Source organism: Muntiacus reevesi, chromosome 2, assembly GCF_963930625.1.
Source record: "Muntiacus reevesi chromosome 2, mMunRee1.1, whole genome shotgun sequence".
Classification (NCBI taxonomy): domain Eukaryota; kingdom Metazoa; phylum Chordata; class Mammalia; order Artiodactyla; family Cervidae; genus Muntiacus; species Muntiacus reevesi.
In genome coordinates, this window is record NC_089250.1 from 180,155,118 (window position 1) to 180,224,114 (window position 68,997).

General features: G+C 58.3%; 2 protein-coding genes and 1 long non-coding RNA gene across 3 annotated transcripts; 2 read left to right on the plus strand and 1 right to left on the minus strand.

Moving 5' to 3' along the window:
• Positions 1-309: 309 nt before the first annotated feature.
• Positions 310-47,311, minus strand: LMF1 (lipase maturation factor 1). Its single transcript, XM_065923960.1, has 11 exons — positions 47,119-47,311; positions 40,900-41,209; positions 37,361-37,371; positions 20,539-20,687; positions 10,665-10,730; positions 8,149-8,316; positions 2,682-2,865; positions 2,075-2,228; positions 1,745-1,928; positions 1,021-1,133; positions 310-703 (listed from the first exon to the last, which is right to left on the minus strand). Exons 1-11 carry the CDS (start codon positions 47,309-47,311, stop codon positions 529-531), a joined length of 1,707 nt encoding a protein of 568 aa, XP_065780032.1. The 3' UTR covers positions 310-528.
• LOC136160395 (uncharacterized) lies at positions 46,645-48,186 on the plus strand. The gene is made up of 3 exons (XR_010661612.1): positions 46,645-46,927; positions 47,513-47,665; positions 47,976-48,186. It is a non-coding gene; the product is annotated as an uncharacterized lncRNA (long non-coding RNA).
• Positions 48,187-58,889: 10,703 nt separating this feature from the next.
• On the plus strand, positions 58,890-63,700 carry SOX8 (SRY-box transcription factor 8). The gene is made up of 3 exons (XM_065920235.1): positions 58,890-59,431; positions 60,698-60,924; positions 61,616-63,700. The coding sequence occupies exons 1-3, from the start codon at positions 59,010-59,012 to the stop codon at positions 62,353-62,355; spliced, it is 1,389 nt and encodes a 462-aa protein (XP_065776307.1). The 5' UTR covers positions 58,890-59,009; the 3' UTR covers positions 62,356-63,700.
• The last annotated feature ends 5,297 nt before the right edge of the window (positions 63,701-68,997 follow it).

Sequence of the window (68,997 nt, forward strand, 5' to 3'; positions counted from 1 at the left end):
CCACACCCCTGGGTGTTGGTCACTGCAGGGGAGAGTGGGTGCTGGGGTGGTGGGCTCTGAGGGGAGCCCCAGCTTCTCCCACACAGGCGCCTCCTGCATGCAGTGGGAACCCACTCAGGAGCAGAAAGGAGAGGCAGGGTTTCCTCCCAGCCACACCAGCACACGACGTGCTGGGCTGAGGACCAGCCTGCTGGTGCCAAGGACCCAGAGTGGGTGCTGTGGACACAGCTGGGGGCAGAGGCCATGTGGGCAAGTGGTCCTGGGGCTGACTGGAGCTGCGAGCAGCACTGGGACCGTGTCTGGGGGCCTGGTGACTGGGAGCGCAGCCAGGGTGGGGGGCCTCAGGAGCCCCTGGTGAACCGTGACGTGGGGCGCATGGAGACAAGGAAGCACGGACCCCCGCCTGGGCCAGCAGCCCCTGCTCTCTGGTCCTGCTTCCCCACACACCCTTGTAGATGGAGACCCTCACTCAGAGCAGCCAGCCGCTGTCCTCCTGCTTTATTTCCCGGCACGAGCCCTGGGCCGCCTCTACTCAGGTTCCGGGAACGGCCACTCCCGGGACGTGAAGTAGCCCCGCAGGTCCTGGAGGTTGAGAGGCAGGAAGTAGGGGCCGAGCCGCCTGCGGATCCACCACTTGCCCTCGGCTGCGTGCCTGCCCCCGGGGCGGCTGAACTTGTACCTGTAGTGCTCTCCTCGGACCCACCTGCAAGGCGAGGGCAGCGGGCAGCCTTGGCCCCTGAAAGCCCTGGGTGCAGAGCTGGGCTGTGCCCGGCCAGGAGCAGCCAGAGGCCCAGCCCGTGATGGTGGGCGGGGGGGGGTGGTCGGAAGCAGATGGGCCAAGCCTCAGGGCCTGCGGACTGAGCCCACGGTCCTCAGTGGGTGTGTGGGGCCTCGGGATTGCTGTGTCCAGGCCTGGTTCTGGGCTGGGCCGGCCCCCAGGGCAGAGCTCTGCATTTAGGGGAGAAGCCCTGAGGGGTAGCCGAGGCTGCAGCGGGGGCCTGTCTGGCAGGAGCATCTCACCTGGGGGGGGCCCGGCCCTCAAAGGGGTTGTGGGCCAGCAGGGACAGGGCCTGCGCATCGTTGGCCAGGAGCTTGCCCGCCAGGTGGATGATCCACTCGTTGTGCTCGTAGGTCTGGGGGTGAGGAGAGGACGGGGTAGGGTGGGGTGCAGACAGCTCAATGTCTGCAGCCACCACCCCCACTCTGAGAGCCCCCATGTGTGTGCACCCCGCCCCTCCCTCCTGACAGCTGCCAGCCTTCAGGCTGTTGGCCTGGGGGCCCTGACTCAGTGAACTCGGCGGTCAGCTCTCCTGAGTGGGGGTTTTCCTGGGGGCCTGTATCCTGTGGTGTTGGTCCTTCCTATTCTTGCCGCCTGCTTGCTCTCCTGGGCGCCTGACCCCCTGCTGTCCTGTCCTCAGGGACCTGGGTGGAGCGGGGCCGGGCCTGGCTTTGTCACCGGCAGGACCAGCAGTCCCAGGCATGTGACTGAGCCTCCTGGAGGCTGTTGTCCTGGGCAGGGGGCACAGTCCTGCTGGTTTGCTTGGGTCTGAGCGAAGGCTCCATGGATGCTGGCTGCGTTGTTGCTGGCCACGCCTGCCTTGTTTGCTCTGGGGGAAGCACTCTGAGAAGCCAGCAGGGAGGCCCAGCTTTGGGGGGGCCCTGGCAGGTTCCCATGGGCCACGCCCCAGCACGGACTCCCTGGCCTCATCCTGTGTCTGCGAGGCCTCTCCACCGAGGGCCTTACCTGGAAGGCCGCGAACCACATGAGCCAGTCCAGGCGGTGGTGGTACGGTGAGATGAGGCAGGGGCGCCGCCTCAGGTCCCCGGGCTTGCATTTGAACTCGTAGTCCTCCCAGGCGGCATCGGGTGCGCTGGCGTTGGCGCTGGCCGTGCCCTGCAGGATGACCTCTGTGCGTTCCCTGGTGATGCTGGCGGGGACGGGAAGGGGCCATGTCAGGGCTGAGCCTCCCCACTCTGACCCCCAACCCAAGCAGGCCACAGTAAGGCTGGGGGTGCAGGCGGGGGCTGGCCGTATATGCCTGTCTACCCCGGGGTCTCAGTGGCCCTGAGGTACCTGCCGAAGGCCCCATACGTGTTGACGATCCGGAGCGGGTTGAAGGAGCTGTTCATGACCTGCCGGGGGCTCAGCAAGTTGAGGACCACGGGGATGCTGAGCCAGGCCACCAGAACACCCAGCACCAGGTTGACTGTGCTCCGTGCCACGCAGCCTGCTGGGAGGGGGCACAATGAGTGGGCTGCGACCCCCAGGCCTGGCCTCTCTGCGGACCCTTGGGCCCACGGAGACCAAGAGAGGTACAGCTGGTCCCTCAGGGAGCCTGGGAAGGGCTCCCACCACGTGCAGCCCCCTTCTCCCTGAGCCTGGGATACCTTCCAGGCTGATGTGGGAACATGGCCACTCCTCTCAGCCCCCCTCCAGCCCCCAAGCTGTCCCAAGACCTGGGCTGGAGCAGTAGCAACTGAGGTCACTGTGCTGGGGACCAGGACACACGTCCATACCAAGCAGACGAAAGTGACCCTGCCCAGGCGTGGAGACGCTGCTCTGTCTCCCAGGCCACTGGGGTGGGCACGGGGCTGGGTGCCATAGCCTCCCCGGTTGACTGGCATCAGACACAGGGACCACCTGGGCTCCCCAGCCACACCCACCTTCCAGTGTCACCCACCGCGCGTCCGCGGGGCCCCAGCCCCTCGGGCCTCCTCCTCCTGAATCTTCAGGACTTGGTCCTTGAGGCGGCCAGGCCCCGAGGGAAACAGGCCGCCCAGGGTGGCATCATCAAAGCAGGCGAGGCTGGGCACGATGGTCAGCCAGTTCAGGAAGCTCAGGTTCCCGCTGATGATGAGGACCACCTGCAGGGAGACGGGCTCCAGCCGCTGCACCTCACAAGCCGTGGTGACGCACGGGCTGGGGTCACGCCCTCCCCGAAGCCTGTGCTGATCCCCTCCCCACCCAGGCCGCTCGCCCGGCCTCCCTCAGACTGGCCCGGGGATGCCCATGTCCCATATGACCTCAGAGGTGAGCACTGCCCTGCGCCTCTGGTGAGACCCCTCCTGTTGACCCCAAGTCTGGCCTTGGCCCTGTGCGGAGGCTGCTGGGGTTCTCAGCTGCACAGCCGGGCGAGGACAAGTCTGTGGCAGCTGTCACCGTGACTGGTGAGCAGCAGGCCCGGGGCGGCTTCCTCAACAGCCAGCCCCAGGGCCCTGCAGCTTGTCCTTCACTGGGGCAGGGTCTGGATGGGGCTCCTGCTGCTCCCCTGGACCAGGATTTGGGAGTGCGCTGGTGCACGCGCCTGTGCCAGCCCGGCTTCCACCACGGAGTGACCAGGCATGAGGCTGGTCCTGAGCCCGGGTTTCCCCCGGACAGGCGACCTGCAAGGTCAGCCTGCACCTGGATGCAGTTTAGCCAGACCCTGTCTTCGTGAACCTCCCGGTGCTGTCTGCCAGGTGGCTGCCCGAGTGTCTGGTCACTGCCCCTCCTGAGAAGCCTCCATGGGCCCAGCTTTCAAATTAGTTTTTTGGGAAAGGTGTGAGATAAGGGTCATACTGGCTCTGCTCTGGTCCAGGTTCTGCCCCTGGGGGAGGTGGGCCTCAGATCCATGAGGAAGCAGGGGCTCTGGGGCCACGGGTTCTCAGGTGTGGGAAGTCCATGTGGAGGTGTCTACAGGGAGACACCGCCTTAAGCACTGCCTCAGAAAAGGGGAAATGACACCAGGAGCTGCAGGTCAGCAAAGTAGAAGGAAATGGGGACCAGTAGCACCAGCAAGTAAACAGACCCTCAGTGATAGCAGACCTTCAGTGACTGCAGAGCAGACCTTCAGTGACTGCAGACCCGCAGTGCCCATGGCGCAGTCACCATGGTGATGAGAGGAGTAAGGAGGATTTCATCAAGTTCTGCTGTCCAACCAGATGAACACATTTCTGCAGAGCAGTCAGACCCAGACAGGCTGACAGCCCCCAAGTAGCAGAGTGACCGAGTGCCCACCCAGGTCGCTTGCATGCATATCTGCCACCAGTGGGCCCCTCTGCTTCATGGGTCCGGACTGAGTGGGCTGTTGAGGGAGGAGGTGAGACCATAGGCCCAGGCCGGAGCTGTATGGCCAGGCGAGGCTCAGGTGATACTCGCTCCTTGATTTGGCATTAAAGCTGCGTCTCCAGCCTGGTGACAGGGAGAGCGTGTGGTCACGGGTGCCAGCCTGAGCCAGGTGCAGCGGGGAGCTGGGTTCTGATGAGTCAGTTCCGTGCACCACAGCGGGGTTTCGTGGGGCGTGATGTGAGATGTGTAGCTCTCCCTGGATTATTTTGGGTTTTTTTTTGGCTGTGCTGCACAGAGTGGGGGATCCTAGTCCCCCGACTCGGGATTGAACCCGTGCCCCCTGCAGTGGAAGTGTAGAGTCCGAACCACTGGCCCACCAGGGAAATCTCTCCTTGCATTACTCTGGAAAACTAGTTTTCCTGGTTCTGAGCTTAAAGATAGTTTCTGTGTTTCACTGTCTAGGATGTTAACAAACCCCGGTGCCCAAAGTGGCCCCACCTGCGTCTGCCCTGGGCTGGTGGTCTCTCCTGCAGCCACATCTGGCCCCTTGAGGTCTCTAGACCTCTGGTCTTGAGTTGGCAGGGCTGCTCGGGGCTGACAGGGCTCTGCCCTGGGGTTTGCTGAGACCATGGGCTCCTGAGGGTCTGGGCTGGGGTGCCGGTAGGCCCTCCACCACCACGGGGGCGGCAGGGGTCGTGTGGCCTGGGCCCAGCTCCCCTTGGGCAGACCTCGTCTCCAGACCACCAAGTCCTTAGATGCTCCACTGGTCCCTCCTCTGTGTCAGCGTGGGCTTAGGGGAACTGGCCCTTTACCCCTCCTGACACCCCCACCAATGCATTGTGCTTGGGGGTGGGCTGGTCAGCTGGGTGGGGCTCTGTTCTCTCCATGGCTTAGCTGTGCCATGGTAAGTAAGGATTGGAGATGGAGGGTGAGGACAGGCCAGTCCCCAGGGGTCTGCCATCCTGGTGCAGCTGTGGGGCCACATGGAGTGGCAAGCCCTCTGCTTACTGCCCAGTTCCCCAGCAGCAAGAGCTGGGGAGAAGCCCCTGGTGCACCACAGCCTCCATCGCGAAGACACCTCTGGGTCTGGCCCTGGGGGCCCTGCCAGCGTCCCGCAGCCCTTGAGAAGGTGCGGGGAGCAGCCGGCCCTATCCACCATCACACTGCCCGCGGGCCTGGTGCCTGCTCAGGCTGTGGCTGATGTCATGGAGGTTAGAAAAAGCCGAACGTGGTGGGAGGTCAGGACAGGAGTCTGGGATGTGAGGTGTGTCTTTGCGTGGACCAGGAGCCATGGGGCTGGTGAGGGCCTGGTCCACGTCAGGATAGGAGGTCCAGCCGGGCCCACAGCAAAAGCTGACCACTGGGCCTGCAGGGTCTCTCCCTGGCAGAGCATGGGGGTCCGAGGTGGGGTTGGTGCGCCTCCCCAAGTAGACAACAGGCCGTCCCTGGAGAACTCGCAGAACCTTCCGGAACAGCTGTACAAACTGAGCGTGGGAGGAGGTGCGAGTGCTCACATCCTCAGCCCTCTCCTGGGGAACAAACGGAAACAAACAGAGCCAGGGACCCTTGGGGTCGCGGGCGTGGAGACGAGAGCAACGTGCAAATCCACAGTACCCAGTGCCACACCTGCGGAGGGCTGTGTGCCCGGGAGGCGGCCTTGCAGAGCCGGGGGCCATTGGTCCTCTCTGCTCTGGACAGCTGAGGCCTGGCCCCAGGAGGGCAGCAGAGCAGGCCTCAGAGAAGAGTCGCAGCCTGGGCCTGTCCTGGGCACTGTGTGGGTGGGTGAAGATGATGCTGGGACGTGCCTGGACCAAGGCTTCCAGGGCCTTGGGGGACAGAAGGTGAGTGCATGACTGGCCTTTGAGAGTGATGTCCAGGACCACAAGTTGGCATGACCTTTCAGGGTCCAACTCTGGCTCTTCTCTGCCCAGTGTCCCTGTGCCACCACTGTCTACCACTGTCCATCCGGGCAGCAGACCCAGAGCTGGGTGGAGACCCAGCCATGTGGCCTGGGAGCCACCTACCCCTGAACCCCCCAAGTCTGCATGGCCCCCACGGTGGAGGTGCCAGTGCCCTGGCCCGGGACACACTCAGCCAGGCTAGTCCAGTTAGACGGTCCTCATGCAAAAATGCCATGAGACATCACGTGCACTGGGAATAAACAAAGGCATTTTGAGGCTGCTGGGTCAAATGTCAACGTAAATACCTTCCCAAATCCTATTTTCAAGTAGCTGAACCCTTCCACCTGCAGCAGTATCCCAAACTTCCTTCAGTTATTTTTTTGTGACATGGCCATTTGCTTTTCCTTACCACTTGCCAGAGCTGGGCCCAGATTTCTGGAGAGAAACTAGTCAGTGAAACCTGAGGGATGCCAGGAATGCCCCTGCCACATTTACAGCCCTGAGAGGGTTCCAGTGGTCCCAGGCTGGTGAAAGCAGCTGAAGCAGCAACTCATTAATGCCCCCGCAGTCTCAAAAGTGATTCACGGTCACCCTGGTGACCATGCAGGCTGAGCAGACCTGGGTTCCCACGGAGGCGATGTGCTGGGCAGGTCCTCTGAGTTGCCTCAGGAGCGGGACCCATGTTCTCCATTGGCAGAGGAAGGGGGAGCCAGCATTGGGCATCCTGTGCCAGTGGAGGACCTTCCAGCATGAGGCTGTGTCCATGCTGCCGGACCTCAAGAGTGTTTGAGCCTCTGCCTGAGCTGAAGTGTGTGCACGGCAGGGATGTGGAGGAGTGCCCCTCGGCTCCGGGGGGTGTCCCTCCTCAGAGGCTGTTGGGAGTAAGGATCACCGGCCAGTCAGGGTTTTGCCCTACAGCCAAGTCCCGAATAAGCTGTGGTGCATCCAGACAGTGAAGTATCAGTCAGCAGTGTGATAAGCTCTCCACCCACAGACAGACACAAGCAACCTCAGCTGCCATCACTATGTAGAGACGCAAGTCTGTAAGGGTATTCTCTATACTCTTGGCTCAGTTTTTCTATAAGTCTAAAATTGTTCTTAAAAAGTCGGTTGATTAAAAGCAAAGTAGAGCTTAAAGTACTGGCAGCAAAAGCAGGTGGGTAGGGGAGGCCATGACGGCACATCGAAGCCACAGGACCATCATGGCGGCAAGGACAGGGATTCAGCATGTGCTCGCCTGAAAGAAACAGTATACTTGCTAATTAGGAGAGAGAAAAGAACGGAATGAGAAAAATCTCAGAGGAGAGCTAAACAAGGGCAAAGAGAAAATAAAGCTGTGGAAATAAGTGCACCTGCTGAAGTACAGGAGCTTTTCATTGAAAGAGCACCAGGCTGGCTGGAATAGAATCTGAGCATCATGAGTGACAACTCCCAAGGAAAGGACATAAATCCAGACTGCGAAATAGGAGACCACCACAGCTTGTTCCTTGACCAGGACGTCTGAAAGCAGATAAAATGGACAAATTCCAAGGAAAGTGTTTGCCATTAAAAAACCTACAGAAAACAGAGACCCTTCATATTCGGCAGCCACAAAAGGTTGTCAGTGGCCACACAGACCCTGCTCCGCCCACCACCCCCCGCCTGGGCCGGGTGGGGATGTTGGAACAACGGTTCCGTCCTATCTTCGAGGGTGAGCGCGAGACCCGGAGCAGAGCCAGACACGGCCAGCGTGGACAGAAAACCACTGACGAACCTCACTGACAGTGCGAAAAACCCAGACAAAACGGTAGCAAGTGTACCCAGGAATGTGTTGGCATATACACAGCATGACTTGAGTTTGATTCATCCTAGGAAGGTAACTGACTGTGGTTGCATTTTTGCTAAACCTCACCCACTCATGACTAAAAATACCCAAAACAAAAAGCACAAAACTTTTAGTAAACAAGAAACAAGAGAACTTGGCAGAAGCAGCCACAGTAAGCAACCAACCAAGCCACAGGCTCCCTCCTGCTGTGGGTCCCCTCCCCCCACTGGTTCCACGGAGCCCGTGTCTGGGGCAGCTCGGCACACGGGCCCCCACGCCGAGGAGCAGGAAGATGGGGGCCCGGTCCGGGGGGCGACGGGGCCCTGTGTGTCCACCCCCACAGGCGTGGCAGACGGGACATGGGAGCTGAGGCTCTCCGCGGCGTGGCTGCTCACCTGAAACAGAATCTGCAGGGCCCCGTGGATGATGCACATCCGCCGTCCGAGGAAGATGAAGAAGGGCACCAGCAGCTCCAGGAAGTGGTTGCTGAGCGTCTCGAAGCGGTGGAACCACCACGGGGAGCGGTGCAGGAAGTAGGCCACGGGGTTGGGCACCGGTTGTGTCTGTGGGCAGGCGGCGGCCCTGAGGTGCGCCCAGGGGACCCGCCCTCTGCACCCTGCTCCGTGCTCCCACTAGCGGCCCAGGAGGCCGAGGGGGCTCTGGGGCCGCCCGGGCCGGAGAGGCACCCCTCCAGCAGCTTGCACGGCCAAGTTGGCGCTCCTAGATTTCCTGTACTTCTGATGCCGACCCCTCAGGGACCCCCGAGGGCCCTGGTGACCAGGCGCTCAGAGATTGGGGGGGGGGCACCTGTGGTCACAGCGCTGAGATGCTCGGGCGCTGGCGAGCCCCCTGGGAAGGGACAGGGTGTGGGGAGGAGGCAGGACTGCAGGAGCTCACACGTGGAGTTCCTCTTGGAGGACATGTAGGCTGGGGGCGCGGGGTCCTGGCCCCACTTGTGTGTTCCTGGGAATGGACTCCACATGTGTGCGGGGTGGGCGGGCGCGGCAGGTCCCCAAGGCCCGAGTGTTGACTCAGCCGTGGCGCCGGCGCCCAGGGCCCAGCTGACGGGCCCTGTCCTCCCCGCACACGCGGCCATCCGCAGAGGGGCCAGCTGTGCCGATGACATGTGGGGCTGGGGTGGCCGCTGTGGACATCCAGCTGTCCGTGAAGGGCATGGTGCCGGGCGGGACACCAGGTTCCCGAGGCCCCAGACCCGGTGGACCCACAGCCCCACCAACTCGGAGTGCGCCTCTCCGTGTCTGTGCAGAGCAGGTCCAACAAGGGCGCTGGGGTCTGCTGTGCACTCCTTCTCTGGGGCCCTGTGTCCTTTGCACCCGCACGGCCCACACATGCACGCATACAGACAGTACGCTGCCATCCGCCATCAGAGGGAAGTGAGTGAGTGAAAGTCAGTCAGTCGTTTCCGACTGTTTGCAACCACATGGTCTATACAGTCCATGGAATCCTCCAGGCCAGAATACTGGAGTGGGTAGCCTTTCCCTTCTCCAGGGGATCTTCCCAACCCAGGGATTGAACCCAGGTCTCCCACATTGCAGAGGGAAGGGCTGGGCCAAAGATAAACTGTGCTCGCGGTGGTGACTCCTCCTGGACACGGCTTAGAGCCCAGCGAAAGGAAGCGCTCTCCTACAGCTGCCAACCATGTGGCCTGTGCTCCCTGGCCCTGGGTGTGGCTGCGGCCTGACCCTCTCCCTGCCCATCGTGGGTGTGACTCCCACGGGTTAGCTGTGGACGCTGAGGCGCCTGGGGTGCGGTGGGCACACGGAGATGCCGGTCAGAGTGCGCGGGCCAGGGTGCCTTGGAGGGGTGTGGTGTCCCGCTGGACACAGGTAGGTGGGGGCTCCAAGTGTGACGCCCCAGGGGAGGGCCACCAACCCCCCTGGGAGAGTGTCTTCCTGCTAACTTCTCAATTGGACACGATTTCCAACTTACAGAGAAGTAGTTTAGTTGCTCAGTCATGTCTGACTCTGCAACCCCATGGACTGTGGCCTGCCAGGCTCTTCTGTCCATGGGAATTCCCAAGCAAGAATACTGGAGTGGGTTGCCATTTCCTCCTCCAGGGGATCTTTCCGACCCAGGGATTAAACCTGCGTCTCCTGCATTGGCAGGCGGATTCTTTACCTCTGAGCCACCAGGGAAACCCACAGAGAAGTTACAAGAACAGTAAAGGAACCCGGATGCCCAGCTTCCCAGATGTCCCCCTTCTTCCAGCCCCTTCCTCCTTGGGTAGTTTTCTGTGCCTCCTAACACTGAGCTGTGATGACCCTGTGTGGGTCTCCTAGGAGCACAGTGGCCAGGATGCTCTTCTGCTTGTTGCCGATGATGTCCTGGTCATGAGAGCAGCCGGGGCCTGGGACCCCCAGGTCCTGCCTCTCTAGCCCCCCATCTGGGCACCAGGACCCCGACTCTGGGACCCCCATCTCCTGCCTCTCTAGCCCCCCATCTGGGTGCCAGGACCCCGACTCTGGGAACCCCATCTCCTGCCTCTCTAGCCCCCCATCTGGGCGCCGGGACCCTGACTCTGGGACCCCCAGCTCCTGCCTCTCTAGCCCCCCATCTGGGCGCCAGGACCCTGACTCTGGGACCCCCCACCCCCTCGGAGGGAGCAGGCTGAAGCCACCCCGGGGAAGGAAGACATCCCGCCTGACAGGTGGTGCCCAGACCGGGCGAGAACGACAGGGCTGGTTTGAGGAGCTCAGGCAAACGGGACTGAGCCGATGCCACTGAGGAGAAGGTTGTTCTGAGGCCAGATGCCCTCGGGTGAATCACGGAAAGACCACAGCGTGGGCCTGAGTGTGGTCAGCAGCAGCAGGGTGTCAGAGGGCCCGTCCTGAGGGGATGGTGGGCTCAGCATGCACTCATGCCCCTAACCCACCCTGGCCGCCCTGCTCACCTCATAGTGGAAGTCCATGCAGGTGAGGTCCCGCCAGCACCGGTCCCCTCGGATCTTGATCAGGCCCTGCAAGGATGGAGAGGACCATGAGCCACCCCTGGACAGACATGCAGAGGTGACGCAGAAGTGTAACTGCGAACAGTGTTCCCGGAGGGAATATTCAGTGTCTCAGGAGTAACAGCAAATGCAGGAAAAAGAAACACTCTCCTTTTTACAACGTCAGTTCTTCCTGTGTTTCTTTAAAACCCACCTTTTAGACCCTGAGCATCATCACAGTAATGCAACCGTGAGGTTTTAGAAAAGGCAAATTCATAAAGCACTAGAACACAGCCTGACTTAGAAATGCATGGAAGATGGGGGAGGGATGATGTCCCACTGGGCCTCAGAGAGAGTATCCACCCGCTGCTGACATGACGGGAAACACAGCACATGGGAGACCCCGGCACTCAGGGCACAGCATGCGGGAGAGCTCGGGCTCAGGGACTCCTGTGCTGCCCAGTCCACCGGGCAACCCGCTGCAGAGAGGGGCTCCTGTGGGCAAGCTTCCTGGCAGCCCCGCCGGTCTCCCTGCCAGGCAGTGGCCAGCATGCTGCTCTGCAGTGGCCAGGAAGGCAGTCGGCTCCCGTGCCTGCCACACAACTGTTCACCTGCCCTTGGGAATCACAGCTCCACCTGACCCCCACGTGGTCAGAAGCCATCTGTCCCCTGGCAGGAGTGAGGCTGTTGCTTGATGTGGAGGTTCAGCCCTGATGTCTGTCTCAAGGGACAGCTGCCCTGGAAGGTGAGAACCATGTCACAGAGACAGCAGACTACACGGGAAGGCCTCTGGGACAGTTGAGGGCTCTGAGCCAAGAGTGGACAGTGTGAGTCGCCCAACTTGTGGCGGCCGCGCGGCCAGCATGGCGGGATGCCTGCCCGGGAGACGAGACGTGCCCCACTCCGGCCTGGCCAGGAGCATGGCGCCCACAGGATGGGCCGAGGGCACAGCCAGCTCCTGGTCTGGGCCCCTGTAGGAGGTAGGGATGCCATGGCACCCGGAACAGACACAAGAAACAGTGGAGCCCTGCGGCAGCCACACCAGTGGCTTCCACGGTGAGGCCAAGTGGCCGTGTCCTGGCTGAGCTCGCAGGCCGGGTGTGAGTCCGCTATGCAGTCCAGCAGTGAGTTCATACATGTGTCCTGTGGAGGCCGCAATGCCCAACTGTCCTGGGCACCATCCTCACTGATGGCTGTCCCGCACCCCCCCCACCCCGGGGGCCTGGGTGCCCTGCAGTCAGGTGAAGCCATGCCTGAGGACTTGCTTGCTGTGTCTGCATATTCTCAAGACAGGTCACTCTGGGGGGTGGAGTCGAGGCTCTGGAAATGGGGTTTTCTGAGATCATGGACGCACTGAGGAGAAAGCTCCCAGCATGGATGCCCCAGACTCGGCTGCATCTGCATTGAAGCAGTGCTGCAGACCCCAGCATCCTGTTGGCCAGACGCCCCGCTGGCTCCTGAGGACAACGTGCCCGTTCACACGATGCTCCCCGTGAGCGCGGCTCCGCTCTCTACATCCCCCGGAACCCAAGAGTGGCACTCTTTGGAGATTCACGCCAGGCAGAGAAGAAAAAAAACAAAATAATTAAAATGTCACTCAAATTCTAAGCTTATGAGACACTTAAAAATCTGAAATGTTCTTCTGGGAGCAGAGGATAATTATATTCCTCCCATCTATTGATTTCTCTCTACAATGCAGATGTCAGATTTTCCACGGATTTTTTTTTCTTCCAGAGTAAGTGTCAGAGGAACAAAGCCTTCTTTGAGCCTTTTTCAGCCTAAAATTAATTCCAAAAAAATGGCACAGACAGGCCAGTAAGACACCAAGTGACCTGCAGCTGTCCACACAGCCCATGCTCTCCTTGGGGAAAGGGCAAGTGCCAGGACCCTGGAACATTCTGGGGCGGCTGAGGGGGGCCAGGCCTCACCTCATGGGCAGCGGGTGGGGGCGGTGCCCAGGGGACGCAGAAAGGCTTCTCTCGGAAGCTCACAGGTCCCAGAACTCGCTCCTGAAAATCTCCCCCTTGGAAATGGGAGAAAGAAGGCCTTTGGCCACAGAAAGAGCATCACTTTCTTGATGCTACATCAGTCCCCCCACAACTAACTGGGTGGAGGGGGGCTCCCAGGCCTGTGGCAGGGGGAGGGGTGACGGCCTCGGGTCCTGAGCCAGCACCAGCTCCCTCGTCAGCGCCCCAGTACTGCACGTGCCCTGCATCCTGTTCTCCCCTCAGAGGCTCTGCTCCAGGAACCCTGCGTTCATCTGTAAGCACAGGCAGCAGCCCTCTGCCTGCTCCTCCCACAAGTGGATACAGCCCACCTGCAGGTGTGGGAAGGGGGCTGGTTCTCCCTGGAGCAGACCTGCTGGTCGGGGATGTGACCACAGCTGTGGGCATGCGGGCTGGGGTGCCTCAGTTCTGATCGAATCTGGCAGTACCCTGCATCTTCTCTGGCCGTGGAGATGACCCATGGGACCCCACGTGCTCTGCAAGAGGTGGGGGAGCCCCGTGTCCCAACCCTTGATGACGCAGCATCTGAGGGTCATGGCTCAGCGCTCAGACCTCACCTGAGTGCACACGGGCTTGCTCGGGGTCTCAGGGCTGAACAGTCCACATCTGAAGGGGTCCCAGCCAACCCAGGGCCACCACGGGCCCCTTCTCTCCAGGATGGGGCAGTGTCTGCTTTCAGATTCCCAGGTGGGGTCAAACAGAAATCTGCCCTCTGAGCTCACCAAGGCAGCACTCAGGTGGGGGGGCACCGTGTCGGCCGTGGGGGACCTTCTGGGCTGAATGTGGAGGGAGGGAGGGAAACCGTCGGTAATGCTGGTGGGGGGCATGACCCCGAAAGCCTGTGAAAACTGCCCGGATGACCTGTGCCAGGGACAGACCTGCCAGAGCTGTGGAGTAGGTCGGGGGGACGGTCCAGGGCCCCCCACCACTTCAGGTCCAGGCACCACTGTCCTGCTGTGGCTGTTCAGAGACGAGGGATGGTGGGGGGGAGCTGCTGTGAGGGGGAGCAGCTGGACAGAGCCCTTGGACAGTGCTCCTCAGAGTCCCAGGATGCCTCCCAGGAGCCGGTGACAGACTGCAGGCTCCGCAAGGAAGTGGCCGAGATGCCTACTTGATTTGTTCTTGGTGGGAGGGGCGTGTTGCATCCCTGTGTTTCTTTTATTACGTTAATAAGATTTTACTGCAGGGATTGACTCCTGGAGAGGAGGTTCTTCCTACTGAGCATCTGCTCTTCTTTGCTGAAATGGCACTCAAAGCTCATTTTCTCCTTCTACACAGACACCCAGTGATTTTGGCACTGTTTGCAAGATTGACTTTCCTTTCCCCTTGACCTGACTTGGTACCTTGGCTCAATGTCAGTTGACAGCAGAGGTGGGTCTCTCTCCAGACTCTCCTCTCCTCTAAGGATCTGTTATTCTAGTTTAGATCAACATCATACTTCAGCTTTAAATTAACCTTAAGAATCAGGAAAAAAAAAAAAAAAAAAAGAATCAGGAAGTGTGAGTCCTCCAACTTTGTTCTTTTTCAAGATTCTCTTTATGTGAATCTTAGAATCAACATGTCTTTCCCTCAAAAAAGCCCACTGGGCTTTTTTTGATAGAAATTACCCTGAATTTATTTATATATACATCCAGGTGAAAAAGACATCTTGACAATACTGAGTCTTCTGCCCTGTGAGTGGGGGACACCTGTTTGCTTACCTAGGTCTTTTATGTTCATATCATCAATGTTTTGCAGTTTTAATGCATGTCTTCTATATCCTTAATCATATTTATTATGAGGCATTGGAGTTTTCAAGCAATGGCCCATAGTATTTTCAGAATTTTATTTTCAAATGTCTTCTTTATAGCATATGATAGACCATTCATTTTTCATATTGACTGTATCCTGCAACCTTGCTAAATTAATGTATTCACTTTGGTAGCTGCTTTTTAAGATTCCCTGGGTTTTGTATAATCATGTTTGTGAATGTTTCACTTCCTTTTTTGGAATCTTTATGCCTTTATTTCTTTTTCCTGTTTTATTGGACTTCAACAGTGTTGGAGAGCAGCACCAGAAAGAGACAGCAGGCCTGTTTAATCTCGTGTGGATGCTCTCCCCCATCACGGCGCGGGAGCCCCGCCTGAGACGACCTCGCATGGACCCCTCTGTGTGCCCTGTGCTGAGACGCAGACAGCTCTCCAGCTCCATTCTGCTGCTGTAGTGAACTGCATTTCTGAGGTAAGACACGCCTCTCTCATGGCCGAGCTCGATCAGCTGATGTTTTGCTCGGAGTCACCATGTCTCTGCCTGTGAGAGATGCTGGTCTGTTCTTCTGCACTGGCCTCCTCAGGTTCTGCTGGTCACGTGAAAGGGCCTGGGGAGTGGCCCCGCCTCAGCTGTTCTCCAGGGTGTGTGTAGGACTGCCTTACTCCTCTTCAGATGTTTGATGTCACTGCTGAAGCCATCTGCGCCTACACATTCTTTCTGGAATGGTTTTTTACATTTTGTTACAAATCCAATTTATTTACCAGATAGGAAGGAAGCCCTTTCAATTTCCTGTTTCCTTCTGTCTCAGTTTTGGTGAGCTACATTTGTCAAGGTATTTGTCCATTTCATCTGTGTTGTCAAATTTACTGGCCCAAAACTGTCAGAATAGTCCAGGTGACTTTATGGCTGAATCTCAGACAAAACCGCCTTTATCTGAAGAAAGTGTCTTCTTGTGGGCCTTCAATCACAGCTGGCCCTGCTGCATCCTGGCCTCAGAACGGTGGGTCCTGGGGGCATCTCTTTCTCCAGTTTAGATGCAGCTTTTGTGTGTTAACCAGACAGGTGTGGTCTGCACAAAGAGCGTGGGGATCCCAGGGTGTGCAGGTGTGAGGCTGGAGTTGCGGGCGGCACAGGTTGGCAGTAACCAGGCCCAGGCCGCCCTCCACAGCCTGCAGGCACGCGGGTTGCCCGGTACAGACAGAAAAGCACATCCTCGTGCTGCCCCGGGGTGGCCCGGAGGCTTGTCCTCCTGCCCCGATTATCCACAGCCTCCTTTCATACTGCGACCCCTCCATTTACTTCACGGAAAAACCACCTGCATCAGGGACTTCCCTGCTGTCCAGTGGTTACGACTCAGTGCTTTCACTGCTGGGCCCCGGTTCAGTCCTTGGTCAGGGAACTAAGATCCTGTAAGCTGTGTGGCATGGTCAAAAAAAAAAAACCCAAAACACAGCAACAGCAACAAAACACAACCTGCTCCGGCCATAGCAAAGATGCAACTCTTGGTGAGAACTGCTGACTTTAGTGGTGATATTGCTCAGTGAGAATTTAGGGTCCTAAGATCTTAACTCTTAAAATGTGAAGCAATAATAAAAACAATGTGGTACCTGAGGAAAGGTAGTAAAAGATGTTGGAAAACTGTAGAGAGAACTCGCAGGAAAAGAAAAGCCATAAGAACCTAGTTAGTGCAGTGCAGGCCGACAGCGCCCACCCCCCCCGCCCACACTGCCCTCCCCCAACATCCACAAGCAGGGTGCCCCCACTGACGTCCAGCAGCAGACAGGTTCCTATGGCCCTTGCTCTGGCGACACTGCGTCTTCTGGCTGCCGTCCTCGTGGGCCCTGGACATCCCTGCGAGGCAGCCCCTGTCCCAAACCAGGCTCCTACAGGAAGAGGGCCCACGGCCCCCACCTGTAGTGACGCCCCTGCTCCCCGACTGCTATGGGGACAGTTTGGGGCCGTCATGTCACCTCCACGTCCGCGGAAACGAAAAACAAGATAACTCGCAACGCACAGACCAGGCCTGCAGTCTGCGGGGGAGACAGGCGGAAAGTGGCAGCACCTGGCGGGCTGCTGGTCAGTCTTTCCCAGGCTTGAAGGACATGGCGTCACCTGCTGCTCTGCCTAGGAAAGCCTGGCCCTGGGGTGTGCGGGGCTCTGCTCTCTGTGGGGCTGATGGGCGCCCAGCGCTGGGAAGGCTGTGTGCACACCCGCCTGTGCTCACGCCTGCCCAGACCTCTCCCTCTCCTGAGTGACCTGTCGTCAGTGGGGGCTGCGTCCTTCCCAGGCTCCACGCAGAGGCTCTGCCCGCTGTGGTGACTGAGCCCCCAGCCTGTGGCTTACCATTTCTCAGTGGTGTCTTTTGAAGAACTCAAGATTTTAGTTGTCCAGTTTACCCATGATTTTCCTTCAACGGTTAGTGGTTTCTGTGCTGTGAGCAGTCTTGGCCTCTCCCAGGACTGAGGGTGTTCTACATTATCTGCGAGGGGTGTCTTGGTTTTATGTGTTTGTGCACTTCAAACCGCCTGTCGTGGGAGGTGTGGTGGGGGCGGGGGTTCGTGCACCCAGTGGACACCCAGCACCTCTGGTGGAAGCTCCTTTCTTGTCCTAGCCGACCTGACTCACTGCCTTGTCCAAACGTCAACTGCGCCTGACGTCAGTGTGGCGCCGTCTGCACGTGCTGACCCGCCCGTCGTCACAGCCTCGCCGGCTCTTCCCTGGCACGTCCAGGGGCACGGTCCCTGGAGCGTCCCGGACCCACAAGCAGCATGAAGCTGACTGCTTTACTCCCTCTCAAGACTCGGTCCTGGGCATTTCCGTGTTCACCAAACAATCAGTTCACCAATTTTAAAAAAGAAAACTCTTCTAGGATTATGTTGGGGCTGCATGAAATCTATTGACCAGTGTGGGGACAACTGACTGCTGGCCACGAACAAGGAAGACCTCCTTTCCCAGGGCTCCTCTAAGCACCGTCTGGGGGTTTTCAGGGCCCAAGTGTCACACTTCTGTGAACACTTCCTAAGTATTTTATGGTTGTCAGGGTGTATCTGTAACTTTGTTTTCTGACAGTTTTTGCTAGCAGATGGAAACACTGGCCGCTTCCTGCACACGGGTCAGCTTCACGCCCTAGTTCTGCGGCCCTTGTGATCGTCCGTGTGCGGGATGAACACAGGTGATTTCACTTCCTCCTTCCAGTCCTCAGGGCTTTCATCACTTTGTCTTTCTTTAAAGACAAGTGAAGATCTTCAACACACTGCCGAGTAGCCATGAGGAGGGTGGCCAGCACTGCCCTGTTCCCAAGCTTACAGGATAAAACATTCAGTCTTTCTGATGTCAGCTGTAGGCAGTTTGTATAGTTATCTTTTATCAGGTTGAAGACATTTCCTTCTATTTCCAGTTTGCTAAGAGCTTTTTTGTTAATTGTGAATAAGTGTTTTAATACTGATGCGTTTTCTACATCAAATGAGATGAATATGTCATCTGATCTCTTTCTTCCTTACGTCTGGCAATGTGGTGAATTACCTTGGACTGCAAGGAGATCCAACCGGTCAATCCTAAAGGAAATCAGTTCTGAATATTCCTTGAAAGGACTAATGCTAAAGCTGAAACTCCAATACTTTGGCCACCTGATGTGAAGAACTGACTCATTGGAAAAGACCCTGATGCTGGGCAAGATTGAGGCAGGAGAAGGGGACGACAGAGGACGAGATGGTTGGATGGCATCACCGACTCGATAGACATGAGTTTGAGTAAACTCTGGGAGTTGGTGATGGACAAGGAGGCCTGGTGTGTTGCAGTCCATGGGGTTGCAGAGTCAGACATGTCTGAGTGACTGAACTGAACTGAATTCACATCCCACCAGCCTTGCATCCTGGGAAACCCGTGTGGACCTGACCCCTCCATGTACTCTGGACCACCTGCTGACCGTTCCTTGAGAGCTTCTGTTGTGCCCTTGAGGAACACTGCTCTGGAACCTCCCTGTCTGAAATATCATTGTCCACTGGCCTCAGGAGTGCGCTGGGAAGGGTTCCCTCTCGTGTTCTCTGAATGAGTGTGTATGGGTTTGTATCGATTCTTCCTTAAATATTTGACCGCACTCGTCAGTGGCGTGGTCTGGGGTTTTCGGTGGGAGGTGCTTTCTGTGTGTTTGATGACTCAGTTTATACGACGATTCAGCCATGCCGGCCCTTGCGAGTCAGTGCTGGACACCCACCTCTGAGTCCTCTAAGTGCCCACTGCCCGTGCACGAAGCCGCTCATGCTACTTCTCTCTAATGTTGTATTTTGAAGAAAACCTTAGACTTCAGGATAGCTGTAAAGACGGTACGTGTGCCGTCTGCACACGTGTCCCTGCTGCTTCAACCCCGCCCGGCTCTCAGCAGCTCCCACGGACGCCCTGCCTGACAGCTCCTCAGGCTGTAACGCACGGTGTGATGTGGATCCTCGAGATGCTGGCAGAGACCAGGATCACTTGGGCAACCTGATGAGCTGGTCCCGGGCGTGTTAAGGGACCGGGTCTGCCCAGCTTCCACGGACAGACCCCTGCTGCTGCCCCTACTTTGCATCAAGCCAGCCCTGTCGCTCTGCTTTCCTACAAAGGACGGCGAATAATATCCAGTGTACAGACAGAATCAAGTAATTACACCTTTTAGTGCACCTGATAATCTTTTATCCAGCTGGTGCTCACTGTCAATCAAAATGCCATAAAAGGTGCTTTACCACATGCTAATGATTCACCGCCTCTGGGTCGTCGTGGGAGTTTGCTCAGCAGCGAGCTGTGCTCCGTGGCCCAACGGCTCTGCCACCCTGGGCTCTGCACCCGCTCGGCTGGGCGCCACCCCGGCCCGTGGCTTCAGTGCCACACACGAGGGGGTCCTGACACACGCCTTTGAAACACTGCATACATTTTCATGCTTTTTGAAGCCAGCTGACAGAGAAGCCACAGTCGAGCCTTGGGTGGACAAGGAACTGCTAAGACAGATTTGAAGCTAAGAACGCCTGTGCGCTGTCAGGACAGCACGTGGTTTCCTGTTTCATCAGATGGCCCCGTGAGCCACGCCCACTCTCCAGTTAAGTGTGCATGAGGGAAGCACTGCACTCACCCCTGGAGTCTGGACACACAGTCATCCGACGCATCCGACGCAGGGTTTCCCAGTGCCGCAGCCGCTCCTACCCGATTGGTCAGGAGCCCGCGCCACCCCTCTGGCCCCCACCCCACGGAGCTCATCCCCAGCTCGACACCTGGTGTCGGGGGTGGGGCTTTGTGAGGAGCTTGAACATGGCTCCTCGTCCTGGGGGGCACGCCGTCCCGTTGGAGGGCCAGTGCTGGCTGTGGCCGGCAGGAACGAGGGTGTCGGACACCGAGGACCTGGAGGACACCGTGTTGCAGGGACGTGGCCCCTCTCATGTAAGATGCCCTTGAGTAAATGGAACATGGATGAGGAGGGGCGTGGAGTCCCTCCGAGTCACAGTGGCTGCTGACGCCTGGAGAACTGCGGCTCTGAGGGGGCCAGCAGGGCCAGGCGGCAGGGACGCGCCCACTGCATGGGCCCCACTCCCCGCAGGCGCATGGTCGCCCACGAGGAACAGCTTAGAGCAGACAGACGCCAGCCTGTCTGGATGGTGTGATGCAAGCGGAAGGAGCAGGGCAGAGGTGGGAGGCACCATGCAGAGCTGCGCGGCCTCTGCCTGGTGAACCCCTCACTCCTATTTCAAGCTTCTGGAAGCTCGCAGGTGTAGCTGAAACAGAGACGTGCTCTTCTGCTGGCCGCGTGGAGGGCAGGGGCCTGGCCTGAGGGCTTTAAGGAGCGTGTGGCAGGAAGGGGGACGCTGAGCACCCAGCCTTCGGGAGCAACACCAGCCACATGGGCAGGTCAGGAGGAGGCGGGAGGCTTCCCTGGGGTGGGGTCGGACACTCCACACACCTAGGAGGGCTGGGGGCAGGAGTGACGGGAGCCTCCCCAAGTGTCGTTTGTCCCCCGAGCCTTGGGGGAGTCATGGGCTCAGAAACAGGCCTGTGGACCTCAGGGAAGTGGCAGGAGGGCACGTCCCTACCGGATATTAACAGGAGAAGGTTGTACTTACTGCTCCAAGCATGATTCTGAAAATCAGCCACCGGAAGCCCCACACGACGACCCGGGACGTGGGGGTGCCCCTGGGCAGCGCAGACAGCGTCCAGAGAGGGCAGAGGAAGATGCCCAGGAAGCCGGTCTCTAGGAGCTGGGACTCCCACCCTGAGGAACAGAGAATGCGTGAGTAGCAGCTGCCCGGAGCACCCGTGGCAGAGCCCACGGCCCAGGCGGGATGCGGCCATCCTCGGGGAGGCCACGGGCGCGAGGGGCGGGCGCCAGGTGTGAGGTCCTGAGCGCAGAGCAGACCGCGATCCCAGCAGCCCTGGTGACGGGGAGCTGGCTGGGGGGTGGGGGATGCAGGTCCAGGCCCCGCCAGGTGGGGTCATGGTCGCCCTTCCCGCCGGGAGCCTGTGTGAGGGACTCGGGTGTGGGCAGCGCTCCTGAGTGCCCAGTGTTTGTAAATGTCTTCCTCAAAACCCAGACAAATCTGAATGAATTCTGAACCCCAGCCTTCAGGGCTGGGCATCTGTGCTGCTCACTCTGAGAAGCACCGAGTGTTCAGAGGAGAAACGCACAGATACGCTGCCGCCAATGAGTAAAGCACCAGCCAGGGCAGGTGGAGCTGGTGGGTTTGTGGGTTTTCCCTGCACAACTGTTTGAAACTCGGCAGTTTGAAACTTTCCTAGTAAAATATACAGGTAGAAATCCCGTTGACTCTCACTCACTTTGTGGATTTCTGAAACTCAGTTCTCCTCTTAGAAAGAAGCGGGCGAGTTTGCTGCAGAGCGGCACCTGGAAGCAGTGGTGCAGGTGTTGGGGGGCAGCCCCACCCGCCTCGGCCGAGCCTTCTGGGCTTCGGGCTCTGGGGACAGCAGCGTGCACTCCGTGCCATCTGGAGGTGACTCCAGAAGCAGGAGAAGCCTGGATGGTGCCGGGGAGGCATGCCCTTAGGTAGGAGCTGAGCAAGGTGGGCCCCAGAGCCCTGAGGGGGCTCTGTGATCAGGAGAGGAAAGCGGAGTCCAGGGTGACCGGCCAAGGGACCCACTGGCCCCCCGGATGCTGCAGCCAGGACAGCAGGAAGGGTCTTCCTTGTGTAGAACCTCGAGGGTCTGCACACTGGAGCCACCCACTTCGCGTCCAGGTCTTGTCCTCATCATGGACACAGACAATCTGTGCTTCTCAACGCGCTTCAAACCCCTTTTCTGTCTCAACAGGAAGTGGACTCTTGCTTTCTCAACAGCTTCTCTGGTGTTGTCCTGAGAGGTTGTGATCGTTAAGTCTGGACTCCTTTCCAGTGCTGTGGGGCATTTTATAACTTGCAGTTTACGGCAGCAGAACGTGGAGAGGCAGTAACATGGCTCTGGGCGGACTTCACTCTGGGAAGGGCCCTCACAGGCCGCTTGGCCCCACCCACCTCTGCTCGGCCCCGGGAGCGGGCAGGCCCCGGAGAGGGCAAGGCCGGAGCAGCACGTGCCCACCCGTGAGGGGCCCGCATCCCTGGAGGCCCCCCGCAGCTCGCAGGGCCCATGTGGGTGGGTGGAGGGGGTCCCCAGAGCCCAGCCTGCCTTCTCTGTCACCTCACTCTGCACAGACGCCACACACCAGAATTTTAATGTGCTGCTTGAGTGACACCCATCAAAGCGACGCGCGAATGGTGGCGCCCAGAGAGCTGCTAAGTGCCGGGAAGCAGGTGACGGGCCTGCTGCCCCGGGGACACACGTGTCACCTGCCCTCCCGCCTGCTCCCCGCTCCTGGAACCTGCCTCGCCCTGCGGGGCGTGGGCACCCCGTCTTGCCCTCCAGGCAGAGGCCTGCTGCAGTCAGTGCTCGGCAGCACCCACCTGCTCTGCTTCTTCCGCCGGGTCAGCAGCTGCGGCGCGCACAAGGAGCCCCATTGTTCTCCGGGGCCCGGGGACAGCCCTTCTCCAGACGCGCACCCTCGCCCCTCGCCGAGCGCAGGCCCGTCACGGGGCCGGAAGGTTCTGCCTGCCGCAGGGGACCTCCCGCCAAGGGCTCTGGGGTGGTGGTGAGCAAACGGCAGGGAACCTGCCTGACCACCCCGCCTGCGGCTCACACTCCCACTGCTGCGGCACTGGGCTGGCTTCCCGGATGCAGCCCAGGCTGGCCCAGCACATGTGGGAGGTGTCCTTGCGAGCTTGAGGGTTGGCACCCCACCCTGCACGTGGGAGAGGAGAGTATGGGCGGCTCCGTGGTCCCCCTTTCCCGAGGAGCCGCTTACCCACTGTCTCAGGGGACGGCCCGACAGGGACACGCGGTGTCGTCCCACCCTGTCCTGACAGGGGCTCAGGCTGGCCACTGACAGTGGTCTTCAGCTCTGAGTGCAGACACACTCCCCATCCTGCAGGCTGCGGGCACCTGTGGGCCAGAGTGGCTGCGGGTGGGCAGACCGTAGCTCCGAGTGCCCCTCTCCTGGCCCATGTCTGCCAGGGCCACCTGCAGCCAAGGGAGGCCCATGGTGTGCTGAACATGGCCCTCAGCCTCCTGGCTGACCTCACTGCCCACACCTGGGGCACCTGCTCCCCAAAGAGCTGCTCCTGGACATGGTGCCGGCGCTCCCTGTTCTCTAGGCCTGTAAAGAGTGGAGACGCTCTTAACGTTGAGGACCAAGGATCAGAAAAGCCGCCCTCAGGTGGCCTGTGTTGCAGAGCACACGGCCACCACGGGATGGGCATTGCGCTGCAGGACAGACGCGAGTGGGGCTAGGCTGCTTCTGTGGGAGATGCTTGCTGACCGTTGGGGGCGCAGAGGGGTCCCCCAGGTGCTGTGGTCAGTCACCCAGGGTCACAGGCAGCACACACAGGGAGGAAAGGTGACCGAAAGCAGGTTTCAGCGGCCACGGCCGCCCCAGGGCTCCGAAGCAGCTGAAGCCTCACAGCCGCCTCGGAACTGTGACAGTTACTTAGGAGAGGAGTTAAGTGTGGCAGGCAAGGATCCTTCACATGACAGCGCCCTCCATAGGGTGAGCAGGAAGCCCACTAGCCTCACGGTAGGAGCGGGAGACAGCAAAGGCACCTCCCCGGGACGTGGAGCTGCAGGTCTCCAGGCAGAGCAGCCGTCCTTTGCCGCTGCTACCAAGGAAGGGCCGTTTCACACCTGGGACACATCCTGGGGACGCTCCTCTGTCCCGAGGCCACACCTCCTTCGAGGGGGCAGAGGGAGGGGGCTGGGGGTCGCAGGTCAGCTGGGAGACGAAGGGACTGGAGCAGCAGGCGGGACCCCTGAGGAGCACAGTTCAAAAGCGAAGGGCAGCCTTGCTGTGCAGTATCCGGTCGGGGGGTGGGCCGCACGGTGGCTGGCCCGATACTGAGCCCTCCACCCGCCCTTCCCACCCACCCTTCCCCAGACGGGACCCCTGCCAACACCGCCGTCCATTCAGCACGCCCTGTGCAACACGCGGCTCACAACACCTCCCTTCTTGGTTGAGGCAAAATATAAAATGAGACCAGGTAAAAAGCACAAGGGAGGCCACATAGAACCTGAGGGAAACCTCTCCCGCTGGTGTTTACAAGCAACTGCCGGCCGCCGCACGTCATGGGGACACGCGTGTCTGTCGTTCCTGCCTGGATGGGGCACCAGGTGGCCGCGAGCCTGCCCAGTGAAGAAAGGAGGCCCTCATGTCTCCCTCACACCCCTCCCACAGGCCCCGCGTTGCATGGGACCTTGCCAAGGTTCGCTGACCCCTCCAGCTACTGGAACTGCCTGCAAAGATGGCCTGTCCTCGGGGAGCCTGGGCCACCCTCAGGCCCCAGAGGTACTAACGCTGCCACCCAAACGTGCAGTCACTCCTGCTCGCCCCCCCTCTCCCCACTGCCCTGAGCTGGGCCTGGCCTCCAGTCCACTGCCCCCCCACCCCCAGGACCCCATCTGCCCAGGAATCCTCCAGAGCTGGTGTGAGCTGGACAGGTCTTCTGGGACAGGAGCCTCCTGGTTACTTCTCACATCTGTGAAGATTTCAGCCAGAGCTTGGATGGTGAATTTGAAAGAGCTGGTTAAAGGCTTCACGTTTTAAATAAAATAATTTAGAATTGCATGCTCCCAGTTAGGAAGCATTTAGCAAATTGCCAGCCTGTGTCTCACGGACGTCCTTGGGTGCTGCAGGGAACAGGAAGTGACCCGTGACCTGCGCGGTGACCCTCTCCTGCTGCACTTGGTCACAGTGCTGGTTAATTCTCGGTTGCTGTGGCAACCAGACTTAAGAGCCCCAGGTGTCCCCTACTGCTCTGGTCCACGCAGGTGTCACCAGCCAGCCCCAAACAAGACCCACAGTAATGGCCTTGGCTGGCTTTGCAGGCTCGGGGTAAGCACAGGAATGCTTCCTGTCACCGGAAATGAGACTTGGCAACAGAGATTTCGCAGGATTAATATATTCCAAACATTTAACATATATCAGGCTGGAGAGTATGGTGCCTTACTGTTTCTTTGTCTTTTGTTTCCTGTGCATGAGAATTAGCTGGGGCTGGTCTCAGAGAGCGTGTCAGACTCCTCGCGAGAGGCAGGCAGTGCTACAGCGGGGCCCCTGGACACGAGGGCGAGCTCTGAGCCACTTCCGGCCTGGGCAGGCCAGGCCCGCTGGCCACGCGCAGACGACGTCCTGAACGCGGCTGGAGGAGGTCAGGGCAGATCCACTGTGTCAGCTTCACAGGACAGCTGCAAGTCACCGTCCTGGGGCTGTGGTGCTGAGTCTCAACAAAGCATTCAGGTGTAACTCTAAACACAAAACTTCTTCCACAACAAAGCAAGAGATGTTTTTCAGAGTGATGGCCTCCGTGAGGAGGTGGACGCAGGCTGACGGACGCCTCTGACAGTGTTCCCACTCGGGCAGTGCAGGTGCCGCCAGAGGCGGAAGTGAGGCGTGAGCAGAGCCCGCCCTGAGTGTGCATTGCCACAGCCCCCCACACAGAGCGCAGTCGCGCGGAGACTCGTGGGAAGGAGGGCAGGACCCGGGGCAGACGCCGCATTCTCTGTGCAGCGGGGGGCTCTGTCCAGTTCAGGGATCAGGTGGGATAGAGGGCACCGCCCAGGACCACCTGTTCCCAAACCAAAGCACCTGCTGCCACCCGCACACCCTAACCTTTCCTAGCGGAGGTCTCCATTGGTGTTATGACAAAACGGCTGATTCTGGCACACTCTGAAGGGAAAGAGAGGAAGAGAGCTATCCCGTTACTGAAGATGAGCCAAACGTTCAGTGTTGGCTGTCCCAAATGCGGGCCCTGAACCAAGTGGGAGTGGTAGGGGCGGGAGGGGAGGCACGACAGTGTTTATGGTGAAAGCCCGATCCTTACCTCACTGTCCAGTGTGATGGACCAAGGTGAGACCCACTCCCTCCATCCTGGATGGTGCTTTTCACCAAGTTAAGGCCTGAGATGCATGGATGTATCAATAACAGACCACCATGCAAGCCTCCAGACAAAGCCACACATGCACACTCGGAGCACAGGAAGGAGGGGCCCAGCCATGGAGGGTCCGGGAGGTCCGCGGCTGGAGGGCTGCCTGCAGGATGGGGCCCAGCTTCTGTGCTTTCATCCCTGGGTCCCGCTGCTGCTCTTGAAGGAGATCAAACAGCTCTTCCTCAGATGAAAGGAGATTCCTCACCGTCAAAAAGGACAGAACCCGAGACACAGCACAGAGGGCATAGGCAGAAGGGCACTGAGCTTACTGGGCGCTGATGCAGCGCCAAGTGCCTGGCAGGGTCCCAGTGACCCCTGCCCCCAGCCCCAACCTCGGGCACGGAGGAGGAGGCAGCCAGGCAAGGAGCTCTCTGCGCCTGTGGCTGGGCGTCTAGAAGCTCAGACTTTGAGATCGTCCCAGTCCCACCCTGCCTGCTTGACACCACCCCAGAGGGCCCTCTCGTAAGGACTGTCCCCAGGGAGGATGGCCCGTCTGTGGGGTCCAGGCATCCCTGGGCAGCACCTCCTGCCAGGAGGCAGTCTCAGGAGCAGGCCAACCTTGGGACTGGCAGAAGATGGGTACTACTTGGTGGCTGGACACCCTGCTACCTTCCAGCCCTGAAGACCTGCACCCTCCCAAATCCCAGGATGCTGGGCCCCACCCCAAACCCAGGTGGGGCCTGAACCTTGCCTGCACCCCACTTTCGCCTCCTCCTTGCTGAGACTGTGAGACTCATCCCAGGGCGTGAAGCCCCTCATGTGAGGTGGAGACACTCCTCCAGCCTGGACAGCCACCAACAGGGCGTTTAGAAGCTCTTGTGGATAACCCTGGCCCAGCTCATGTCCACTCACCTTTGATTTCACTTATTAAAGCTAACTTACCAAAACTAACATATTCATCCTTAACAGAAAGCAAAAATGTTTAGTGAAGATATCTCGGAACCAGAAAGAAGCAGGAAGCGACCTGCTCACCCAGAGGTAAATCTGGTTAACTCCTTGGTCACAGATTTCAAAACAGTTTCTAGAGGCAAGATGGAATACAGGACACACTGCTTAACATGGCATAAACATGGCCTTGCACGCTGAATAGCACTGGGTGAGTGAACTCTACTGTGGAGTAACCAGAGTAGAGGCAGTGTGTATATAACCAGCTCCCCACCTGAGCCTCTGACTCCCTAACAGTGGGGCGCCCTCCCCTGCCTTCTGGTCCTGCTGCGGGAGCCCGGGGGGGCAGGCCACCAGAGGCGCATTGCGTGCTCCAAAGGGGCGGCCACCAGCCTGCCCAGTCCTGAGAAAACAGCAGACAAGCCCAATTGAGTCTCCAGTCCAGCTACAGTGTCCAGGGCTGGCTCAGTAAGATGTCCATAGAGGGGCTGGGTGGAGGGTTCTGGGGACTCTGAACAGATTGGGAAGCCACATCAGATCTTTTTGAGGCCGTGCTGACACTTTTCACCAGGATGAACTGCCTGGAGAGGGTGGACTTGGGGGCTCTGCCTCAGCCACCCCCCAACATTTCGTGGCTGGGGCTGTGGCCCATCCCACTGCCGACTGGGCCACTGCTTGGGGGCTCTGCCTGCAGGTTGTTCCACCCAGCACTCCACCCGGGTCCAGTCCAAGACCCAGCCTTTGTGCAGAGCCCGAGGAGGCCCCCGAGCTCCGGAGACCTCACAGCAAGCACAGCTGCTCCACAGACACTCAGGACACGAGGACTCGGGGTTCTCGACAAGACACACAAGCACACCACCAGCCCGGCTTGAGCCAGGTGCCTGGAGCCCCACTGAGGCTCCTGTCCAGGGAGCTGCCTGCTGCTGCCTGTGACTGCTCAGAGGACCTGAGCCTCATGCCCCCTGCAGGCTCAGAACCAAGAAGCGTTCCAGCGGGAACCAGGCCGATGCACTGTGGGGAGGGTTTTGCCACCCACCAAAGACCTATGTCGGGGTAGTGGGGGTGCAGGCTACGGTGGGCTGGAAGAGCCCCTGGGGAAAGCAGTCCCTGCCGAGGTCCACGTGGGTCCATGGACACCACGCAGGTTTCACCCCTGAATCTGTTCTGTCTTTTGAATGTTCAAAAGACAGCCGTTGACGCTGAAGCCAAATGGAAAACCGGGTCAAGTGGACATGAACCGAAAACGAGCCAGAATCCCATGATCAGTGCAGAATCCTGGGTTAAGGAGGCGGCCCTTCTTCGGTAAGCGAGGACACGGCCACCAGTCCTGCTAGACGCACTGGGAACTGCTCACGGGAGGAACTGTGCCGGCGTCAGTCTCCGTTCAGCGGGCCCACCCGGACAAGAGCATGCTATCATGCTGTTTTAAAATATCAAAGCTTTCACAAAAGGAGCCGGCACACAGCTGCTACCCCAGGCCGACCTAACAATGTCCCTCCCTGTTACCGTGCTGGCAGAGGGCAGGCTTGCCGACGCTGTGTTCCTCCTGCGCCTGACGATGGGGCATGGGAGCCGGGACGCTCCAGGGACGTGCTCCGGACTTGGGCCGCGGTGGTGCTGAGACCAGGGCCTTCTCTGTGGGCTGTGGTGGGCTCACTGAGACCAGGGTCTTCTCTGGGGGCTTCGGTGGGCTCACTGAGACCAGGGCCTTCGCTGGCTCCTCAGAGCCTTTTAGGCTCAGGACACAGGCCTGTCCCTGGCACGGGAGCAGTGCTGGGGCGATGGGAATGAAGCCTGCCTGTGGACCTCGCCTCAGACAGGTGACAATTAATGCTGAGGAAACAGACAAGGACCATCTCGCCAGCTGCTTTTAGCTGTTCTGTGCAAATGTCATCAAGAAAAGGGCTTCTTAAAAATGACCCCGAGGATGCACTCCAGGACACCCCCAGGAAGAAGGCAGTGGTGCGTCTCTAGCCTCAGAAGAATGCTGCGTCTCTGGCCTCACCCCAGCACAGCGAGGCACCTGCTCCCGGACCACAAGGGCCCTGGGATGAACAGGGCGCCGAGTCCAGTGGTATCTGCTCGGACAGAGCGTCCACCTGCCCACCACCCCAATCCAAGGCCTTCAAAGTCCACACTCCAAATGGTAATGGTGCGCAAGCAGAAGCCTCTGTGGACTGAGGGGTGCTGACAGGCTCTCACATGTCCCTTCAGTAAGAAATAAACAGTGTCGGGAGGGGCCGAGCCACTGTGCTGGCGAGTGTGGAAAAGCTGCTGAGTGAAGGGTGATCAGAGACGAAAAGCAAAGCAAAGGAAGAGGCAGCCAGGGAGCGCCCTGGCCGTCAGCAGTTAGGACTCTGGGCTTTCACTGCCCGAGTTCAATCCCCGCTTGGGGAAATGACATCCCACAAGCTGTGTGGACCCCGCCAAAGAAAGTTATTAGAGAAAATTATTATACTTCACTATCAGCTCAGCACTCAACAATATTTACATAGTTGCAGTGTAAAGACCAAATATTAACTTAATGACACTTGTGACGGCTGACCTGAGACAGAGGAAGAGCGTTAGGGAGGTGGGAGAAGAGCAGCGGGAAGTGCACAGATGATGTCCAGAGGTGACGCAGCAGGATCGGCCGACGGAAACCCGACCCGGTAAACCCGAGCGAAACACGACCGGGTAAACCCGACGGAAACACGACTGGGTAAACCCAATGGAAACACGACCAGGTAAACCCGACGGAAACATGACCGGGTAAACCTGAGCGAAACACGACCAGATAAACCCAACAGAAACCCAACAGAAACACGACTGGATAAACCCGATGGAAACCCGACCGGATAAACCCAACGGAAACCCAACAGGCAGAACTGCTTGGGGAGACGGAGTCACCCCGAGAACAGGATGGGGTGAGCGCAGGAAAACCCATGGTGAGCTGTTTGTATTACAGGTTGTGTAATACGTCTTGCATTTCTAACCCACTCACACACCTAACTTAAAAAGTAATGAAAGGAACCATCTCCAGGTCATACTCTCTGGTTGTAGTGTAATACAATCAGAAACTGACCAACCAGAGATAGCCTACAAAGCCTTAAGCGTCTGGAGTTTCTGACCCGCTTTAAACAGCACCTGGGCTAAAGAGGCAGCAACACCTGAAGGTTATGAAACTGCGTGTGTGCACCTTGTCGGGGACACCGGGTCTCAGCCCACAGGGGCCTGAGACCTGTCACAGGGGGGTGACCACCCGTCTCCATGCTTTCATTTCAGGTAAGAAGAATGGACAAATAATGAGTTAATCAACTCAAGATCTTAGAAAATACTAAATTCTTTCCTCTCAGGAGGAAGTGACCTATAAAAAGTAAAATTTAATGAGTCAGAACACATTTTAAAAAATCTGATAAATAAAACCAGTTCTTTGAAAGGAGGCACATGGCTACTGTGCAGTGGGAGGGCGGGGGGCCACACAGGCTCTGATTGTTGCAGGAGAGTCGCATGGGGCCGGACCTGGGGGCAAGGGGAGGGCAGCTGGTCAGCAAACACACCAAGGCTCCAAGACCAGCCTCGGGCCTCTAGGAACCAGGTGCTGATGAGCCTGCCTTGACAGCCTGGGCGCTGGCACCCAGGAGCCTTCCACCCACCGCGATGCTCATCATCAGCTATACTGTGAACTGAAAAGGAAACACTGGCCCAACATCTACACGAATAAAAATACACTGAATAAAAATACACTGAATACACTGAATATAAGTATGAGGCAATTTAGAAGATTCCAGACAAAAGCCCTCAAACTCTGGGTTTCTTCAGTATTCTAAAATTCTGCTTATTCTGTTTTAGAAACAAATGGGTAACGAGATATGAAGGGAGAAATTCAGAACAACTAAAGCCTCAATAATCACGTAAACAAGAAAAAAGTCTTCAAAATATATTTTCTTCTCAGTTCCACTAAGTGACGGTCACCAGATTCTGCCAAGTGAGAAAAGAGAAAGGTGGGACCCGACACGGCTGTGCGGGGACGCCAGCGAGCCGTGTCCACGCTTGTGCACAGAGCTGAGTGGGCTCCAGGTGAGGACGGAGGTCAGGCAGGTGCTGAACGTGGGGTGGCGCCTTTGGTTCCCCCACCCCAGCCCCTCCCCTGGGCAGTGGGTCTCCTGCACTGTGCTTCCTGTGGCCAGGAGTGGACAAAGAGGAGAGAGCAAGGCCCAGAGCACCCTGAGGAGGCTCAGGCCAGAGAGGAGGCGGGCGCTGGGACCCCAGCAAGGAGGGCCCCTTCCCGGCGTACGGTGAGGACACAGTGGCGCCTCCTGCCTCCCTCTGGGAACCACCACCTGGGTCAATGGCAGCCCCGAGTCACCTGACCCAGGCTGTCTTTCCAAGGACACGACCAGACACGAGGCCAGAACCACACAGCCCAGCAGCACCCACATCTCTGGGAGGTCGGAGGACCAGGATGGGAGAGGCAGGGCTCCCTGGAAGGGCAAGCTCATGGCAGGGTGCCCTTGGCTGCCTCTGATCATGGGAATTTAATCACAAGAAACTGCTTTCTGGGTCACAGGGCTGATGTGAGGGCCAGGCAAAGCTCGAGCTGGCTGGCAAGGGTCTGGAAACACTTTGGTGGCCTTGCTGTGGCCACAGCAGCTCTGAACTCGAGGCTGGCTAATAGCTTCCTGCAGGCAGGCTCCACTCCAGCACTGACGAGTTTTAATAAAAACTTCTGATAGAGCCAGTAAAGCCCTCATTAAGTTGTTTTTAAAGCATGAATTTAAGAGAGGTAAGGGTCACAGGGAGCATTTAATTTGTAACGGCTGGCGGGAGGTACTGCTGTGACAGGGAACGGGGGTCAAGCATCCAGGTCACGTAAACATGCGGCTGCCCTGACCAGCCTGGAGGCAGACCTAACACGCGGGAGTGAGGGCAGATGCTGCTTTGCACCATAGACCCAGCGGCAGGTGACCCAACTCGGCCGGTCCACAGCCCAGGCTCCCTGCCAGACCCCTGCCCACCCCGCTACGGCCTCCTGCACAGCCCACTCGTGTTTATTTTAAACACTGTGATTCATCAACTGAGGTGCCACCTGGAGGATCCGCTGTGCTCTCAGCTCACATGCACAAGACGTGGCACAACTCACGTGGGTCACCCCCATCGGCTCCGTCGTGGAAAATACACTAGTTTAAACCTTTGTTCTCCAGTAAAACCTGTTCTCTTATGCTGTGACCTACTACAAGTTGATAAAATATGCCTCTGTACACAAAGATGAAAACATTTTCTCTCTCTCTCTCTACTTGATCCTGCCAGAATTAGCTTTCCAGCTGGCTCTCCTGTGGACTTCATGGCTTATTGCAACCGGATTTTAACTAGTTACACGAAGCATTGTTTTGTTTCCAAACCGTTTACGCCCTGCGTCTCCCTGCTGCACGGCGACTGTCAGTGGTGCTGGTGGCATTGCTCGGGTCCTGTTGTCTCTTACGGCACCCACTGTGTAGCCTGGCCGCCAACAGAACTGATGATCGCTAAACATCTTGGGGAAACAGATCACATTTAGGACTCAAAATAATTGTGATAGTGTGATTCCCAGGCATGGGAAGAAGCAACAAGGGAAAACATTTCCTGGATCATAGTGGTAAGTAATAAGATGGAGGATCCAGAGAATCTTTAATTATCAACGGGGCCCAATCCAGAAATTAGCAGCTGGAGCAGCATATCAACAGGAACTTTTGCCTGACTCAGGATGACTTGGTCATGTAACGTCTCCCAAATATTGCTCGAATTCCAGATCAAGAGGAGGAAACTGAGAAATGGAGTATTTCCTGCCAGATTGGTAAAGAAAGGATGTCACAGTCCTCACCAGTTGCACCCCTCCAACATGACCTGGTGAGCCCCGAGGACATTCATGATGTGGAAACTCGGGACACTGGCGCCAAGAGGTGAGGTGCCCATCAAGGAATGATTCGGTGAGTGCAGATTCATGCGTCTTCCCACACAGAGAGAAGCACTGAACTCGGTATATCTGGTTTTCTTTAATTTACAATAATCTTTTGACATTCAGACTCTTTTTAGTTCACTTAATTGTGTCCGACTCTTTGCGAACTCATGAATGGCAGCATGCCAGGCTTCCCTGTCCATCACCAACTCCTGGAGCTTACTCAAACTCATATCCATCAAGTCAGTGATACCATCCAACCATTTCATCTTCTGTCATTCATCCTCTTCTCCTCCTGCCTTCAATCTTTCCCAGCATCAGGATCTTTTCTAAGGAATCAGTTCCCATCAGGTGCCCAAAGTATTGGAGTTTCAGCTTCAGCATCAGTCCTTCCAATAAATATTCAGGACTGATTTCCTTTAGGATTGACTGGTTTGACATCCTTGAAGTCCAAAGGACTCTCAAGAGTCTTCTCCAACACCACAGTTCAAAAGCATCAATTCTGTGCTCAGTTTTCTTTATGGTCCAACTCTCACATCCATACATGACTACTGGAAAAACCATAGCTCTGACTAGATGGACCTTTGTTGGCAAAGTAAAGTCTCTGCTTTTTAATATGCTGTCTAGGTTGGTCATAGCTTTTCTTCCAGGGAGCAAGCATCTTTTAATTTTATGGCTGTAGTCACCATTTGCAGTGATTTTGAAGCCCCCCAAAATAAAGTCAGCCACTGTTTCCACATCTATTTGCCATGAAGTGATGGGACCAGATGCCGTGATCTTCATTTTTTGAATGCTGAATTTTAAGCCAACTTTTTTGCTTTCCTCTTTCACTTACACCAAGGTTCCTCTTCACTCTCTGCCATAAGGGTGGTGTCATCTGCATATCTGAGGTTATTGATATTTCTCCCAGCAATCTTCATTCCAGCTTGTGCTTCCGCCAGCCCAGTGTTTCTCATGATGTACTCTGCAAATAAGTTAAATAAGCAGGGTGACAATATACAGCCTGGATGTACTCCTTTCCCAATTTGAAACCAGTCCGTTGTTTCATGTCCAGTTCTAACTGTTGCTTCTTGACCTGCATACAGATTTCTTAGGAGGCAGGTAAGGTGTTCTGGTATTCCCATCTCTTGAAGAATTTTCCACCGCTTGTGGTGATCCACACAGTCAAAGGCTTTGACGAAATCAATAAAGCAGATGTTTTTCTGAAACTCTCTTGCTTTTTCTATGATCCAACAGAGGTTGGCAATTTTATCTCTGATTCATCTACCTTTTCTAAATTCAGCTTGAACGTCTGGAAGTTCTCGGTTCATGTACTGTTGAAGCCTGGGTTGGAGAATTTTGAATGTTACTTTGCTAGCGGGTAAGATGAGTGCAATTGTGCGGCAGTTTGAACATTCTTTGGCATTGCCTTTCTTTGGGATTAGAATGAAAACTGACCTTTTCCAGTCCTATGGCCACTGCTGAGTTTTCCAAATTTGCTGGCATATTGACTGTAGCACTTTCACAGCATCATCTTTTAGGATTTGAAATAGCTCAACTGGAATTCCATCACCTCCACTAGCTTTGTTTGTAGTGATGCTTCCTAAGGCCCACTTGACTTTGCATTTCAGGACGTCGGGCACTAGGTGAGTGATCACACCATCTTGGTTATCTGGGTCATTAAGGTCTTCTTTGTATAGTTCTGTGTACTCTTGCCACCTTTTCTTAATATCTTCTGCTTCTGTCAGGCCCATACCATTTCTGTCCTTTATTGAGCCCATCTTTGCATGAAATGTTCCCTTTGGTATCTCTAATTTTCTTGAAGAGATCTCTAGTCTTTCCTATTCTGTTGTTTTCCTCTACTTCTTTGCATTGATTGCTAAGGAAGGCTTCCTTATCTCTCCTTGCTGTTCTTTGGAACTCTGCATTCAGATGGGCATATCTTTCCTTTTCTCCTTTGCCTTTAGCTTCTCTCCTCTTCTCAGCTATACTACCAGCCCTTTGTTGCAAAACTTCTACATAAGCTGGCTACTGCCTTGCCCCCTTGGAGGAGTCCTCTCAAGGTTCCTATAGAAATGCTGCCTCCTGGGCCTAAGTCCTAAAAACTCCTCCTGATACAACATAACCCCAACTTTCAGGTTGTGACTCTTTTAGGTCCACATCTTCAGGTTCGTTAGTGTTTTCCTCAGGTGTGTCCGCTCTGTAGCAGGCCCATTTCTATGGGCTGTGTGTGTCTCCAGTAATCTTTCATGGTGTCAGACACTGTGTGTAGAGAAACAACAGCTACTGAGGTAAAAATAATCACCCAGAAACACACGCCCTCCGTGGGCTGTGGTCTGCGCCGCCCCCTGAGGACCGCAGGCTGCCCAGCGTCTCGGCACAGCTGCCACACCAGCGGTCAGCTTGCACTTGACCTCCTGCTCCGCGTGAACTCCAGTCCTGTCCCTGCTTCTCCATCCTGCCCTCGTAGAGTCCTGGGATGTGCACTGGGTACTGGTGCTCTGGCTGCAAGTATACTTTCCTAGGGATACAACGTCCACCATTAACCCTCAGACCTACCTGCAGCTCACACCAAGCCGCTCCACAGAGGAGGGTCCTGCCCCAGCCTGCCTGTCACAGGCGTCCTCCTGGGAAGGCGCGCGAGTCCTTTTGCTGTAAACTTCCCTGCGCTGCAGCTTTGAACCTGTGCACTCACCTGGCTGTGCTGGGGCTTGACTGCGGCATGCAGGGCCTTTGTGCGGCTCCCGGGCTCTAGTTGCAGTCAGTTCCGTTCAGTCGCGTCCGACTCTTTGTGACCCCATGGACTGCAGCACTCCAGGCCGCCTTGTCCATCACCAACTCCTGGAGTTTGCTCAGACTCATGTCCATTGAGTCAGTGATGCCATCCAATCATCTCGTCCTCTGTCATCCCCTTCTCCTGCCTTCAGTCTCTCCAGCATCAGGGTCTTTCCCAGTGAGTCAGCCACATCAGGTGGTCAAAGGATTGGAGCTTCAGGTTCAGCATCAGTCCTTCCAGTTGCATGGGCTTCAATTGCCCCGAGGCATGGGGGATCTTAGTTTCCCAACCAGGAACAAACCCATGTCCCATGCATTGGGAAGCAGATTCTTTACCCCTGGACCCCCAGGAAAGCCCCTGTCCTGTATTTTAGAGCAGGCGAGGAAGAAACGCAGGGCTCATGTCCTGGATGTGGATAGTTGCTCTCCTGCCACCCCTGCCCCTGGACTGTGCCTCCACAAATAGTGCCCCCTGGCCCCTGCACCTGTCCCCCAAGGTGCAAGGCCCTTGGGGCTCCCTGTTTCCCTCTCCAAAGGCTGGGCTCTGCTCCTCAGTCCAGGCCCCTGGCCTGGTGGCTCCTCTTCCATTCACTCCTGACCCCGCCTCCTGTATCCAGCCCTACCCGTGAGCTTTTATTCCAGACACTGTATTTTCTTTCCCTGCAGCCTTGGTCCTTCATCCCCATTTGCTCCGGATCCTGCTGTGGGTAAGGGTGTGATGCCCCTGGGAGAGCGCGGATGTTGTTTCAACTGTGCAGGCGGCCCCCGGCAGTCCACGCTGGCTGAGCAGCCTCGTGTCCCCTGTACACACGTGTGTAGGCCTGGGGTCAGCAGGACTGGCCCGAGTGCACAGGAGAATCTGCGGCTCCTCCTCTGGCTCCCCCCCACCCCCAGCTCCTCCTGGATCCTCAGAGCCAAGGAGGACGGGCTTCCCTCAGAGGACTGCATGCCCACGCCAGCCTTCAAGAAGCGCTCACACTCATGGTGACCCCACCCCCACCTCCACCCTCACCCGGGGCCTCTGTCCAGCACCAGCCGCGCCCCACTTCTTCTCTTGGGAGTGCGCTGGACAGAACCCAAAGGGAACCCACACAGAACTGAAGACAGATGCTGTGTGCTGCTTTGTCCCAGTAATGGCTGCGTGACAGTCCAGGAAGCCCATCTGCAGTCCCTGCTCAAGGCCACAAGTTCCAGGTCACCTGTCATGCTCATCGCAGGTGGCCCGGCTCTGCTGGGGAGGGAGTGACCTTCAAGGAGTGAAGTTAAAGATACTGACCTCTGACAGAGGCCATGACGCGGGTGGCCCTGGATGCTGCAGGAGAGGCCAGCGCGGGAGGGAGGTCACAGCCCCCCAACCCCAGTGCGGGAGGTCACTGCCTCCCCCCCAGTGCAGGACTCAGGGCCACAGGGAGCCCCTGCTTCTGCTCCCAAGCTCAGAGGACTGGGGTCCAGACCGGCCACACACCCCGAGCCCTGCATTTCTGCCAGCTCTGGAGCCCATGGGGTGCTACCCGCAGAGCTTGGGCGGGACCTACAGTCTTCCAGCAGAAACCCAGGAAGACCCAAGCCCGTGGGGCCCCAGGAATCCTGCATCTTCTGGGGCTTCCCTGTGCGTGCCGGGGAGTTGGGGCTGGCCTGCAGGGCACCGTGGCCCTCCAGTCACCAGCAGGAACACCAGTGCTGACATCCTGGATGCCCACTGGGTGCCCACAGCCAGCACGGGAGGCGTGACGGGTGGAGGCACGAGGCAGCATCTGGCCTCATCTGGTGGAGACCGCGGGTGAGGACGCAGGCCTGAGGCAGCCGGTGCAGCCACGGGAGACGAGACCCGTTGGCGCAAGTCGCTGACACCCGGATTATGTGACTGCCACTTACCAAAGGAGTACCTGAAAGACAAGAGGAGAACTGTCACCAAACAGCTTCTAATTTATGCATCGCTTTACCTGCTAAAGAAAGACTGACCCAGTGTCTCCAAACAGAATGGGCACAAGTCACATTACTGAGCCACAAGGAAGAAGGGCCCTCAGGTGGCAGAGCAGAGCGGAAGCTAGAGGGAGAGCAGAGGTCTGAGTGCAGGTGAGGTGAAGGGAGACCTGCCCTTGTTTACTGAACCTGGGGCACACCTTAGGTTTCACTGACAGGAGGTTCTCCTTACCGGCCCCACCGCAGTCGCACTGCAGGGCTGTGCCCACAGTAGGGGATGAGTAAGTATGTTTGGAAAAGTACGTGTAATGCTCTTCACCCCTGAACAACCTGGCGCCAGGCGGGCTGTTACTTCTGCAGTGGAGTGGTTTTTCTTAGAGGTTTGGTGAGAAGCCTGTGTAGACGTGGGCTCACGCAATTCTGATCCCAGTTCAAAGGTCACCTGTACTTGGTTTCACTGCACTGATTTCCTTTAAGCACTGTGAAAATGTCCTACCCCAGAATCTTTCATTTCAAATGACACCCCATTACACTGGGCACAGGTGATTAGAAAAGCAGCCCTAAGGGGAGGACGTGTCAGATACGCCTTCCCTGAGGGAGTTGGGGCCCTGGGGAGCACACATGTGTGTGAACCCCAGGTCACAGGAAGGAGCCCCACGATGTAACGTGAGTGGACCCAGGACACTCCTCACACCGTGAATCCTCTCCCCAGGTCAACATGACACCAGCACGCAGACCCCGGGATAAAGGGCACAACTGTCCGGCTCAGCAAGTGCCCCTGAGTGAGAGGACCAGGCACTGGCCTTGGCTGCACCACGGACAAGCCACACGCCTGCTTGGTGGTGGCAGCCGGACGCGGAGGCCACAGGTGTCCCCATCCGTGTGAAGCACAGACAGGACACGGAGGGCGGTGCCGAGAGTAGATGGGGACACAGGCTGAGGAAATATTTTAGAAGTAGATGGTGGCTGTTCTTGCACAAGTTAAATAGTTACACTTTGTGGTACGTAAATAGAGACGCTATAAGACAAACATTTGTTCAAAGAAGTATTGATACGTGAAAGGACAGGGAGTCCGAGATTTGCAAGCCCCCAGTGAGGGGAGGGCAGGTCTGAGGGACCCCCTGAGCACCTGTTTCCTGCACCAGGCATCTTTCCCCAAGAAGGTAGGACACAGACCCCATCGGCCCGGCAATCAGGCATACGGTGAGGCCAGGGGCCCTTCCTCACGGAGTTGGGGTGCTCATCCATCCAACCTGAGAGAGGCTGGCTTCCCACAGGGAACACTGCTTGGAGGAGGAAGACAGGAAACGGCTTGAGCTCTCTACTGAGCAGAAGCCTGAGTTTCCACAGTAAACCCTTTATCACACGCTGGCCTGATGCAAGAAGTAAGTTCTCCCAATAAGTGACCTTGGTGAGCAGAAGAGAGGAAGGGGCTGACTGTTCGAACCTCACTGAGTAGACACTGCCGGTGTCCCTCAGAACCAGCTGGAGGAGCCTGGGAGCTGACAGGGCAGCTGGCCGGCCCGGCCCCCGGCCACAGCCTGACCACGAGAGCAGCGTCCCTCCGTGGACTCAATGACGGGCCTCTGCTGAGGGCATTAGGAAATGCCTTCTTGTATCTGCTCCTATTCTGAATTTTAACTCTCAAGGCTGCCTGATACAAGATTTTTAAATATAGGTAGTTACATCTAATTACGTGAAAAGCTAAAAGGAATTCATTAGACTTTTACAGTTTTTACTGTATTTTTAACAGCTGGAACTTATGTTAGAAGAGGTGGCCGTTCACAACCAGTTTGGGGGATGTCTATTGTTCTGGTTTTTAAAGAAACTCATGTGCACCCTGTTCTAAGAGTCAGGTTTTGCTCCCAAATGGTTTGTGTTAGCGCCTTACCTTCAACTGTTTGTTAGAGACAACTGGGCCACTGCCGCCAAAGGCGGCCCACAGCGCCCTGACCACTCATCTCCACAGGAAGGAAGGCAGAGAGCCAAGGTGGGGGGAGCACCCCCGCTTCTGCGTACGCAGCCCTTGGCCTCGAGTCACCCAGCGGCCTTTGCGCCAGGTGACTGGAACACTGAACCGGGTTCCTGGTGATGTTTCACTTTGTAGGAGGGCATCGGGGATAAATATTTTATCTGCTCTCCCCTGGCTGGTGGCGGGGGGTGAGGGGGAGTGGCGTTGAATCTGCATAACTCTTCCACTTCCTGCCTGTTGCTGAGGAGCACTTTTCCACTCGGGAAGCAGGTGGACGGGAATTTCTAATAAAGCAGGTTCTTTCAGGCTAAGCCTGTGAGCGCCCCTGGAGACAGCTGAACAGAAGCAGCGCCAGTCGGGAAGGCCAGAGGAGCTAAAGCAGCGGCCTGGCCATGCAGCCAGTGGGTGACAGCCCCTCCTCCCCAAGTTGAGGAACACAGGAGCCACCATGGCACAGAAGGCCATGTCCAGCACTGTCGGCGGGAGCAGAGAAGGCCTGTGTTACGTCCGATGACCACAGGCAGTGGGGAGCCACCATTCCCGCAAGGCCTGGGGTGTCCCTATGGGAACAGGGCCCCGCTGCACAGGCATGCAGTGAGGATGGCACTGCGCTGCTGCCCAGACCTCGAAAAACCATAGCATCAAATCCACTTCTCCACATCAAATCCATCTATACCGGGGCCACAGGCAGGAGAGCCTGGACATCTTGGCGTCTCAGGCCAAGATAAAGTTTTCCTCCTCAGCGGCCACGATGCAGGGGTCCCTCTGCACCTCTGCGGCCCTCAGGCACCAGCTCCCGGCCCTTTGAAGTCGATCCTCTGTCCCTTCTGCCAGGGGCGAGTGCCAAGGTGGCTTCCTCTGCAGGAAGGGACCCCCGGAGTACCCAACCTTGCTCCAAGTTTCCAGAGATAATCCTTTCTTCCTTGTGGGGGCCAGGAAGGTGGGGAGAGGGGAAGGCGGCCACAAGCCACCCTTAAGCACAACAAAGAAGCCCTTCAGGATTCCTGCCACGGCCAAGCACAGATAACAGAACCAGAAACCCAGCCTCTGGGGGAGCTGACACTAACCGAGGAGCCTGGGGCCGAAGGGACAACTTGGGCTTCCTGTGCGTCTGAGCAGGACAGCGCCGGGCCGGTCAGTCCCTGCGAGTCACTTGCATTTTATGCAGCAGTAGTCCCTGCACTCTGGCTCTGTATCTCTTCAGTGTCCCTGATCCCCAGGACGCTCAACTCCCCCCATCGCACAGTCCTCCAGCACAGGAGGTGGGCAACGCGGTCTCAGGTGCGGCCGTGACACTCCCAACAGAATCAAAGTCACTCCTGAAGCAGGAGGCTCCTGGGTTTGGGCTGAATGCGACCAGCAGTGCCCCCACAGCCTAAGAAAAAGGGTGGTCTTTTCTGAACTCATGTAAGAAGACAGCTTGCTCACTCGCTCCTGCTGCCAGGAGGCCTTTAGGCTCAGCGTAATGCCCCTGAGGCCCCGAGTGCCTGCCTCCCTGGTGCCCCGTGCGCCCTCTTACCAGATCTGTCCCACGTTGACCAGGGACATGTAGAGGACCCAGAGTGCAGCCATGAGGACCATATTGGCGCAGCCAGAGACCAGGATGAACGAGGAGATGCCCAGCCCGAGGAGGGCCAGGGCGTCCAGGTTGGCATCCATCTGAGACCAGTCCAGCAGCCAGAGGACGGTGGGGGCGTAGCTCAGGGCGTCCCAGCTGACACGCCCTCCGAAGTGCCGCTGCACGCTCTGCAGGTACATCCTGCAGGGCAGCAGCCCCCTGTCTCCGATCAGCTGCTTGTTCTGATAGAAGGCCACCAAGAATGCCACAACTGGAAGGGAGAGAAGACAGAGCAGTGTGAGCAGGAGCCCAGCTGTCTGCAGACACTTCCCGGACGTGCGGGTCTCGGCCACGGGAGGAGACTGGGCAGGGTCTGAGCAGTGGTTTGGAATCAAAGTGTGGACTCGAGGGGTCTGAGTGTTTCACAAGTCTCTGGAGAGAAAGTAGAAGATCTGCCCGGAAAAGTCACAGGGCACAGGTATGTGTGCACATACCTGTGTGTGCTGCACCTGCTTATACACGATGTATGTGTGCATATGCAACACACACGCACCTACATGAAATATGTGACTGGCTGCATAAAGCGGTTAGGTAACCATCCCAGAGTGAACTTTGCTTAAAGAAAATTTACAATAAAACACTTCCGTCAGAAACGTAGAAAGGCGTCAAATCTAAACTTCTACTCTAAGAAATCAGAAAAAAGAGCAGATTACATGTAAAACAAGCATCAGAAAAGACATTTTTAAAAAGAGGTGACATCAGTGAAATTGGGAACAGGAAAAAGAAAAACCAAAAGTTGGTTCTTCAATAAGATGAATATAATTGATAGAATTCTAATCAGAATAACCAAGAAAAGGAGAGAAGACAGCAATACCAGGGATGAGAAAAGGGACACCGCTAGAGATTTCACAGACATAAAAAGATAATACAGTAATACTACAAATCTAAGATCATAAATTTGACAACTTAGATGAAACAGACCAATTACTTGAAATACATAAACTACCAAAACTCACAAAAGGAGAAATAAAGATAATACATCACAACCAACCAATTTCATCTCAGAAATGCAAGGCTGGTTCAACTCTCAAAGAGCAACCAATGTAATCACCATACTAACAAACTAAATAAGAAAACCATATGATAGTATCAATAGACACATTAAAAAAGTACATGAAGGAATTTATTCATTCATGATAAAATTTTTTTTTTAGCAGACTAGGAATAGAAGGGTACTTCATTAATCTGTAAATGGTGGCTACAAAATACCTACACCCAAGTTCATACTTAGAGATTAATGGCAATACTTTTCCCCAAAGCCTTGAAACAAAGCAAGACTATCTCTTCTCTAATTACTCCTATTAACACTGCATAGGAAATTCTAGCTAGGACAATGAGGCAAGTATAAAAAAATAAGAGTTATATAGATTAGAAAGGAAGGAATGAAACTATTTCTATTAATAGACTGCCTCTGTAAAAAATTCCCAAAAATCAACCAAAATTGAAAAGAAGAAAAAAAAGCCCTCATAGCACTAATAAGTGAGTTTATGAAAGTCACAGAATACAAGATCGACAAACAAAAGTCAACTGTATTACTATATACCAACAATGAACTATTATAATCTGAATTTTAAAAAAATTACAACAGCCACCAAACACAGTGCCAAGACTAAAAACACTGACAAAATATACACAGAATCTGTATGTGGAAAACTACAAAACATGATGAAAGAAATCGAAGGAGATCGAAATAAATATAAAGATTCACTGTGTTCATGAATTGGAAGAGTCAGCATTATTAAAAAGTCATTTCTCCCCAATTTGATCTACAGATTCAATGCAATCTCAATCAAAACATCCAGTAAACTTTTCCATAGACACTGACAAACTGATCCTAAAAAGCGTATGTAAAAGCAAAGGAACTAGAATAGCCAAAATAATTCTGATAATGAGCAAAGTTCGAGGACTTATTTTACTCAACTTCAAGATTTACTACAGAGCTACGGTCATCAAGACAGTGTGGTATTAGCCAAAGTATAGACACATAAACCAATGGAAGAGAGTATAGAACCCAGAAGTAGACCTACACAAAGACAGTCAACTGACTATTGACAAGGATGCAAAGGCAGTTTAATGGAGAAAGACAGTCTTTCCAACAGGTGGTGCTGGAATAACTGGCCATCATATGCCAAAAAAAAAAAAAAAAAAAATGAACCTTGACAAATAACTCACATCTTAAACACAAATTTATTCAAAAAGGACCAGAGACCTAAGTATAAGACATAGTAGTATAGAGCTTCCAAAAGAAAATGTAGAAGAAAATGGATGTGACTTGGGTTCGGTGATGAGTTTTAGATAGAACAATCAAACCATGATCCATGAAAGAAAAAACCAGTAAACTCTACCAAATAAGAAACTTTTGCTCTGTAAAAGATATTTTTAAGAGAATGAAAAGACAAGTCACAGATTGGGACTTATCAGTAGCTCACACATCTGATGAAAGACTTGCATCCAGAATACTCAAAGTGCCATTAAAACTCAACAAGAAAACAGATGACCCAGGTTTTAGAAGGGCAAAAGATCTGAGCAGATGCTAAAAGTCATCTGCTTCACACAGAGGATCCACAGATAGCAAATAAACACATGAAAAGATGCTCAATATCATTTGTTGCTGGGGAAACGCCAATTAAAACCACAATGCAATATCATCACACACCTATCATAACAGCCAAAATTTGAGAAACTGAAAATACCAAATGCTCCAGAGGATTCAGAACAAGGGGAACTCTCATCCCCTGCTGGTGGGACACACACGGTATGGTCACTCTAGAGGACAGTTTGGCAGCTTCTCATAAAGTTAAACAGATTTACCATAGAACCTAGCAATTATACTCCTAGGTATTCACCCAAGTGAACTGAAAACTTAGATTTACACAAAAGCCTACATGTTCATAATTGCTAAAACTGGAAACAACATAGATGTTCCTGTGTTGGAATAGGTAAACAAACTGTGGTGCGTTCATAAAACAGGCTGACATCCAGAGGGAACATCAATGGAATGTAGATTCACTCAACAGCATGGAAGGACCTCCAGGCCGTGTTGCTGAGTAAAGGAAGACCCAAAGGCTCCTGGGAAAGGTGGGCCCCAGGGCCGAACACGGTCAGGGCGCACCAGGTGCTGGTATGGGGAGCAGTTGGTAATGCGCTCCCGGGACTCTGAAGGGATGGCACTGTTCTGTCCAGTCCTGGGGTGATGGACTATGTATCTGTCAAAACCCATAAAACTGTATATCACAAAATAGGAACCCTATCTAAACTATCAAAACAACCTAGCCAGGACTCCAGGGGATGTCGGGCTAGAGTGCAGACCAGGATGCGTGAGCGCAACTCTGCTGCTAACGTACAGGTGTGGAAGGCAGGAGCGAGGGCTGGCCTAATTAACTCTGGGAACTGTTCTGAGTAAAACTGTGAAATGTAAGGTCAAAGACAAAGGGCTCCGCAGAGAAACACCAGAGTCTAAGTGGGTAGGCTCAGACCTGAGACTCCTGCCCTCATTCTGGATGAACTCCTCTGGCCCCGCCCAGGCTGCAGACTCCAGGCCCATGTCTGTGCTGTCTGTGCTGACACCCCGATGGGCCCCACATGCACCCCGTGGGGACCACCAACCCACTGCAACCCCCAGCTCAGGCCAGAGCCTGAAGCTAAACAAGGATCCAGTGGAGAAGCTGAGATCCTCCCTGGCCCCAGGAGGGCTCTCCCCAGACCCACAACCTGTCCAGTCACCGGAGGACCCCAGACGAGCCCAACCTGAGGGGCACCCACCAAACACAGGGCCAGGCCTGCTCAGAATGTCAAGGTCACGAAGAGTGGGGAAGCCCAGAGATGCTGCAGCCCTGAGGGGACAGAGGAGCCGTGATGGTGTCGTGGTGTGGGGACCCGACGGGAAGGGGTGTCGGGGGGAGGCTGGGTCGAGGCCGTGGCTTGGTTGCCCATGTTTCCAGTGTTAGTGTGACAGATGCCATGAGAACGAACAGACTCCTGTCTCGAGAAGTCGCCAGGGGCTCGGGGTCCAGGGACCCGCTCTGTGGCGACAGCTTTTCTGTAAATGTGAGGCTTCCCCACACCTGAGGTGTGGATGCCGTCCTGCCTTGTGAGGAGCTCTGGCCCCTGTGTGGGCACGTGTGGTGGTCGTGGACAGCTCTGCAGGTCCCAGCCTAGTCCTTGTGCCCCAGGCAGCAGCAGCTGGATGAGGAGAACAGCGAGCTGAGGTCCTGCACGCCCTGCCTGAAGGCCAACATCGAGCGCCTGGAGGAGGTGAGCTGCCTACCGGCTCCACAGGGCTAACTGTGGACCACTGGGACCTGAGACAGGGCTGTCAAGATGGGGGAGCCGCCAGGTCGGCGACGGGCCTGTGGGGGGCATGGCTGGCCACGGGGTGTACCTGCCAGCAGCAGCAGACTGGTGACCTGGGAGCCAGGACAGACGGAGCCTGGCCCTCCCTTTGCTAGAAGGTGTGAGGCGCTGCCCAGTTCCTGGGGTCCTTGGGCCTGGAGAGTCATGCCTAGATTAGGGGTCTCGCGGGTGGGCAGTCTCTGACCTGAGTGTCACACCCAGGGGCTGGGGTGCCAAATGCGGGGGGGGGGGGGGGCGCGGCGGGGAGGACACAGTTGGAAAAGCATCTTGTGGTGGCACAGAGCAATGACAGAGACTGAAAAAACTCAAGGGAAGTTTATGGAGCAGGAGCCGCTCCCAGAAGACAAGAGGTCAGAGGTGTTAAACACCGTCCCCACTGCAGGAGCTCCGAGGGAGATGCACAGACAGGCAAGATAACGGCATTAAGCACCCCGTCAGGTGTGCAGAGGGTGAGGAAGCTTAAGGCCCATCACTCGGCCTTCTGGTGGGTTACACTCAACATCAGGTGGAAAGTGTGGAACCCACGGCCTTGTGGGAAGTTCCTGGGACCTAAGAGATGCTGAAGTTGCTGGCGGTCCCGAGGAGACCTGCAGCCTCCAGAAGAGACCAACCCAGGGCGCTTGCTGCTTCCTTGCCAGCCATCTCAGCCAGGGACCCTCATTGCCGAAGATGGTAAACTGGTTCCTTAGGGCAGCTGACAAACTCCAACCCTACTCCACATAGTGAGAAAAGGTAGGTGGAGAAAAACTCATGTGCCAAAGCAACTCACTCTGCGCTCAGCGCCAGGCTTAAACTATCTGCCTGAACCAGCGGTTCAGGACGGTTTCCTTCTGAACTGAACTGAGGGTCCTCGCGGAGATCAAAGCCAGCCAGGCTCCCTGGAGGCAGAGCTGGGTCTATAAGCTGCTCTCTCTGCCCGAGGAGCCAGCGGGCTTTTCCCACTGTTAACGGCGCCGCTTTAAAGGTCTATTAAAGCCTCGCAGATTAACATTGTCTTGACTTCATCTTTCCCTAAGTGACAGCTCAAACGTTTAGAATGCCTGTTTAATCCCGTGGAGGATAGAGCATAGCAGCAAGAACTATTTTTTACAGTAACTTAGAGCACTTGAGAACAGATGAGAGTCGTGGCTGAGTTCCCGCCCCCCTCGGACCGGGGCCCCGGGTGTCCACTCCGGGTTGGCAGAAGGTCGCCGGGCAGAGAGCGGCGCGCGCGCCACCTTCGAAGGCGTGTGCGGAAGCAACTCGGAAATGACGCGGGGACGCCGGGTGCCCAGCGCCCTCCGGACCTGCTGGGCCCCGGCTGCCCTCGGGCCCAGGTCACTCTGCCGGTGGCCGCCCCCAGCCCCGCCGGCCCCGCGCTGCCACGTTCGTTCGCAAAGCTCAGTTTGGCGTCGGGCGCCACTGCTGGTCTCGGGGGTTTGCGCCCCTCCGCGCGTTGGGGCCGGGCGGGGCGCACACACACGCTGGTGGTCTCCCGGCGCCCAGCCGTACTCTGGGGGGCGGCCCGGTGGGCGAGGCCGGCGTGGGGCCCGCGGCTCTCCACGTGCTCACGCCTGGCTCGGGCCGCGCCCCGCAGGTGAGTCCGCACTTACTGCCCCGGTACCAAGGCTGCGGGGCCGCAGTCACCGCCTCACCGGCTCTGGTCCGCGCGGGATCGGCTGGGGGACCCCGGGGCTCGGCCGCGAACACGCCTCGGGGGCGCCCTGGGCATGGCGGACGGGGCGCGCGCGGAGGGGCCACAGTCGGGGCTTGGCCCCGTGGACTCACAATAAACGAAAGCGAGGGCCCTCAGGAGCACGATCCTTGTCAGCCAGAAAGTGCCCACGCGGAGGCGGGCCGGGCGACCCTTGAGGTCGCGCTCCTGCCCCGGCGGAGCCTCAGGCTCCGGGTCCCCAGCCCCGGCCTTGCGTCTCCTCAGTGACTCCCCAGGCGCCGCCATCGCTGGGCCAGCATGGCGCATGCGCGGGGGGGGGGGGGGGAGCCCTGCCCCGCCGCGAGGCCCCGCCCACACATGAGGCCAGGCCCGCCAGCCCAGGGCGAGCGCCTGGCCGGTTGCCTCGCGCCGCCCCCCAGGCCCAGCAGCGTGAGCGCGTGGGAGCCTGGGGGGCCGCGCCCCGCCCCCCGCCCTTTCATTCACTGCCTCGGCCACTCCCCTGCCTAGGCGCCCGCCCTCCGGGACCCTCACGGTAGAGAGGGCGGAAAGGCACTTCAGAAGCAGAAATGCAACGTGAAAGAGGTGATTGGAAAGCACAAATCTCATCGAGGACCTGGTCCGCGTCCACAGTGGCTGAGATGTGGGCAACGGAGGCCGCAGGTGGGTCCTGCGCTCCCTCCGCGGGCCCTGGCAGTGTGCGGACGGCTGGGGCAGCCGCTTCGCCCCAGGGCTCCAGGGGTGTGTACGGGTACCGCATAGGCGTCTCCTGCCCAGCGCCCCATCTCTGCTGTCTGAGGAGGGCGCTGCGGGGACGCTGACACAACTAGTGAGGGACAGTGTGGGCTGCGGCTCGCCCCAAATCTCAGACCCTCCAGCTTCCTTGCCCTTCCCCCGCCCCCCAAGCCCACAGCGTCTCTGCAGTGGACAGCAAAGCCCACTTAGACAGTCAGCGTTCCTACTGGCCCTCCAGCCACAGGGGACAGTGGTGAGCTGAGGATTCAGAGGAAGGAAGAACTTACTGACCAATGAATGACCCAAGCATCACCCCAGTGAGGACATCAGCAATGCTACCTTCTGAGGACACAGGAGAGGTGCTTCTCAGCAGGTGGAGTTGCAGGCATTCCTCAAAGCAAAGAAGAGGTGTGCGAAAGGGCAGGCATAGAGCCTTTGGTGTTACTGAGTAAACTGTGGAGCACCTGCAAGGAAATGATTGAGACAGGTGTGGGTTTTTCTTATTCATTTGTTAGAGCTCTTTACATATAAGAGATCCTCTTTAGGGCTTCCCTGGTGGCCCAGATGGTAAAGAATCTGCCTGCAATGCAGGAGGCCTGGGTTTGATCCCTGGGTTGAAAAGATGCTCTTGAGAAGAGAATGGTAACCCACCCCAGCATTCTTGCCTGGAGAATTCGATGAACAGAGGAATCTAGCAGGCTACAGTCCATGGGGTCACAAAGAGTCAAACACAACTTAGTGACTAAAACACACACACATATATATAAAGTATAACACACATATTGCTTGAGATTTTATTTTAGACTACCTCTCCATTCCAAAGTGGAAGTAGAACAGTGTCCTCAATTTATAAACAGATCAAACTCCATGAGGTATAGGTCTCATTGTAACTAATTATTCCCTGAGCATATGCAGCAGTTTTGTGTTGCTCACTGAGAATTCAAAGGTAAATATGAAATGGGTCTTTATCTTGAAAGAATTCACAGTCTAGTGGGGGAGGGACAACCACCTAGTCATACCGTGTGAAATCCCCCCACCCCCACCCCCCGCCGGCCGCATGCCCAGACAAGTGTGTGGTGAATTTTGTCAAGAAAGATCCTCTTCTTCTATGTATGTTACAAATGCTCATTCTGGGTTTTTTTGTCTTGTTCCTAGTGTTTGGTATGTTATCAATAGTTATGTGGTCAAATGACCAGTTTTTCTGGCTTGTTTAATTCTATCTTCACCACCCGTCATGTGGACTCCATGAGGCGAGGGGCTGCCTCTGAACAGAGGCTCTCCCAGATAGGCTTGATCAGCAACTTCTGGACCCCCCGCCCCAGCTTCCACTGTTAGTGTTGATAGCATTTTGAGTGACTGAACTGAACTGGGCTTCCCTGGTGGCTCAATGATAAAGAATCCACCTGCCATGTAGGAGACTTGGGTTCAACCCCTGGGTTGGGAAGATGTCCTGGAGAATTCCATGGACAGAGGAGCTATAGCCCATGGAGTTGCAAAGAGTTGGACATGACTGAATGACTGAGCATCCATACACACGTGCCTCTTACAGTGTGTGTTTTTCTTTTAAAAGGCTCCCTTTTCTTTTCCATGAAAAGCCCTCCCTTCAGACCTCGTCTGTAGAGTAGTACCTCTAAGAGTTCCGACAGAGGTGCGATCACCCACAACGTAGAGAGCCCCCAGCAGGGAAGCATGTGCCCGAGGACCTGGTCAGGCCTTGCTTCCAGGTCCTCCCACAGGAACCCACACTCCGCACTTCCCCCATCCCGCCTTGTCACCCCCCACAGTGGGCGATGAGCCCACGCAGCCATCTGAGGAGAGTGGGGGAGAGGCCGGCCCCCAGCCCAAGCCTGCTCAAGCGTCGTGGGGTCCTCACCAAGTGCTCGGAGCTGTGGGAGCAGCACGGGGCCGGGGGCGAGGAGGCCCACCCTGCGGTCAGGTGGGACCCCGGGCGCTGCCTTTCAGGTGGGGACGCAGCACAAAGGGCCCTTTGTCCTCAGCTTCCCCTGGCCGGCGCTGCATTGTTCCCCCGAGAAGTGCACAATGGGACATTGTGCAGAGCAGAAAAGGGCCCCTTGTCCAGCCTCCAGCTCCGTGTCTCTGGGCTCCCTCCTCGGGTCTGCCCAGGGTGGGCGAGGCCACCAGAGAGGTCTGCTTGGAGCTCATGTTCTCATGTCCCCTCCAGGGTCCTCCTTCCTGAGCTGACCACAGAGGTCCAGTCCATCTGAGAGTCTAGAACCTCCATGGGAATGAACACTGTCGAGCAGGACCTGGCCATAGAAAGGCCAGCCAGAGACTCAAGTTCTTGCCTGTTTCAACCTGAACTTAATAAAATGTGCACTGGTGTATTATTCAGCCATTAAAAAAGAGATAAGTATTGATGTACGTACAACATAGATGAACCCTGAAAATGTGTGCAGTAAGAGAATTCAGACACGTAAAGCCACTCATATAATAATATGAGTCCATTTATATGAAACGTCCAGAGTAAGTCTATCCACAGACAGTTCCCAGGGAGTCGGGTAGGGGGTGAGACTGCTCACAGGGGCAGAGTTTCCTCGTGGGATGAGGGAAACATTCTATAGAGGTGGTGCAGAACACGGCCAGTGTACGAAATGCTACTGAATTGTACGCCTAAAAATACTTCTATGCTATGTGGGTTTCACCAAAAAAAAAAAAAAAAACTCTAGTCCTAGTTTCAGAATCACCTAAAAAGGTGATTTACCTGTCAGAATACATCTTGTCATTTATACTAAACTTACATCTTGATCTATATTGTTGTTGTTGAGTCGCTCAGTCACGTCCGACTCTTTGTGACCCATGGACTGTAGCACACCAGGCCTCCCTATCCATCACCAACTCCCGGAGCTTGCTCAAATTCATGTCCATTGAGTCGGTGATGCCATCCAACCATCTCACCTTCTGTTGTCCCCTTCTCCTCCTGCTTTCAATCTTTCCCAGCATCAGGGTCTTTTCCAATGAGCTGGCTCTTCACATCAGGTGGCCAAAGTACTGGGAGTAGCTAACAGGTGTAAAATAATATTAGATATTATTGTGCTCCACGAGGGTGACCCACTCAGAAACAAACCTTTTTCTGCAACCCTGAGCCACAGGGCTGTGGGCCTGGTGCTGGACGGGGCTCTGAGGTGCCTTCTCTGGCTCCCCAGCCCGCACCTGCACGAGCATCGACAGAGCTGCCGCTCGCCAATGCCAGGGCCTGGAGAGGCTCCTGAACCCACATTTTCAAGCAAATAACTATATGAAAATAAGTCAAAAAGATATGAGAGAGGCCAGAGGTGCTGAGAAGAGGCCTGACTGCCCTATGGGCTGGTTGCAGGAAGACCCGGAGCCGACCCCACCTGGACAGAACCAGAAAGGGCCCAGAAAGAAGGGGAGGAGAGAATGGGGGCCCTCTGAGAAGAGCCATCAACTCAAGATAAGCTGGGGTCTCAGGAACCCTGGGGTGGGCCTGGAGCTGGGGCGCACGGCTCACGACTGGTAGCGCTCCTAGCAGCTGCGGGGCGGCTCCACGGAGGACTGGCCACATCGGCACCTCGTCCAGCTGTCCCCAGGCACCCAGGCTGGGCAGCCCCTGCTGCATCAGGGCAACTGTCCCCGACGTGCCTTTGCAGCTGTCTCTGGCACCCACAAGAACCCAGCTTGTGCCCGAATCTAATCGTGCACCCTTCATTTACCCCAATTTTTCATGTCTTGACATCTGCTGATGGGAGGGGCAGGACCCGCTGGCACTAACATCTGTCACTGTCTTCTGGAGGTGGTCAGTGTGTGCCAGCCCCACTCTGTCCAGCGGCCAAAAGCCCCTGGTGAGGCTGGCAGGTGTGGGAGGGGGTGGGAGAGCAGGTGCGGGCCATTTGTGGTTGTTCTGGAACGGTGATTCACGGGCGGCTGTTCTGCTTGGCTCACCGTCTCCTGTCCCCGCGGCTCGGGCAGTCTACTCTGCACCGCCGGAGGATCCCAGCCCCATGCGGCCCTGCAGGGCGGTAGGACATGACTATTGCCAGACAGAACGGGCAGAAAGCTACCCTCTCTGGCTGTACAACCCGAGAGGAAAAAGAACAGACAGTCAAGCTTTTCTCGTGGAATCACATTCTGAACGGGAAAAAGTCTTCTAAACTTCCAAGGTCACAATCAGGACCCTCCCTAGGTGAATCTGGCCCACGGGACCATATCGGTTACCAAACCCCATGGTAATGCCACCTAACAAACAGCCTCAAAGCCACAGGTCGCTGTTGGTGGCAGTGCTCCCCAGCCAGCCTGGTGCAGGTGCCTCTGCGGTCAGCTGAGGCCTGGGTGGCGGCAGGTCCCGGGCCGGGCCTTTGGGCGGGAGGGCCTCTCTCACCCCCACCACACATGACAGCCTCGTCCACAGCAGCTTCCACACCTGCCTCCCTGCTTGGCTCCTGAAGGGACCTGCCTCCAGGACCCCTGATGTGGCCCAGACCTCGGGGTGCTGAGGGCTGGGTTGGGGGACCTGTGTCCAGGACGAGCCCGAGCATGGTTGTGCCTTCCTGTGACTCTCGCCCAGCGGTGACAGCAGAGTCTGCACTTCTGGAAGGGGCGGGCAGCACTGCTGTCACGGGCTCTCGTGCAGGACGTCCAGTGAACCTGCCCACGGGAGACGTGCCCGGAAAGCAGCCAGCTTCCTGTGATGGAGTTCACAGGGAGGACGCAAGACATGTGGGGTGTTGTCCGCAGCACACCCAGCATCCTATGGAGCAGGGTCACTCCCGCAGGTGGCGGGCTCCCTGCTGCCCAGAGTAATGCCAGAACTCGCCCGAGCTAGAGGTCAGAAGATGGCATCAAGACCCGCGGCTGGGAGCACCCTCCTTGAAGGGACCCCAACGCCCCCCGGGGGAGCCCCACAGCCCCCCAGGGCAGGAGGCCAGGTGGGGACTCGCCTGCAGCTCCTGTTCACAGGCCGGCTGGGATATCTCCAGCCACACCTCCTGGAATGCTTCACAGGCCAAGCCTCTGCAGGGCCGACCCCACGAGCATCACCTGCTGTCCCAGCCCCTACGCAGGTCTGGCCTGGAAACCCCAGAAGTGTTTGCAGAATGAACGGCAAAACACATCACACTCACCCCTGATCTAAACTCACAGACCTGCTCAGTGGCCACGGGTGCTCTCCGTTTCTCGACAATAGAGTGTTGAAAGCTGTCGGAGATTACCTCTAACCTCTCGGGTTGATCCTCCAGCGGACGCCCAGGGGTTCCATGGTCAAGAGCCTTCGGAGTCGGTGCATCCAGACCCCTTGCTGCTCAGCTCCACACAGCCTGTGCAGGGCCCCATGTCCAGGGGCTTCGGAGAGGGAGCAGCGGCCCAACTGTTAGGAGGCTGCGATCTACTGGCCCCGGACCCCCAGCTACCTCTGATGACCAGCCGGTGCCCCGCTCACACCTGGGCAGGGAGCCTATTCCTTCTCAAGTTGATACCAGGTGACTGGGCGGCGACCACCAGTGTGAGCAGCAAAGCTGGCCCCCATCTCTTAGTACTGGGGCCCCGGGCACAGGAGCAGGTGGCTGCCACTTCTATCCTGCACGCGTCCCACCAAGAAGGGGGCGAGCCGGCTGCTGCCCCTCCAGCTGTCCTGCCAGGCCCGGAGGCCCCGAGGGCTCTGCCCCAGTCTGGCACCCCAGGGGCAAGGCTCTGCGTCACCTGCGTCTGAGCACCTCCCATCTCCCTGCAGGAGAACCGCATCTCCCCAGAAAGCACCGTGGTTAAACCCCCTTCACCGTGCTCAGAAAAAGAAACACCTGAGTGAAAATCTGTGACAGTGTGTGCTTTAACTTGCCTTGGACATTGGTGGGTCTGTGGAAACTTCCAGAGGTGTCCAGGGCCCAGCCGGCTGGAGCCCAATTACTAGAAAAGGGGATTTTCTCTGTGACGCGTCTACTTCCAGCCTTGCTGGCCCACACTAGGCTCACCCGACAGAGGCTTGTGCTGAGTGCTTCATCTTGGACAGAGTGCGTGCTCTGTCGCTCAGTCAGGTTCGACACTGTGACCTCATGGACTGTAGCCCGCCAGGCTCCTCTGTCCATGGGATTTCCCAGGCAAGAATACTGGAGTGGGTTGCCAGTTCCTTCTCCAGGGGGTCTTCCCAACCCAGGGATCAAACCAACATCTCCTGGGTCTCCTGCATTGGCAGGAAGATTCTTTACCCACTGAAGCACCTGGGAAGCCCCAACTTGGACAAGTGAGTGAGTGTAAGTCGCTCAGTCATGCCCGACTCTTTGTGACCCCATGGACTATACACTCCACAGAACTGTCCAGGCCAGAATACTGGAGTATTCCTTTTCCTTCTCCAGGGGATCTTCCCAAGCCAGGGATCAAACCCAGATCTCCCGCATTGCAGGTGGATTCTTTATCAGCTGAGCCACAAAGGAAGCCCAACTTGGACAAGAGGCCTCATTAAATCAGAAAGTCAAGCTTGGAGGGAAAAGCATAGCTCTTGGCAGCCTGTTTAGGCTCAGAAACGTGGTTTTCTGAAGTCAGTTTCAACACCCTGGTCCCCTCCTGCAGATGGACTGAGGATGTCCCTCCAGTCCCATCGCTGGGGTCCCGGGGCAAGGGCCCAGAATGGGACTGGGGTCCAGAGATCCAGGAGTCCAGTGGCATGCAGAGCCCTTCTGCAGGGACAGGGAATGGATTTACCGGCCAACGGGAGGGGCCGTCCAGAGGCAGGCAGAGCCCAATACCTCCTCAGCACCCAGTTACTCCGGGAAAGATGCTGCTGGCCCCTGGCCGGACCCCCTGGGGCTCCCTCTACCCCAGGGACCCCGCCTGAAGGTGGTTTTGGCAGCAGAATCACCCTCTTCCTGCCGTCAGAGACCTAACGGCTGCGGGTGGAGCCAGCTCCAAGCTTGCTGGCTGGAGAGAGATGGACGGGCACAGCCGGAGGCTCGGGGACGCAGGGTGGGGGGAGGTGAGCGGAGGCGGAGCAGAGACTGCAGCTGTCCCGACACACCTGTGCGCGCATCTCACCGGGCAGACACTGGGCGCGGGGGCCCATCTCCTTGGGTTGAGCATCGTCCCTCCCCAAAGAAGAACGGCCACAGCCTGGGGGTCCCACTGGCAGCCTGCAGGCACGCCCAGGTGGTGTGGGTTTATTCATCAGGAGGTCGTGGAGCTGGTGACAAGGCACAGAGGGATAGCTTGGGCCGGGCCCTGTGCCTGGAGGCCGGGAGGCACCTGAGGAGGTGCCCGCCGGACGCAGCAACTGCTCAGGGCCAGTGCCTGCCACGGACACCCCGAACACCCCGAACACCCTGCCCTGCGAGTAGAGATGGGAGGATCCAGGTGCGACCTTCTAGAATCCTCCACACAGAGCGATGAGGGCCACTACTGCCTGCCCTGGGGGGATGCCGGTCCAACCAGTTTCCACCCAGACCAGAACTTCCACAGCAGCTGGCAATGATGCTGGGGAGGGGCTCTGAGCAAAAGGCTCGGCCCAGAGCCCTGAGGGTCTGTCCCCGGGGTTCTGTCCCTGGGGCTGCTGGAGCCCTGGGTCGCCTGTCTTCTCTCTCCGGGACCTGGTGGGCCAGGATGAGGCTGCCTCCATGGGGCCTCTGCTCAGAGCTACCCCCCCATCTCTGGCCTGGACGTTTGGTGTCTGCAGACCGGCCAGTAATTAAAAGTACCAATTACTCCCTGAGGTTCAGCTGGGGTTCCCAGGATGTCATGCCAACCGCCTCGGGCCGCTTGCCAAGAGGCCCAGGCCGGGGCTGCGGACACACAGAGGACACATGGCCGCTAGGGCTCAGGGGCCCACGTGGCCAGCCCCCCAAGGCCAACTACAGACATGGCTTCCCTGACCGTCGGCGAGGAGAGCCAGACAGGGGATGGGCGGGGTGCCCTTCTCTGCAGTGGCCTGGGGCCCTCAGCAGCCCGTTCAGACAGAGACTTCCCAAGCAGGTCGGGCAGCCACGGTGGGTGGGCTAGGGGGATCTCTGCACCCAGAAGGGGTAGCCCTGCAGCTCTCTAGCCCTCCGCTGGCGGGCCTTATAGGCACGGGGGCGCCTGGCAGCCCACACCCCCTTCTTTGCAGGGCCCTGGAGCCTCTGCCAGGGGCTGCAGGCCTGGAAACCTTGCTTACATCAGCATTCCCAGGTTGATGGTTGAGGGTCAGGGTCCTGCTCCAAATCTGGCCCATCAGATCATCTCCCTGAAATGACAGAGCCCACTCCATAAAGGTGCAGCGTGTGGACTGGGGTGGGCGGGACAGGAAGGAAGAGCTGAGAGAAAGGGGGGCCAGGAGGGGAACTGGGAGCCGCCCCCACCTTGCCAGCGGTGCTTTTTGCTGTCCCGGGGCCTTGGCACATGCTCCGTGCTCCCTTCCCACCATGCTCTTTCCTCTCTGATTGGTCAGAAGCTTCAGGCTTCAACTTGTCACCTCCTCAAAGCCACCTTCCTGGACCACCCCGCCCACGCCCACGCCCACCCGTGGTGAGTTCTCACAGCTTGGTGTGTTGGCCCTCCTCAGATGCCAGCACCTTCTGGGCTGGGACTGTGTTGCTCAGAAAGGCTGCCGCACACAGCGGGCACCTCATCAGTACAGGAACCAGCTGTGGCCCCGCCTCCTCTGCAGGCCGCACCCTGGGGCCACTCAGGGGCTGCCTGGCAGCTCAGGAGACGAACCCAGGTCAGCACCCAAGGGTGGGGCTGGAGCGCACCTGGAGAATTTTACAGCCTTCATGCCAGCCAGGGGGCTTTGGGGGCACTTCTGGGCATCAGCAGCCGGGATAAGCCGTGCCCTGGCAGGGGTCTTCCCGCCCCCTCGTGGGGAACGGTGGCCTGCACAGATGTGACAAGCTGCCCACAGCACTGTGTCAGCCCTGGCCACTGCAGCCCAGGGCGCCCAGTGTGGTCACACGCCACACACTGTGACCTGGATCAGGCGCTGGGCTCCTCTAGCTCAGCCTCTTTTCCTCCAGGGTTCCCAGCGGTCACCGGTCTGCGGCGCCCCTCCACAGGTCAGTGGGAACAGGGAGAGACCGCCCTGCCCATGTGCCCAACACAGCCTGGGCTCCATTCTCCTCTTCATGGAAACAAACCTGGTACCCAAGGGCACATCCAGTTCAGGGGGGTGGGATCTGGTCCCCAGGGCAGGTCTGTCATCCCCGCTGCCTTCCCCCCACGTCAACCCCGCATCTATAGGATGCCTGGGTCCCTGTGGGCCAGAAGTCCAGCAGCTGCCCCTGGGCACCTCCCCCCAACCTTGGGCCTCTGGCTGTAGGGTGGGGCCCCAAGAGAAAGGCAGGGCCTTAGGAGGGAAGCCACCACACCTAACGGACTGTGACCCTGCAGAGACGGGCAGTTAACAGGAGGAGAGGCGCGGGGACAGACCCCTCTGGAGGCCGGCATTCCCTCCATCGTAGGGGCCTTCTCCAGTGTCCTTAGAGCAAGGCGCCTCAGGGTGCTTTCCTGGGAGACTGGAGGTCAGGGTCACTGACTCGGGGCAAGTGGGGCAGCCCATCCCTGACCCAGAGGTGGTGGGTACCTGCCTCTGGGTCCTGGTGCGGGCAGCTCCAGATGTGAGGCTGTAGGGTCCCAGCAGCCCCTGGAGTCCGCTTGGCGTCCGCCTGAAACTAGGCCTTCTCCAAGGCAGAGTGTGCAGAATCCTCATTTCTAATGGGGTCACAGCCCAGGTGCTCAGGCTCTGTGGGTGAGAGGGGGGAGGGACCGGGTGCTGGGGGCACCAGGCTGAGGAGGAGGGGCTCTCCCTGCAAGGTCAGAGGCTCAGTGGCAGCGCTCAAGTTGGTAAAAGCATCATCGACTTTCAATTTGGAGTTAACCGACCAGTCCCTTCTACTTCTTAGGTTGCACCCCTGCTAGTCACGAACCGGAGGTGCGTGGTTGGGGACTGGGCACCCTTGCCTTGGGTCACTCGGGTCGGGCGGGCCACAAATTCGGAGACAGGCGCGTTCGGAGTTGGCTGCCCATGGGGTGCAGTCTGGCGAAGCCTGGGCGGCTGGTTCGTCGTCTCAGGGCGGGTTTGGCGAAAGAATCCGAGCCGCCCTCGGGGACCGCCGGGCCCGCGGCCAACTCGCGGGGGCGGCCTCGGGCGGGGACTCGGAGCCGCGGCTCGGCGCTTGCCTCCGGGGAAATGTCCCCTCTCCGACCCCGCGGTCCCCACCAGGGCGGCACACCCCGCCCCCTTCTCTCCTTGGCTGGCGCGCCCACCTCCTCCACTCCAGGCGCCTGGAGCGACCTCCGCCTCCGCCAGACCACCCAGGACCGCCCCGCCGGACGGCCTCGGTGCCCCCAACCCCCGGATCACGTCCGGAAGGCCCTGGGCCCCCGCGTCCGGCCACGCCATCCGCCGGGCCGCCCTAGGGACTCGGCAGCTAGGGTCAGCCCAGGCCCCGCCCAGCGCTCCCGCCCCCTTTGGCCGCCGCGGCTACCGCGGCCGCGCCCCCGCCGCAGTTTCCACGCCGGGACCGGACCTGTCCTGAGGTCGCCCAGCTCCTGAGCGCGTGTCCCCTGAGCGCGCGTTACCTGGACGTGCGCGGCGTGCAGACTGGCACGCGGGAGGCTCCTCCACTTCGCGCCGGCCCTGCGGGCGGGGAGCCGACCCCCGCCCTGGGCCGCAGGCTGGCGGGCAGTTGACCCCGGCGCCTCTGGGCTGTGGGCAAGACGTCGGGGCTCGAAGCAGGCCGCGGGGACGGGGGGTAGACTTTTGAGGGCCCGCCTCCTCGCGCAGCTGGCTGCGCGGGCTGGGGGCTGGGCGCCCGGGGCCGGGACGCGCCAGCAGAGGGAGCGCGGCCGAGCACCCCGGCAGGCACAGGGAGCCCCGAGCGCCCGGCGCTCCGCGCCGCTGCCCCCTTCCCCTTCCCTCCCCTTCTGGAAGGGGGGCCCGCGGCGTGATGCACAGTCCGGCCTCCGATCCTCGGCTGCCGGGCGCGCCAGCCCCACGTGGTGCGGCGCCAGGCGGGGCGGGCGGGGGCGCCGCGGGAATCGCCGCGCTTTCTTTAAGGTGGGGGGGAGGAGGCGGGGGGCGGCCAAGCTCCGCCCCCGGTGGCAGTGGGGTGCGTGCCGGCCAATGGGGAGCCGGGCGGAGGGCGGAGCCTTGTGGCCGCCGCTTAAAGAAACTTGTTGCGGGTCGCCCCGCGGGGACCGATCTCCGGCGGCAGCGGCGGCGGCAAACGGTCTGGGGTCGGGCCACCGCACTGCAACCTCGGGTCCCAGAGCGGCTGCAGCGCAGCGGCCATCGACCCGGTGCGCCTCCCCGGTGCGCGCTTCTCCGCGCGCGGCCCCGATGCTGGACATGAGCGAGGCCCGCGCCCAGCCGCCCTGCAGCCCGTCTGGCACTGCCAGCTCCGTGTCGCACGTGGAGGACTCGGACTCGGATGCGCCGCCCTCGCCCGCAGGTTCCGAGGGTCTGGGCCGCGCGGCGGGCGCGGGGGGCGGCGGCCGGGGCGACGCGGCCGAGGCGGCGGATGAGCGCTTCCCCGCCTGCATCCGCGACGCCGTGTCGCAGGTGCTCAAGGGCTACGACTGGAGCCTGGTGCCCATGCCCGTGCGCGGCGGCGGCGGCGGCGCGCTCAAGGCCAAGCCGCACGTGAAGCGGCCCATGAACGCCTTCATGGTGTGGGCGCAGGCGGCGCGCCGCAAACTGGCGGATCAGTACCCGCACCTGCACAACGCCGAGCTCAGCAAGACGCTGGGCAAGCTGTGGCGGTGAGTGCCTGTCCTCAGGCCGGGGGCGGAGACCGGGCCCTGGGGTGCCTGGAGCTGGGAGGTGGCGCAGCGCCCGGCCTCGGCCCTTCTCCCAGTGACTGTTCCCAGGGCGAGTCCTAGTGGAAAAACCCGATCTGGCCAGCCTGGTCGGGCGCGGGGTACAGGACAGATTGGGCAGGCACAGGGCAGCGGGAGGATTGTGTCCCCGAGAACACGGCTGGAGTCCAGAAACAGCCCCCTCTAGGCCATGACTGGCAGGCTGAGTTAGGGGACCTCAGCTGTGAATGGCCCCAGAGCCTGGAGGCCTGTCCCTCCCAGTGGAAAGTGGCCTCTTTCTAGAAGCAGGACCCAACTCTGGAGGTGCCCCCTCCTTGGAAAGGATGCCTAAATCACCCCATTGCAGGAGTCTAGAAGCAGATGGAAGGGTGTGGTTTGCCCGCCAGCATCTCCCTGCAGCTTTTCCCTCTTCTCCACCTCTGCACCCTCAGCAGGGACCGAGGGGGACGCAGGGGGTGTTCAGCATTGGTGCCCACGTTGGTGTGATGAGGTTGGTTATTCTGTAGAAAATAGGACGGCAATGGTGGGCAACAGCGACAGGACTGCTGTTCGTTCGGGGCAGCCCACCCCCACCAAATGCTCTCTCCCGGGTTTGACAGTGGACGGCTTTGAGGTCAGGGCGCTGGTCCCTCTCCTGCCCCTCGCCTCATGAGTGGGCACTCAGACCTTGAGTTTGTGTCTTCTCTGCTTTTGCCCGTGTCCAGCTGCTGCTTTGCCCCCCAGACCCTGGCCCGCAGGCAGTTGGAGGGGAGCTCTGGAAGGTGCGAGGGGCCTGTGTGTGTTCACAGCCTCAGCGAGGACCACTGGGTCGTGCCAGTGTTTCTGGAGCCCTGGGAAGCCAAGCTGCCCAGAGTCTCGGCTTGGCTCCCGGGAAGCCTCCCTTTGTCCAAGTGTATGCTCAGCTGGGTCCTGGCCTCTGCACCCGCCTGCCTTAGAAAGTCCCAAAGGGAGGGAATAAACAGGCTCTGGGAGGGAAAGTAAGAGGGGGAAGATGGAAGCGGAAGGACCTTTCCTGGCTCATTCCTCCGATCGCCCCTGGCTTGCTCCTGGTCGTCCTCAGAGCAGGGGTGCACAGCCTGGGGCCCCCACCCCCACGGAGGCACGGGCAGGCACACAGCTCCCCTGGACCTCCCAGGCTCACGATGTGGGGCCAGCGCCCTGGGCGGTGCCGGCCGCCTGCTCATCCCGCCCCTGCCCTCTGTCCCCCAGCCTGCTGAGTGAGACTGAGAAGCGTCCCTTCGTGGAGGAGGCGGAGCGGCTGCGCGTCCAACACAAGAAGGACCACCCCGATTACAAGTACCAGCCGCGCCGCAGGAAGAGCGTGAAGACCGGCCAGAGCGACTCGGACTCGGGCGCCGAGCTGGGCCACCACCCGGGCGGCGTGTACAAGACCGATGCCAGCCTGGGGGACGCGCACCACCACGGTGACCACACAGGTGGGCTCCCGGGGCTGGCGAGCAGGGCAGGATCCTCGAGAGAACTAGGCCTTCCCCAAGTCCCCTGGGAAAGGCCCATAGCCCCGGCAGGCAGCTATTCCGATGCCCATGGGGCCCACTCGGCCTCCTCTGACAGTGGGCACCTCAGAGCTCATCCTGGCCCAGTGCCCTGTGACCTTGGTGTCTTCTGTCCGTCTGGAAGGCCTTTCGGCTCCCCTGGCCTTTTTACTGGTTCTGACCTCAGGTTCACTCATGCTGCTGGGCTGGTGGTCAGCAGCTCAGTTTCAGGATCAGACTGACCTGGGTGGAATCCTGGCCAGCTGAGCAGTCTCGGTCGAGCTGGCGAAAGCGGTGGGCCTGGGGAGACAGGTTTGGTGTGGACCCTGTGGTTGCCATGGGTGAGGCACTGGGCGCGTCCTCTCCTCCACCCCACCCCCACCTTGGTGGTCACGACGGGGCCTCCCTGGCCCCAGGTCTTCCTCTAGAACAGTGCTTAACGGAATTTCCTTGGCTGCGGAGTGAGGTCTGGGTCTGGCTTTGCTGGAATTTCTGGGAACTATATGGGAACAAAAAGCCGTTGATTCCTACCTGCGGCAGTTAGCCGGGCGGGTTTTCCTCCCCTGTGTGCGTCGCCAGCCCAGCCACCCCCTACAGAAGGGGCATTCATCCCTGAAATGTGCTCTGTCCCCAGGGCAGACCCACGGGCCGCCCACCCCGCCCACCACCCCCAAGACTGACCTGCACCACGGGGGCAAGCAGGAGCTGAAGCTGGAAGGCCGCCGCCTGGTGGACAGCGGGCGTCAGAACATCGACTTCAGCAACGTGGACATCTCCGAGCTGAGCAGCGAGGTCATCGGGAACATGGACACCTTCGATGTCCATGAGTTCGACCAGTACCTGCCCCTCAATGGCCACTCGGCCCTGCCCGCCGAGCCTGGCCAGCCTGCGGCGGCCGGCTCCTACGGGAGCGCGTCCTACTCGCACTCCGGGGCAGCCGGCATGGGGGCGTCCCCTGTGTGGGCTCACAAGAGCACGCCGTCGGCCTCCGCGTCGCCCACCGAGGCGGGCCCCCCGCGGCCGCACATCAAGACGGAGCAGCTGAGCCCCGGGCACTATGGCGACCAGTCACACGGCTCCCCGGGCCACACCGACTATGGCTCCTACAGTGCGCAGGCCAGCGTCACCACCGCCGCCCCTGCTGCGGCCGCCAGCTCCTTCACCAGCTCGCAGTGTGACTACACCGACCTGCAGGCGCCCAGCTACTACGGCCCGTTCCCCGGCTACCCGTCCGGCCTCTACCAGTACCCTTACTTCCACTCGCCCCGCCGGCCCTACGCCTCGCCCCTGCTCGGGGGCCTGTCTGTGCCGCCCGCCCACAGCCCCCCCAGTAACTGGGAGCAGCCCGTGTACACCACCCTGACCAGACCCTGAAGGTGCAGCCGCGGGAGGGGCGCTGGCCGAGGACTGCCGCACCCCGGCAGAGAGACACAGGCCTCCGGGGTCTCGGAAGGTGCAGCGAGGGCAGGCGCTGCGGCTGCATCAAGTGCCTGCCGAGGCCCGTGAGGAGCCAGGCTGTGTGAACGAGCCCCCTCTGCTTCCAGATTTCCAGACCCCCATCCACAGACAAAACCCTCCTCTTCCCTCTCTCTTTTTGCGGGGACTGTGGCTCGCAAGCCCAGCCGGGCCCCACTTCCGAGCAGGCACGGGTTTTGCATCTCCCTGGCTGCAAAGTGGCAGCCACAGCACAAAAGACAAAAGGAGGGAAGAGGTGTGGGGGCTCCGGGCCCCCCGAGCTCCGGCCAGCCTTGGTACTGAGAACTCGCAGGGCCCACGGATGACATTCCCGCGGCCGGGAGGCGTCCGAGGGAACACCTCCTGGGACCAGCCCATTAGACCGGAGGTGTTCCTTGTAGTTAGGGTTCTTCCGGGCAAGGTTTGGCTGTGATTAACACTTCTCTCTTTTTATTTTATTATTTTTTTTTATTTTTATTTTTGAAGCTTCAATGTATTTGATTTGTTTTGAAAGCTGTTAAAATGTATTTATGTTCTGTGTTATTTTATCTTTAATTAATGAAGTAATCTGTGCAGAGAGTAGAATTTAAGAGGAGACAGAAGCCGGAGAGCTGAGGGTGAGGAATGGGCGGGGCAGAGCTTGGGGGTCCTTGCTCCGAGTGGCAGGGCCCCAGCTCCGGGTCTCCCGGAGGTGGCTGGAGCCCTGAGGCAGGAGAAGGGGCTTGCCTTGTGGTTTCTCTGATCAGGTTGGGGTACCCCTGGCACGGGCATTAAGTCAAGGTTTAGGAGGCAGAGTGCCACTGAATTTCACCCCTGCCCGTGCCAAGTGGTGGAGGCGGGGATTTCCTGGGACTCGGTGGCTCCAGAAACGCATTAATCTTGGCTCTTAGGAACCAGGCGCCACCTACAAGCTGTGAAACTAGAACCTTCTCCACTAAGCGTTTTTAGATTCTTAGTTTTAGAGGAAAAATGCCGATTTACCTGTCCTGCTCCCGCTGTACGCTGAGTGACGATAACCGCCTACTTCCTGGAAAATTGTGCCTTTAAAACTTTGTAAATTTAAGTACATCTGAGATGTTGCTTCTTTTTACTTTTTCTACTTTTTCCTACCTTTTTCTAGAAAAAAAATTCTTTTTTTTTTTTGCATATGTCTTCCTGGGGGTGGGGGCAGGGGGTTGCAGCAAACTCATTTTTATGCAATCTATTTTTCGGTGTCAAGTTTGAACTTTCGCTGTCACTTACCTGCTGTGTTTCGCTCCTTTTTGACCAAGCAACGCTAACTTTTGTACAGATTGATTTGATAAAAATTAAAAAATGCTTTTTATCTACATGGGCTGCATTTTGTGTGTTGCTTCCTGTAAGCCTGGGAACTGTGGGTCTCTGAGACCAAGGGGGTCCAGTTTTGAAGGGGGGCTCTGTGAGAGTTAACCCCAGGCTCCCTGGGGAGGGGCCTGCTGGCCAGACCACCCTTCATCTTCCTGCGGGGGGCAGGGGGGCTCCTCAGGAGGCAAAATGGGTCCAGATGAGCCAGATTCGGACGGCGGTTTCCTCCCGGGCGAATCCCAGAGCTGGTCTCCGGGTGGCTGACGGCATTTTTTGGGCGCTGGCTCGGAGCCAGGCTGGGAGCTGGATAAAAGCTGCCCCGTAGGCCCTGGGCAGGGCTGTCTGGTGGGCAGAAAGGGTTTCTAGGCAGAGACGGTTGTGGGAGCGGCAACAAGCAAGGGGCCTTTCCCGCACACCCGGCTGGTGCAGGGGCTTCGCAGGCCGGGGGGCGCCCACCTCTGAGCCGTGCAGACTCGGGTCGGTTGAGAGGGTTGAGAGGGAGATTATACTTCTCATGAGAACTGAGATATGCCAGGCAGCTGCCTCTGCAACTTTAATGGGGCGGCGTGGGCAGGGGGGCGCATGCCCCGTCCCCTCGCCGGCCCAGCCGCCCGCGTGGCTGCAGTCCAGGGCGCGTCCCTCGCCCCGCGCTGGGGAGCCGCGTCCAGGGCCTGCCAAGAGCAGCGATTGGGAAGAGCTGCCCGGATTTATGAGGGTTCGTGAGGCCAGTGTGTGCCAAGCTTCCCGGGTGAGGCGGGTCTGGGAAGGGGCTGCAGAAAGCCAGGCTCACGGACGCCCGCGGCCTTCACAGCCGGCTGCCTTCACGGAGCCAACCCCACCCGGCCTGTGCCCGGCCAAGGGCTGTCCAAGTCCACATGGCCCTCCCAGGCCTCGCACCGATGCCCCAAACCAAGGAAGGCCCCGGCGCCCAGCTTGCTGACAAGAGGAAAGGAGGCCTTCCCTGTGCTGCTCTGGGACGTCCCTGGTTCCCGGGCTGGCGGCTCTGCTGGTTCTGTCTGGATTTGGAGGGGCTTCTGCGAGTTAACTCCCCAGGGCCCGGTCTTCTCCTGCCGACTCACCGACACGGGTGGTGTTCCCGTGGGTTTTCGACCTCTGAGCTCCTGAGGCTCAGAGTTGAGTCCCCACCTCTGCCTGGCCTAGGGCCTGGAGACGCTGCGTCCTCGCCCCTCCAGGGGCCCCCTCCCCTCTTTGGGGCCTGGGCTGGTGGCTCACCTCCCGCCTCCTGCCCAGAGCATTTTCCAACATTACAGGCTGAGCCCACAGCCAAGGGCCCTGGAAGTGATGGGATCTTTGTCTCCCCAAATGCCAGACCCCTCAGTGGCACTCTGAGAAGGCACCCAGGGTGGATACCTGAGAGGTCAGGGCTGCTGGGTGGGGCCCCTGGCCTGTCCTGGTCCTCAGGCTGGAGAAGGATTTTTTTTTTTTTTTTTTGCCATCCCACGAGGCATCAGGATGCTAGCTCCCCCACCGGGGATGGAGCTCGAGCCCCTGCAGTGGAAGGAAGAGTCCTTAGCACTGGACCCCAGGGAAGTCCCTGCTGAAGGACTTTTGATGAGAGCCTGGCTAACGACGTTCCCTCCAAGGTTGGCCTCGCCCAGCCTCGCCCCGAGTCCAGGAGAGCCAGGCTGCAAGCTGGTCCGGAGTCCTATTCTCGGGAGGCTGGTCCCTCGGCCCACCCCAGGGCCAGCCTGGCAGCAGTTCCTCAATTTTCACTTCCTCACCCAGAAGCGAGAGCATTGCCTCTGGTGTCGACCGAAAAGAGTGCCCTGTTGAAGGAGAAAGCGGAACTGGCCTTCACGACCCCGCCCTGCTCAGGTGGGTTAGGACGGCCCCTTCCTGGAATGACATTGGCTCTCAGAAGGGGACTTCCTGCTTGGATGGGAGCTCACAGCCCGCGTGGCGCCAGCTCCCGGGCAGGCCTGGGTCCTCTGAGCAGCTGCCTGGGGGAGGCCCGAAGGCCCACTCGCCCGCAGATGCCGAAGGTCGGGTTCGGGACCCACCCAGCCTGCTGCGACTTTGGGCCACATTTAATGGACAGCAGCCAGGATGGGACATTACAGACAGAGGGTCCTGGCCTGGTGTGGGACCCCTCTTTCCTCCCTGATGTCTGGTCCGTCCGCGTGGCGTCAGGTGGGGCTGGAGCGGGGGCGGACAATGTCTCCAGGTGGAGACTTAGGGCCACCAGACACTGGGCAAGCCCTCACGCCCTGTGTGGACAGCCTCTGTGGACACATTCCAGCAGGCTTCATGGAAAACCTGTGCTGACCACGACCCAGTCTGGACGCCACAAAGCCAGTGGTGCCAAGTACCCCACCCTCACCCCGGGGCCAGTGTAGACCTGAGACAGGGCAGGAGGGGTGCTCTGCCAGGTGCTTGGGGTGAGGGTTCCTTCTCAAGGAAGGAGGCGTGTAGCCACACTCTGTCCCCAAACTCAGGCCCCTGGCCCCTACGGGTCGTGGGGGAGGGCTCTCCAAGGAGAAAAGCCAGGGAGGGGAGCAGCAGAAGGCAGAAATACACCCAGGGCTGCAGCCCGCTGCCACCAAGGACTGCCCTGCAGCTGAGAGCAGGGCCGCGGCCTGGCCCCGAGGGCCCAGCACGTCCACCCCGGACCGCATGCTGGGCACCCAGGCTCTGAGGCTGTCTTCTCTCGTGCCTCTCCGGCCGGCTCCGGGCCAACTGGCCTCCCTCTGGGAGCCTTGGTTTCCCCACCTGTAAGATGAAAGTGACCCCAGATGTTCTGGGCAGAACCAGCGAGTTTAGGGCCTGAGTGGACGCTTGAGAGCAGCCCCTGGAGCCGTTACCACCTCCAGCCACACCATGCGGCTCCAGGCTCATCGGCAGAATAAGGCAGACTTGCTGCTTAAAAAAATCAAGTGAAAATGAAATGGGCAGGGAATGTGCATTCAACGGTGGGGGAGCCTGGGATGCCCGCTCCCAGCCCCGGCCTCTGGGACCCCTCCTGCCGCCCTGAGTGCATGTAGGGAGGTCGCCGCACCCTCTGCGCCCATGACCATGGGATGGCGGCAGCCTCGCTAAGGTGCCCCGAGGATGCAGAGAGGCCGGGGCCAGCACATGGACGAACAGGACCGGAGCCCTCCGGCCCCCTCCTGCGGACGGACGTGTCCTGGGGCCCTGGGGTCTTCCCTCCCCTCATCTCCCCCCGGGCGCCCAGTGACTTCCTCAGCTCAGCCCCAGACTGGCTGCAGGAGGCCAGGGCGCCATCCTGCCTCCCGCCCGGGCGGGGTGTCCCAGGAGTGGGGGGTCCAGTGAGCCGCAGACATCTCCCTGCGCCCCCCAGCTCTCTTCAGCCCCTGTTGTCCCTGGAGGGGCTGAGGCCAGAACGTGGGGGGCTCGGGGCTCCAGCTGCCCTGGGAAAGCACAAGGTCCCTGGCCAGACCACCCTATGAGGCCCCTCCCCGGGTCAGCTCGGCCCTGCTCACCCACTCCCAGGCCAGGGAGCTCCCCATGGGACCCCGCAAAGGGTTAAGGTACTGGAGGCCGGGTGGAGCGCAGCCGGGCTGGTGCGGGGCCAAGAGCAGGCGAAGGCGCTGCATTTTAATGAATCATTATTGCCGGGAGGCCTTTGTCTTGCTTTATCCGGTGCACAATAAAAGAATTAATTAGACAGAAAATGGCAGGGCAAGGAACTGACAAGTCATTAAGGGCTGCTGAATGACCGATGAGATGCACGCAGGGGTGGATTTCAGCTCCGGAATCATAATGGCCGGGCGGGTGCTTTGTATGCGCGACCAGCCGGCCCGGGCGGCATTGTGGGCCCTGCCATGGTGGCCACGCGGGCAGTGGGAATCGGCTGACAAAATCGATGTATTAATTTTTGTGTGTAGACACAGCGTAAATATTTGGCGGCAGAGGGGACTTTGGGGTGGGCGTCCTGGCCTCCAGACTCAACTCCCGGCTCAGGGGACAGAGGCCAGCAGAGGGGGTGCCCCCCACTCCCTGCACTATGAGAAGCAGAAGGTGGGAGTAGGGGAGAAGGAGAAAGACTGAGAGGAGAGGAAAGAGGAGGAGACAGGTGAGGAGAGGAGGAGGGGAAAGAGCCTGGAAGACCCAGAAGCAGCTCTCCCAAGAGCCAGGCTCTACAAGAGCCTGCTGCCGCTGTCATGGTTATTTAGACGTCACCAGGAAAAAAAAGTGCCACCTACAGATCCGCCTCTCCCACCCAAAAAAGCTGAGCTGCTCCGGGAGGGCAGAGCAGAGAGCCTACAAGTTAGGAGTGCACCGGGGAGGGTAGGGGGAGGCTGGCCAGCCCCTCCATGCACTCGCCCCCCCGGGGGGCTGCAGCTGGTAATTGCTAGAAGCCCCCTGCTCCTTCACGGAATGGCCTGTGTCCTGCGGGGTGTCCTCTCGAGGGTGGGAGGGAAGGGGTGGAAACGCTAGACAAATCAGGAAAGGGGTTCCCCCCGCGCAGGTGATGGGAGTGTGGGGGGCCAGCAGGGTTTGTCCCCTGGATGTTAAGCTGATGTCACGTCAGCTTGTGATCCGGCTGATGGAGGATGAGAGCCCAAGGCTGCGTCCCTGGTCTCAGCACTCAAGCCTAGGCCGGGGGTGGGGGGGGCGGCTCCTGATACCTTCACAGAAGGGTCAGCCCGCTGCTGCACCCCCTGCTCCCACACAGGCGGAGGGTGGGGGCTCTGCCAGATCAGGGCTGCACGGAGCAGAGGCCACACCTGCTTCCAGATGAACTGGTCTTGTTGGCGGCAGGGCCTCTGGACACTCCCCCCACCCCAACTGTCGTGTGTGTGCGTCCCCTCTGACACACGAGTGTGAGACTGAGACAGCCTAGACCCTCTGGGCATCACCCCCAAAAGGGGGGCCTCCTCTCCCCTCTCCCCCTTTCTGGGGCCACTGGGGTCCTCTGAGGAACCGGCTCACTAAAGGAGGGGGAGGGAGGGATGAGATGAACATGGAGAGGGTCTGGGTGACTCTGGCTCTGGAAACCAGAGGTGTCTACCTTCCCTAGACAGGAAGAGGGTCAGCACAGTGGGGTCTGGTGCCTGGCGTCAGGGAGCTTGCCCCCTACCCCTGCCCAAGGCCTCGCTGGCCTCTGCAGTCCCACTGTACAATGAGAAGGATGATGTGGACCACCCCAGGAATGGGGCTCAGAGGCATGGGAGATGCACATGGACAGTGCTTACCACAGGACTGGGTTCAGAGCAGCCGCCAAACACACATCCCCCAGAGTGGATCTCGAGCTGA

Coding starts and splice junctions, on each gene's coding strand:
- LMF1 (XM_065923960.1), bottom strand. CDS start 47,311: ATGCGCCATGCTGGCCCAGCGATGGCGGCGCCTGGGGAGTCACTGAGG. Junction 41,210..47,118: donor GGCCCTCGCTTTCGTTTATT/GTGAGTCCACGG, acceptor TCTCCCTTCCAG/TTGTGGCATTCTTGGTGGCC. Junction 2,229..2,681: donor TGGGGCCCCGCGGACGCGCG/GTGGGTGACACT, acceptor CCCTCCCAGCAG/GCTGCGTGGCACGGAGCACA.
- SOX8 (XM_065920235.1), top strand. CDS start 59,010: ATGCTGGACATGAGCGAGGCCCGCGCCCAGCCGCCCTGCAGCCCGTCT. Junction 59,432..60,697: donor ACGCTGGGCAAGCTGTGGCG/GTGAGTGCCTGT, acceptor TCTGTCCCCCAG/CCTGCTGAGTGAGACTGAGA. Junction 60,925..61,615: donor CCACCACGGTGACCACACAG/GTGGGCTCCCGG, acceptor CTCTGTCCCCAG/GGCAGACCCACGGGCCGCCC.